At 38.0% G+C, this 72089-nt stretch overlaps 1 pseudogene; it reads left to right on the forward strand.

The window, feature by feature from the left end:
* The first annotated feature begins 23884 nt into the window (after positions 1–23884).
* LOC111183284 (serine/arginine repetitive matrix protein 1 pseudogene) lies at positions 23885–55275 on the forward strand (annotated as a pseudogene).
* Positions 55276–72089: the final 16814 nt, after the last annotated feature.

The raw sequence follows: 72089 nt of genomic DNA on the forward strand, positions 1-72089 counted from the left end.
GCTGTGGCATAGAGGAAACCACCAGAAACCAAGTGTACGCTCCGGGACAGGGTTCAGTGTTACCATTAACTAGTTATGACTTTAAGCAAATCCTGGAACTTGAATGACCCTCACTTTTCTCATCTCTAAAACTGGAGTCATAGTATCTCCCCACTAGGTACTTGTGACAATCTAATGAGATACGTATTGGTTAGAGCGCTTTGTAAGACACACATTGGCTGGCATATCCAAGTTCAAGTTTGGCAGAATTAGATCATTCATTCATTACTTTTAACAAATATTTATTAAACACTTAACAATATGGTAAGCGTTGTGCTGGAAAATACTGCGCGCAGAGAGACAGAACCTGCCTTTGAGTTGGGTGATGGCATAAATATTTGTGACTTTTTCATTCATGAAGCTAATGAGCACAGTATGTAGAAATTAATTTGTTCCAGGAATGCCTTACCTCTTGGGGAAAGCTTCACTTTCAAAGGCTCCAAATTTGATAAGGATGTCATGAAATGACAATTGATAAATATAACTGGGTACCACTTTTCAGGAAATCATTTTGTCAGTACGTGTCAGACTTATTTAAATAATACACCCGTTGACCTATTAATTTCACTTCTATGACCTCAGAACATACTCTAAGGAAATAATCAGGGATGTATCAAAGATTTATATGAAAATGCTTATTATCGTTCTGTTTGAATAGTGGAAATAATGCCTAACAACAAGGGAATGATTAAGTGAGTTATGTTAACATGCGTGGTATAATATCATAGATATTTAATATTTAATGAAGTGTTAAAATCCCCACAATGGAGTATTACCTAAAAATAAAATCATGATAGATACATTCAAAATGATTCTAATTAAAGAATACATATTCAAAGAATAAAGACTTTAAAGGAAGTGGGTAAGTCCTCAGAATGATAGTGAAGAAATGGACCAAAATAGGTCCTTTGTTGAGTTATTTTATATTTCAGTGAATTTATAAATTTTCTAAAATGAACATATTTTTTCTTCTGTAAGCAAGAGTTCCCTGCACATACTCCCCTGTCACTGGGTATGAGAGAAGCATTGTCTCTTGCCTTCCTTTGCTATCTTTCAAAGGGGCAATCAGAGACTGCCTAAGAGATGTATTACATCTCTAACATGTGAGTGCGTTAAATTTCAGCAGTGATCATGAAAATGGGAGATATCCCTTTTCATTCAGCAATTGAGTCCGTAACTCATAGAAGCAGTTGCCCATTTTGACAAATGTCATCTATAAATACAGCAGGCTCCCTCACAGGTGAGCTTCAAGGAAGGTAATCCTTTCTTAGGTCTGGAATTAACCTAACCCGTTTTCTACCCCTAACTGCCATATGGTTTCCTGGTGTTGCAGTGCTATGGGACAGGAGAGTCTGTTAGCAGGAATGTGGCTGAGATCCTTGGGCAACCCTTCAGGAGGATTATTTAGACACAAAAGGACACTCAGCCATAAAAAGAAACGAAATTGAGCTATTTGTAATGAGGTGGATAGACCTAGAGTCTGTCATACAGAGTGAAGTAAGTCAGAAAGAGAAAGACAAATCCCGTATGCTAACACATATATATGGAATTTAAGAAAAAAAATGTCATGAAGAACCTAGGGGTAAGACAGGAATAAAGACACAGACCTACTAGAGAATGGACTTGAGGATATGGGGAGGGGGAAGGGTGAGCTGTGACAAAGTGAGAGAGAGGCATGGACATATATACACTACCAAACGTAAGGTAGCTAGCTAGTGGGAAGCAGCCGCATAGCACAGGGATATCAGCTCGGTGCTTTGTGACTGCCTGGAGGGGTGGGATAGGGAGGGTGGGAGGGAGGGAGACGCAAGAGGGAAGAGATATGGGAACATATGTATATGTATAACTGACTCTGTTATAAAGCAGAAACTAACACACCATTGTAAAGCAATTATACCCCAATAAAGATGTTAAAAAAAAAGGACAGAATAATGACACCTTTTAGCACAGTGACTCAACTTAAACACATTAATTTAATTCTCCTAGGTTTTGGGGTGGGTAGAGTGAAAGCTCACTTGCAAAAGTACTGAAAGTTTCAAAAATTAAAAAAAAAAGAGACTTTAATAAAAAGCAGTATTTAGCAAATATCAATCCAGCAAACTGGCCTTATTTCTGTATTTGCTGATTTTCATCTGGTGTTAACTCTTGAAATATTTATTTTTAGGCCATGGAGCATAATGGAATAACCATAGTTTTTGAGTGAGAAAAGATTCTGCTTTGAATCTTGTCTCTCTCATACAAGGTCTTTGACAAGTTACTTAATTCTTGTCTCTCAATCCATCATGAGTAAAATGGGAATACAAATGCCTATCTCACAGAGTAATTTTGAGAATAGACTATTAATTAAGGGTATATATATGCTGAGTGCCTGACACAGTGTAGCACATTCTAGTTACTAAACTTGTTGTAGCTGTTAACATTTTGTTTTTATTGTAAGAAAAGCTCCCAGATATATTGCTTTTCTACCATCTAGAGGTTGGTAAATACTTGCATCATTATAATGAGACAAAACACCAACTGAGGCACAACTGATAATTAGCAAAGATTTCCTTCCTACATGCCATCCCTGTTCTGTGTCATCTTGAACAGTTCACTTTTCTCCGTAACTTTCAAATGCCCAATTTATTTGGATCCCCCTTCCCGAAAATGCCTCTCTGCATATTCTTCAGCACAGCTCAGGATTTTTGTTGTCTTATTGTCCTATAGAAAACCTCAGCCAGAAGAAAGGAAACCAAGACCTTCAATAAACCTTTGGTACTTACGACACTGATTCTGAAAATATCTCAGCAGTCTCTGCCTTTTCTAACATCACATACTTCTTCCCTAATACATCACTTATGAACACACACTAGCATAATATAATATTTTCAGCTGCCATTCAGGGGAGCATGAAGCTGGAAATGTGAGTTGCAGGTTGAATTCCAGTAAACAACTTGCCCACAAATTGTTCCAGGAAATGATTTGTCTCTGCTTGGAAGCTCAAGGAATTTATGTACAGGGTCCTGGATGCATCTGAAAAGAAAGCATTCTAAAGCACTTATCCCTTGGAATAAAAAGGGTAGACCAATATAGTAGCTTTTCAAAATCCATTTTTATGGACATCATCTGATTCATTCTTTGCCCTTCAGACAAACAAACAGCCTTGTTTGGGGGAGCTGGGCTGCTTTTGGCTGTAGCACTGAGCCCTGGGTTTGCAGTGGATGGAGAACAGGACTCACCTTCACATAGATAATGAGACTGATTTTCACTTGAGGCCACTGTTTTAGGTCCCACCCATTTGTGAAACTGACTCAAATGTTCGCTTTGATCCAAAGCCTTGGCTTAAAAAAAAATCGGCTCTTTTGGCCATGCACAGATGATAAAAGTTTCAGCTTTATTTGTTTCTCAAAGGCCACAGTTCTCCTGTGATGTTGGATCTGGTTTTCCTTTTCTGACCTCTTTGCCAGAAGTCAAAATATTTTATCACCAAGTTCCTAGGACAGTAATGATGGTAGTAATATTCAGAGCAAATTTTACAGGCTCCAAACTGCTTTTGCAGATGGTCTGTCATAGGTTTTGCAATAATTTCCCCACAATGCCCACTCAAGAGCATGGTGTGACAAACTTTTTTTTTTTTAACCTGTAACTTATCTTGTGCAAAGTGCTATGAAGTGGCTGAGTGAGACCACATACACATGAAGAAGGGGTCATTCTTCATTGGAGCTCTATTTGCTATAAGTAATTGACAAACTATTTTTTGTTCTTTGAGTAGATGATTTTCATTGGTTTTCACTACTTGAAAGTCACAAGAACCAAATATGTTCAAAAGTAAAGTCTGTGCAACTAGTATAATATGAGGTTATTCATGGATAGACTTCAACTCACCTTGCACAAATAAAACCTGAGTACTTTCTGTTCTCACATAATATTACAGCTTGTTGGATTCATTTTCTGACAGATTCAAACTCATGTATTTCTTTGAAATGCATTACAGATTTTCCTCCATTACCCACATTTCAAAATTATTTATGCTCTACCACTGCTGGCTCTCAAAGACATTGTTACAAGGAGAGAAATGCAGAATTATTGCAAAACATAGTTCCAGGAAAGCCCTTATGCCTGTCAGTTGATAACATATATTACACTTTCGTTTATTCATCTGGTAAGGATTTAGATAGCCCTGACTTAGACAAAGTATTGTGTCTTTTTTGCAAAAGTGCTTCAAATCCGAACATTTCATACATGCTTCTGGTAGCTCTGTAGTAATGAAGGGTCATCACAGGTTTCCGTTTCTAAGCCGAGTATGGGAGAGATTAGGCATGTTTGAATCACTTTAAGTGTACAGTCTGGTAAGTTCAGTGAGAACAGCTAACATGACCAGTTCCATTCTACGATGGTAAAAGGGAAGCACCCTTGCTGTGTCTACTGCTCTTATAAGTGGTTGACGGTGGTCTCAAGTATCCTTATACATCCAGTGCCAGAGGATGGACAGAGAACAGTCTTTGGCTCTGGACAGATTTGGGTTGGAATTCTTGGTTTGTCACACTGAAGCTCAGTTTCCCCATCTTTTCAATGTAGTGTCGTTCAGTTTCAATGAAATACTGTATATGAAGACCTAATGCGTAGTGCTTGCCAGAAAAGGTATTGCTTAATAAATGGTAGATTTTTCTTTCCTGAGAATTCCCAAGGAAATCGTTAGTGTTAGCTCTAGGGTGAAGATGAGAAAGTCATGTATGTGTGTGAGGGAACAGCATCGTGAACAGAAGGAGAATGAGTGTTGAGTGGCGCCTGCTGAGCTGGGTCACTGGCTTCTAGAAGGTACCATGCTCCCCCCTCCCCAACCAGGTATGAAAGCTCCCTGTCTCTGGTCCCATGAGTACCACTGTTGGTAGTTATTGTAAATTCTATTGGTGTAACGTGATAGCAGTCAATCTTCCCTTTTGTCAACCAGAAAAACAAAGTGTGAACTATGTTTCCATGCCCAATGATGTTTAAGCTTCAGATGAAAGGAATCAAACTGTAATAGCTCAATTCATAGAATTCGCTGTGGTGTGATGAGAATTCACCTACTCTAGCAGGAACACTGATCTATCTCTCATTAGATCCAGGAAGCTCTGAAAATTGACATCTCATTATTGATCTTAAGGCTTAAAAGAAATCCTTTAATTTTCAAGGAAAAAAACACGTAATGAAAGTTTTAAGTTTTATTTGCAGCCTGGGGAGCGCTTGTTGTCCTCTTCCTTAGCCATAAGCAGTTGATGCTCATTATTATGGAAAATTGCGCTCATAAGTGCAGTGTGATGCGGTGTGCTGGGATGGCGTTCTGCCTCAGTGTGGGTGAAATCGTTTTAAAAAAGAATCATTGAAGCACATTTTTTTGGATGTTCATTGTAAAGGGATGTAATACTTTACCTTTTAAATTAAAAGCACATTTTAGAAGAAGAGAATATAAATTTCTGTCTTGCTGGAATGGAATGTAAAAGAGATAGAAGTTTTCTTTATTGTCTTGAGACCACTGACATATATAAACTTTTCAAATTGAAGAATGTGGAAAGATAGGTACAGTAAAGTGACAAATTTCCTTGCACTTTGCTATACTGCAGGACTTCTTTATACCTTTCAGTTCAATTTCAAAAACCAAGTCTTTTAAGACAACTTACACTGGATGGAAACTCTGGGTCACTTTTTGTTTCATGGGTGAAGATCCTATATAGTGAGGATGTTTGTATTAGATAACAATTCTATCAAATATAGCTATCAAATAGTATTTAATTGTTGATACATAGCTATGTCCTTTAATAGACTGTGCAGAGATTGCATATTATATATAGTTGTGTATTCTCAGCCCTAAATTGATATTAGGTATTTAATTAATATTCAGTTTAAATAAATATTATGTGCTATTAAAAGGTACCATATGTATTAATTAAGAAATCTTTTCATAATTAGGCAATATAAGCATTTTATTTGATCTATGCACTTAGGGGTGAATTAAGCTGAAATATTTGGTTGAAAATTAAAAAAAATAATATACAAAGTATTTAGATAACTTTAAATATGTGTTTTTATTTCTCTGCTTAGTATTTTAGGAGTGAAATAAAGAAAGCATGGTAAATATGGACTATCTGTAGAATATTCTGATCATGCTATCAGATAAGAATTAAAAATGTAGTGAGAAAACACAGTCTGGAAAGCAAATGTATGTACATCATGATTATAAATCTGAGTTCCTGATTTTTCTTTTCATTGGTTGTTTGGAGATTATATAGAAAATGTGAAAGATTATCTGTGATCTATTTTTAAATGAGAAGCAGCTGTACCAAGTGAAAACTTAGAATACTAATTTCAGTTGGAATCTGGCCCTGCCTAATTAGGAGCAGTTTCTGAGGTTTGAAACTTTTCTTCCAGTTTATGCTGTAATGAATAAGAGGAGCTATGATTTTTATTGAAAATTTTACTCTTTGTTGAAACAAACACACAAATGGGGTATTAGGCAGACAGGATTGATCTGGAACTTTCAGTTCTGATTTGATCCAGTTCTAATAAATACAGTCTGAAGGTCATTCATTAAAAGTTTTTTCTTACAGATTTTTAAGGTTTATTTCTTCATTCTTAAAGCACAAAGTTATTAAACCAAATTAAAGTGATGGGTCAGATTATATTTCTAGAAACAATAACACCCTAAATATTTTGTTTCATTTTATTTAAGGTCATTATATAGGTGTTTTGTATTTTGGGAAAGATAGATTTCAAATTTTACATCAAATATATGGTACTTTGAATACACTGTGTGGGTTAATAGTAGCCCATTAATTTTGACAAATATAATAAGAATTAAAAGAATATTATCCTTATAGTTTCTTAAGATGATTTGCTGAAAAAAGATATGAAGCATCAGGCTTGTGATATACACCTAATAAAACAGAAAATATTCTAACAGACCTGAGGAAGAATAACTATTGAACATTTAGTCAGTGTTACCAGTGCTTCTGTTTTCTGTGACCCCAGTGTTTACCAGAATATTTGAGGCTTCTAGTTACCTACTCAGTGACCATTTTCATCTTTTAAAATAGTAACAGATTCCCGGGCTTCCCTGGTGGCTCAGTGGTTAAGAATCAGCCTGCCAATGCAGGGGACACGGGTTCGAGCCCTGGTCCGGGAAGATCCCACACGCCGTGGAGCAACTAAGCCCGTGCCCCACACCTACTGAGCCTGCGCTCTAGAGCCCATGAGCCACAACTACTGAGCCCACGTGCCTACAGCTCGTGCTCCACAACGAGAGAAGCCACTACAATGAGAAGCCCGCACACAGCAATGAAGAGTAGTCCCCGCTCGCCGCAACTAGAGAAAGCCCACGTGCAGCATCAAAGACCCAGCACAGCCAAAATAAATTAAAAATATATATATAATAATAAAATAAAATAGTAACAGATTCCTGACTTTTCCAGGGAAGAATGTGCTCAGCTAAAATACCATGTTTCTCATCTTCCTCATAGCTAGAGGTGGCCAATTACATGCTAATAGAAGTTATTGGGTGATTCTAAGTCTTTTTAATTAAAAAAATCAGATAGCTGGAATATTTTGTTTTCCTCCTCACTAATAAGGAACAACCTGACATTATGTGCCTCCTGATATGATTTAATATGAAATACGCAAAATCGCCTTTGAAATTTTTTTGCCAGAAAAGTTTTCTTGAATCCAACCAAGTCTCTAGACCTAAGTACAAGTTTACCAGAAAACATTATTTTTAAAAATGAAAAAGCTTCTCTTTCAGAAGGTATAAAGTCTCGGAGAGTGAATGTTTTCCTCTGATCATCACAATTAGAGCATGGTAGAGCCTAGATAGGAGGCTGGCCTGGATTCTTTGTGCTGCTTGGAATTGCTATATCTGGATGGCAAAACTGTGGACTTGTTTTTATGTGATACAGGAATAAACGTCTATAAGGCACTATGTTTTGGAGTTTCCATTACATGAAATTGAAATGGATGTGAGCTAAACGTTCGGGAATCTGAATCATAATTTATTTAAATCAGCAAAAATCACAATAACATTCTCTGCCACACTGACCAAACCCTGGTCTCTGTATCAATGAGGCAAAGCCATGGCAAGAATAGAGTCCGTGAATAAATCTACTCATACATATTTAAAACAGAACAGTCAAAAAATAGTGCAGGTTTGTATATTGATCACATCATCAAAAAACCTAAGGAGCATCACACAAAAATAAAATATAATGAAAATCAGTAGCTAAATATCCTTGAAAACATAAAATCTTAGAAATGTGAAAGAAACAAAAAGATCTTTAGTCCAACCTTCTCTTCCTGCAAACGTGAAGACTATTTCCAGGAAGTGGAGTGACTTCCCCAAAGTTATACAGCTTGTTAGTAGCATAGTTGGGACTAAAGCTCAAGCCTTTGCATTCTCGACACTGTTCTCTTTCCACTACCAGGTGTAAACAAGGGAAGAAGTGAACAAATCCTCAAGGAGAAGAACCCACTTTAGAAGTTTCATTCAACGAGAGAAATAAAAAAGTATTATATATACATTTTGAAAAAATAATATGAATTTTTTAGTTAAGAGTGTATGCAAAAACTTAAAAAATTTAATTTAAAATCTTTTATAGTTTTATAATCAAAACTACAATGAAGCATCACCTCACATCCGTCAGAATGGCCATTGTTAAAAAGTCTACAAATATAAATGATGGAGAAAATGTGGAGAAAAAAAGACCCCTCCTTCACTGTTGGTGTGAATGTGTATTGATACAGCCACCATGGAGAACAGTATGGAGGGTCCTTAGAAAACTAAATATAGAGTTACCATATGATACTGCAATCTCACTCATTGGCATATATCCAGAGAAAACTCTAATTCAGAAAGATACGTGGGCCCCAATGTTCATAGCAGCACTATTTACAATAGCCAAGACATGGAAGCAATCTGAGTGTCCGTTTGATAGATTAATGGATGAAGAAGATACATATATGAAATGAAATATTACTCAGCCATAAAAAAGAATGAAATAATGTCATTTGCAGCAACATGGATGTACCTGGAAATTATCATACTAAGTGAACTAAGTCAGAAAGAGAAAGACAAGTATCATATGATGTCACTTATGTATGGAATATAAAAAATGACACAAATTAACTTATTTACAAAACAAATAGATTCACAGACATAGAAAACAAACTAATGGTTACCAAAGAGGATCAGGGTAGAGGGGACAGAGAAATTAGGAGTTTGGGATTAACATACACACACTACTATATATAATATAGATAAACAACAAGGACCTACTGTGTAGCACAGGGAACTCTACTCAATATCTTGTAATAACATATAATGAGAAAGAATCTGAAAGAGAATATATATATGTATAACTGAATCACTTTGCTGTACCCTTGAAACTAACACACATTGTAAATTGACTATACTTTGATAAAAAAATCATAAAAATCTTTTTCAATTTAAATAATTTAAAATTCTTTTAATTTACATGCAAAGATTTCCTAAATGATTATTCCTTAACATTTTAGAATAGAATATCTAATGCTTAGGAGCTTAGGGTTTCGAATCAGAGAGACCTGGATTTGCATTCTTGCAAGTTCTCTCCCTAAACCCCAATCTCATCAGTCAAACTAAAAAATAATAGCACCAGCCTTGTGGGGTTGTGGATAGGGTTTTGTTTATAAATTGAATGTTTGCAAAGCACTTTCTATAGGGCCTGGCACATAGGTAGAACTAGAGAATGCTAACACATTGTTATTATTATTATTACCATTATTATTACTGTTATTGTTACCTGTATATTATCAAGTCATATATTCCAAGAGGTTGTTCCAGTACAGAATGTCACAGTGTTACGATGTCCTCAGCCATGAGGATTGGGAAAAACTATGTCTGAAGTCTTACTGTTGTTTTTTCCTTGTTGCTTTTACTTTAGTTAACTCCATTAACTGTATAATGCCTTTACAGTAAATGTCATGATGTATTTTTTCTCTGATCAAGAAATATATGGGTGTTTTCATCCTTCATTTTCATATACAGCTGGCCTTCCATATCCTTGGGTTCTGTATCTGTGGATTCAACCAACTGAGGATGGGAAATATTAAAAAAAATTCCAGAAAGTTCCAAAAGCAAAACTTGACTTTGCCACATGCAGGCAACTATTTACATAGCATTGGCATTGTATTAGGTATTATAAGTAATCTAGAGATGATTTAAAGTATATGGGAGGGTGTGCATAGGTTATATGTAAATAAAATGGCCATTTTATATAAAGGACTTGAGTGTGCCTGGATTTTGGCATCTGAAGGGGTCTGGAACCAATCCCTCTGCACATACCGAGGGAAACTGTATTCTGTTTAGTACATTTCGAAATGTCGGAGTCAAGAGATTTATGTAGTCAAATGGCATCGATGTGAAGATAATCAACTTGTCAAAATTTTTATTTCAAGCACTTCGGAAGAAATCTTCAGATGAAAGATGCTACATAAGTGCTGAATTTCAGGCCACGTGACACTGAAGAGTTAAATGTGAATATTACCTCTATGAACAGGGATCAGAACTTTATGCAAATAGTACTGTTTTGGCAATAGGAATATTCAGTGTAAATAAGGAAACAGGGAAAAATGTTATAGTTTAGTAGATTCTTTTTGGGGTAGGGCAGATTGCCATGTTACGTCTTCTCTAATTTTTTTTTCTTTTTTTTTTTTTTTTTGCGGTACGCGGGCCTCTCACTGTTGCAGCCTCTCCCGTTGCGGAGCACAGGCTCCGGACACGCAGGCTCAGTGGCCATGGCTCACGGGCCCAGCCGCTTCGCTGCATGTGGGATCTTCCCGGACCGGGGCACGAACCCGTGTCTCCTGCATCGGCAGGCGGACTCTCAACCGCTGCGCCACCAGGGAAGCCCACGTCTTTTCTATTTTTAACTGGCATGTGACAAGAGGTTTTCAATGTTTATACTAGTTCAATCCTAAATGGTTCTCTAGTCAGAATGGCCAATTGTGACAAATTATGCTCAATTACATGACTAGCCACGAGAGACTGAGCTAAATTGGATTTGTTATTGGAAGCCAGAGCCAGTGCCTTAGTAAGCCAAACTGTTCTTCAAATTTTTGACGGACTACAATGGCTTTATTTTTTGCTGTATTATACTTGTTTGCTCATAGAATGATAAAAATAATGCCCATAGGGATGTCATTAATTTCAGTGTGAGTTTAGATGGTCTGGAATTTGATGTTTACTAATCCAGGTGAATGCAGTGGCACTCCAGGAAACGTGTCGTGAAACTAATACCAGTGAGTAAACCTGATGTCTAAAGCCACTCCCCTTGGAGCATTGGTTCTTCCTGAGTATTATATTTGGCCAGAATCTGATGTGATCCTTCTCTACAATAAAAATTGAATGTGTGGCCAGAATATTTAAATTTTTGACATGTTGGCATTTGAGGGTAATTTCTAGGTACAAAGATAGAGTCACAGCCAAAACAGTGTTTTGATCTGGGCTGACTGTACTTTAAGTGGCCAGGGAAGGATGATTCAAAAGTTCCTTTCTGTTAAAGGACAATAGATCTGGTCGTGAATTAACATATTATCCCTGCTGCAATATGAAGATTGGAGAAGCTGAGTGGAGAGTGCACAGAGGATAGGAGAGTTGTAGATACAGATGGATCGTTCCCAAACATGAGCCATGATATAGAATGCTCTTAAAGTGCATATTCTTTAACCTTCAGAAGAAAAGATTTTTGTTTCTGTATGTGTGTTCGTTTTAACAAATGATCTTTGAAAAGGGGTTTTGGTGAAGCACCAGCTGAAAGTTCATAGTATGTCAGCAAGATTACCTTGCTGCTTTTCATACCCTATCTCTAGGTCCAGAATTTCTAGAGTTATTAATGTTGAGGAAGTCAAATATAATCTTTGATTCCAAATGTAAAATGATTAGCTTTGCAATGTATTGCTTTTGCCCTTAATGTTTTGTTTTTTGGGGGAATGATGTTGGCAGCTCTACAACTCATTTAGAATCCTGGACCAAAAACTGCCACCTGGATTCTGGAGGAAGGAGGGATGTGGGATGAGGACAAACAGTACTCGATCTCTGCAAGTTCTTGAGGAAGAATATTTCCATAATATACCAGAACCAAAAGACTAAGTTTAAATGAGTTGGATGGACTTTTGATTTATTACCTCTGTCTCTGCCAGCAAATTTGTTCTTCTATGTGGGAAACCTAGATGAGGCAGACTCAGAGGTAAGTTTGCATTTAATACAAAGTTCATCCAAATCTTGCTAGCTCTAAGAGAGAAGCCATTGTCTGGCTCTTTTCCTTTAGCTTTCTGCCGATTTACAATTCAGATTCTGTGATCCTTCTTTTCCTTCCCAGGTCTGAGATTTGAGTTTTGTGGATTTAAAGGTCATTGCTTGTTTATATAATCCTCTGTTATTTCTTAATACTTTTGATGGCAAAGATGTTTAAAATTATTAATTACTGAATTTCATATTCTATAATTAGCTTAGCTTTGTATATTTTGTCAAAATATGACATTATGTAACTTGCTTTGAATTTTTTCTCACTTAAAATAGTTTTGTGTCATTTAAAAAGTATTATTAATGCAATATGTTTTTATACAAATTTTATAACTCATACAATTCTAAAGAAGAAAGGAAATATCCAAAATAAAATACCCAGAGATAAATCATGGCTTGATGTATTTTTAGTTATTTTTTCTTACTATTTATTACATACATACACATGCACAGACACATACATATGTATTTGTTTCACACTAAAATAGAGATCATACTGCATAAGCAGGTGTCTTGTGTCTGTTGTTTCATTTTGTATCATAACAGTTTCCCATTTTGTATCATAAACAATATTGTATTATAAATATAATTCCACATTTTATTAATTACGTCTTGAAAACACAATTTTTAGTTGCTGCACTTAAGTTTTAATTTACATTTTCCTCTAGAATCTAAGGCAGCACTGAATCAGGTAAAAGAGCTAAAGTGAGTTTTCTATCAGTTCAACAACTTGTTACCACAGACACTTGTCGGCTATTTAATGATTCTACTCAGGTGCTTTGTGAGCCAATCCATAAATATTAATATTTCAAAGATATGCTAAATAATTAAGTAAGGGGTGTAGTTTCTAAGAGAACATTTGATGATTTATAAATTAATACATGCACTATAACTGAATATACAGATTTGTGGATTTTCGATAAATGACTCCTTATTGGTTAAACTCATTCTTTCTGAAACAAATGTTTCCTGAATGCCAGGCGCTGTCCTATACACTAGAAATAAATCAGTGAGCAAATTCAATTTCCTGCCCTCTTGAAGCATATATTCTAGTGGGAAACAGAAAATAAACAAGTAAAAATTAAGTATAGATGTTTATATCAGATAAACATAAGTGCTATAGAGGTAAATAAAGCAAAGTGAAAAGATTGAGAGTTAGTGGGGTACATATTGGGATGAGCCTATCTCATGTTGCTTGGTCACTGAAGACGTTTCCAAAGGGATATTTGAGCAGAAGAGCTGGTGTGGTCTTCGTTAGCAAATATAGACTTTCTCTCCCTTCATTAATCTTTATCATATGGAGTAATTTTCCCAAGACAGCAGTTGGCATATATTACTTTTAAAAATCAATCAAGCAAACAAATCCCCAAGCCTGCAGGGTCTCCTTAGTATCTGGGGGAGAAATAAACACCACATCCAGTGTGTGAGGTGCTCCGTATTCTGGTGCCTGCTTCTCTGCCAACCTCATCTCTCACCTGTTCCCAGTACGTAACTTCCACGTCATACACACGGATTTATTTCTTGCCTATGAACATGCTATATTCCCTCCTCTGCATTACTTCCTTCTTCCTGTTGGGAATGTCTTCCTTTCCACTTTTCCAAGGTATCTATTTTTAAAGACTCAACTTCAACCCACTTTCTTAAGTAATTATTTATTGAAGTTGGATTTATGAGTAATGATTTTCTTTGATGATTATTCTAGAGACATTTAAGAAATCATTCTTTTACCATTAGACAAACAAAAACTTTTCTAAATTATTCATAACCTGTTTTCTTGCATTCTTAAACACTTAATAGTAAACACCATTTAATCAGCCTCCGTGATAACTATGATGATTTGTGCGTAAGCAGCACTTATACCTTTACTATTTATTTAGTAGTCAGTTTGTCTATCTGTAAGTATCCTTTCACCTTCACTCCATCTATTAATCAACCTGTGACCCATCCACTCATCCATTCTTCTCCACCCACCCATCTATCCATCCTTTCATGCATCTACCCATCCATCCACCCATCCATCTAGCCATCCTTTCATGCATCCTTCCTTCCATGCATCCATCTGTACATCCTTCCTTCTGTTTTTCATCTATTCATCCATTGACCCATCAGTTTACCCCTACACACAGACACCCTGCTTTGGATATAAAATATATCAAAAATAGCATCTATATTCTTTTTCCTCAACTATATTTTAACCTCATTATTACAGACCATAGGCCTCTGTGTGGTCTCAACTTCTAATTTTGTGAGAGGTTTATACAATAAATATTCAATAAATACTGGTAAAGGTTAAAACTCCCAAGTGAAAAACATTACTGGAATGTTTGTGTGATGACCTTCTCTAGAGTATCTGTTTTTATCTAAATAGAGGAATTAGGTCCTGTTGGTACTCGGAGGAAAGAATAGAAGAACTTTTCCAGTTCTATGAGCCAATGAGTCTCATAGTAGCTGGTAAAAACAGTGCTAGCCACTACTTCTTTGTGCCTCTTTAAGTCCATTTATAAAATGGGTATACCTTTCTTTCAACTTCTCAGTTCATAGGAAGATGAAGGGAAAAGATGAAAGGACCCAGTAGCTCTTTAGAATAGAATGAGCAGGTGCTATATCACCTATTCAGCCTCACAAGAAATGAGCTTTCAGAAGTCAGTGATTTTCAAATTATTTTCTGCAGAGCCTAGGGGTCTCCCATTTTTTGAAGAATCTCCAAGGGCAACTAGGAGTGTGAGGTGGAGGTGCGTTGTGAACAGGCTACTCACTTTTGCTTCAACCAGGACAACCACACATTTGTTGTATGTACGCTTCTGCAAAAGTTCATCTCTGTAGAAATGCCTCCATTTCCTCTCCTGTTAAATGGGTATATGTAATGGTTCACATCTCAGAAGAGTGTCGTATGGATTCAATGAATTTTTATAGGGAAAATGCTTGGAACAGTATCTGGTATGTGGTGTTAGAAAATGCTTAGCAGTCATTACTATCACATTATTATTTGCACATCTTTACCTGATACTAAATCTCCTCAGCTTCGTGTACCTTCCGATGTTTGTCTCCTTGCCACTAGAGGGTAAGCCCTCTAAGAACCAGGTGAGATTTTTCAACTTTTTGTTCAGTGATTGTCTCCAGTTCCTGGACCAGTATTGGCACATACTAGACACTCAATAAGTATTAGTTGAATGAATGAATCTTATTAAGTTTCCTCCCTCCTTTCTGGCTAGTTCTTCCTCTTCCCTGCTCTCATTACCTCTTCAGGTAGCCTTTTCCCTTTGTGACTTGATATTTCTATTGTGATATAGGTGAGGCCCTTAGATATATTGGGCTGTTAGACTTGTATGTAAAATAAAAATAAATAGGTCGAGAGGGAAAGCCTATGCACTTGATCATAAACTTCATGACAGTAGAGATCCTTTTTGCTAATCATTTTATTCTCAGTGCTTGGCCGAGTGCATGGCCTACAGTATAAAACATAAATTATTTTTGATGTTTGAAAGAATGAATGTGTCAATAAATGAAATAAATTGTTACCCTTTTTGACCACTTAGAGTTGCGTTTTGGGGCTGTGTTCCCCAGAGGTTAAGTTTTAAGATAGAAAGTTACAGGTAGGCAAAATACTGAAACTATAAGATAATATTTTGTTATTCTAATTTATAGCTTGGATAAAAGTAAAGAAGATTAAAAATAAGTTACAGACGGGAATTCCCTGGTGGTCCAGTGGTTAGGTCTCGGAGCTTTCGCTGCACGGGCCCAGATTCTATCCCTGGTCAGGGAACTAAGATCCTGCAAGGCGTGTGGGGTGGCCAAAAAAAAAAAAAAAAAATAGGTAACAGAGTATGTAAAACGTTTGCTTTCAGAGCATCCTGAAAAGAAGAGAATTATAAAATGTATATGTGAATCCATCTGTTCCTGCAAATTAAGTTGATTTGTCATCTTAAAAGCAGAGTAATTGTTTCAATTTACAGGGCCCAAAGAGACAGTAGTCATTCTCGGGCAAGTTTTCCACTTCACATGGGAGAGCCCAGGAATCTGCTAATTAGATACTTGATGCCTGAAGGCGCATCCTATTTGCAAGTGTGTGAGGTTGTACAGTCCCCCAAAGTATTCACTCCCTGACTTCTTCAAGGCATCTTCAAAAAGCCGATGGGCTTTAGATCCTACAGAGATTCATGCCTACAGTAATGTGTTCTCCTCAGGAATAAAGGCCCATCCCGTACATGAAATAGCGTAATAACTGCCAAACGGCTCAGTTCATTCCTGGCAACTTTTAGTTTCCTTCAACAGTTTTCACTTAGGAAGATGGTTCCTGTGTCCCTAGTCATAGCGATATTTCCTGAATTGTTTCTGAATGTCTGGTCTGAAGGGGTCATGAGTAATGAAGCCTAATTTAAAAATTCATAATTAAGCCTAAAAAATATGATCCTGAATTGTCTGTACTTAAAAGCATTCCCACCCAGGTTTCTGAAGAGGTGAAACAAAATAATTACTTTTAAAATGTGGAATGTATAAGTGAATTTCAGTTCTCTGATAAAAGTTTTCTATACATATACAGATATCTATCTGTAAATATATTTACGGTGAAATGTAATAGTAAAATTTGTTTGTGAGAAAAATATAAGGAAATTTTTTATCTCGTTCTGCTTTGTCCAGGACCTTTGTCCTTCATCAAAATAAAGTTATTTAACAAAGAGAGGGATCCTGAGAACACGATGTAAGAGAGGGATGCTGGGAACCCCCATCAGAGAGAGGGATGCTGGGAACCACCATCAGAGAGAGGGATCCTGGGAACATGCTGTAAGGAAGGGATGCTGGCAACCCCCATTAGAGAGAGGGAACACCCTCAGGGGAAGAGATGCCAGGAACACCTGTCAGAGAGAGGGGTGCTGGGTGGTAACTCCCTTAGAGTGAGCTGCTCCCCCTGAGAACACCAGGGCTGGTGCGCCTATCCATGGAGTGCTTATTCAGAAGTTTATGTTTGCCAAGGGAAGATCCTGAGAGGTTTACAGCACCAAATGCTACAGATAGTAAGTATTATTAATTCTCTGAGAAGTTTAGGTGAGATGGATTTTTAATCTTATACTTAAATTAATTAAACTTCAGATTGTCTTTGGATAGCCAGGTTTACAAAAAAAAGTTATCTAGAGGGGTCAAGGTGCAGTGGAAAGAATCAGGACTCCTAGATTTATACTTCTTTTCTTCCGCTAATCAGCTTCCTGTTTCTAGTAAAATACTTAATTTCTCTTAGCCCTGGCTTTAGTAGAAATTATGATATCTTCCTTATTTTTGCTATAGTTTTTTTTTTTTTTTTTGCGGTACGCGAGCCTCTCACTGTTGTGGCCTCTCCCGTTGCGGAGCACAGGCTCCAGACGCGCAGGCTCAGCGGCCATGGCTCACGGGTCCAGCCGCTCCGCAGCATGTGGGATCTTCCCGGACCAGGGCACGAACCCGTGTCCCCTTCATCGGCAGGCGGACCCTCAACCACTGCGCCACCAGGGAAGCCCTGCCTTCCTTTTTTGATTGAATGTGGACGTGTGCAGTCCCACTGGCTATCAAGATTATGTGAGATGATTGATTTTATTGATCCTCCCCTCCTACCTTCACTCTTGTTCTCTCCTGGGACTCTGTCCATTTCAGTAGATATCTTGCTGCATTGAAATAATAGATGTGAACTTGTGTTAACCAATTGCCTTCTAGAATCCTCTGGATAATTTACTTCTCAAGGGAAAATCTCAAATAGGTGATTGCTGTATCTAAGCTCTTCTTGCTCTATATGGAGGAAATTCTCTTCCTGGCGGGAACTTCAGAGCCATTCCAAGATATTCTATTCCTCAGAGGGATGTTCAGATTTTCTCCTTCAGGGTCATTCTAATGATACGTTCATCATTACGTCCTGTGCTAACATGCACACACACACACACACACACACACACACACACACACAGCCAGTAATTTCTTATTATTCTTTTACTAGGTTTGGTTTTAGGGATTTGGAAAAGGGTCTCATCTGTGCTGTCTAGCTCTCAGTATCCCCAGTTGCCTTAATGACTAAGGATCTATTGTTGTATGCAGTAAAGAATTAACCTGGCACACATGGGAGCTTCAAATCCTGCATATTCCAAAGAAAGGCTTGGTATTTGCCAGGCTCCTGGAGGTAACCTCTAAGCTCTTGGAATAAAGACCTAAACAGAATGTCTTTGTTTACCTGGGAGCCTTGGGCCACAGCTGATGGCCCATCCTCTCAGTGCTAAGGATGTGATATATGGCAGGGGCCTTGAGCCACATGGTATCAGCTTGACCTTTGGCATTTAGCCACACCTACATGACTAACCCCCAGTGAAAACCCTGCATGCTCATGTGAGCTTCCCTGGCTCGCAGTAGTTCCTGTGTACTGTCACACAGCTTTACTGGGAAAGTTAAGCACTGTCCACGTAATTCCCCTGGGAGAGGACAACTAGAATTTTGCACTTGACCTTTCCCGGACGCTGCCTTAAAGGTCTTTTCTCATTGATGGTTTTAATCTGTGGATTTTTTTTTTTCTGGAATAAACTAACCATGAATATAATGGCTTTGCTGAGTTCCCTGATTACTTCTAGTGAATTGTTGGACCTGAAGATAGTCTTGGGGAGTCCTTGGACGCATATGCAATTTATATATTTGGGATAGAAAATATCCTTCAGTGAAAAATGTGGGAGCTGGACGATGGTGAGAGTTGCACAACAACGTGAATGTAGTTAGCGCCACTGAACTGTACAGTTAAATATGGTTAAAATAGTATGTTTTATATTATGGGTCTTCGTTTCTGTGCGAGGGCTTTCTCTAGTTGCGGCGAGCGGGGGCCACTCTTCATCGCGGTCCACGGGCCTCTCACTATCGCGGCCTCTCTTGTCGCAGAGCACAGGCTCCAGACGCGCAGGCTCAGTAGTTGTGGCTCACGGGCCTAGTTGCTCCGCGGCATGTGGCATCTTCCCAGACCAGGGCTCGAACCCGTGTCCCCTGCATCGGCAAGCAGATTCTCAACCACTGCGCCACCAGGGAAGCCCTGTATTATGTGACTCTTACCACAATGACAAAAAAATTAAAAGAAAAGAAAATGTCTTTTAAAATTTCTTTTCAAAAATACTTTTTAAATGAAAATGAAAAAATTCACTATTTTTTAAATGAAATGGAAAGAAATTCAGTATTCTAAAGTTCACTGTGACTATAGTGTGAACTTTCCCACTGTGACTGGGTGAAGGAAAGCATTCACTTGCTCATTTATCAAATATTTATTGAGCACCTGTTCTAGGCTAGGATAGATGCTCTAGGCGAGATGCTGAGGACATTGCAAAGAACCAAAGAGAAAGGTTCTAGCTCTCATAAAGATTAGAAAAAGAAAAGTATATAAATAGTAAGTAAATAAATAAGGTAATTTTGGTTGTGTTAACTACCATGGATGAAATTAATGTGATGATATGGAGAACACAAGGGGAAGTCCACTTTAAGTCAGAAATAGCTTCTCTGAGAAGACATTTTCAGTGATACCAGAAGCATAGAATGATGTAGACATTTTAAGAGCACTGGGAACAACCAACTGCAAATGCTTTAATAGGGGATAGGACTTGCCCTGTTCCCAAAAGAGAAGGGAGGCTAGTGTGGCTAGAATGTTCTGACAGGGGAAAAATGCGTGAGACAAGATTAGAGAGGGAGGCGGGAACCTGGTCATGGAGCCCTGGTAGGTGAAGGAAGCTTGGCGTTTATTTGGAGAGCAATGGAAAGGCATTAAGAATTCAGATAGTTTTAAACTTCTACAGCTGCACTGAACGTTTGAGACCCCTTCAACCAAATATAACTCGTTATCCTGGGAGGGTTTCTCATAAGGTGCCAAGGGATTTGGGAGGGAGACTGGTGTGAGCAGCTCCATCTCTCCATGCTGGCCTCTGTTGAAACATCCTTCTTTTCCATCTGGTCCTTGGTTATGACTCATGCTGACTGCTTCTTTTTGTCCCTCACCTCAACCATAGGGACTCTGTAGATGCCAATACTCCCTGCTCAGTCTGTGTCCTTTTTGGAGACACAGGACACATTTGGTTGCTCTCTTGGGGTAGTCTAGGGATGAGGTGAGCTTTTGGACATCTTCTAGTCCCCTTCTGTTTAGAGGCAGCCTTTTCCCCTCCCTTACTCCTAGACCACGCTGGGCTCACAAAACCGGGGTTTTGCAACTGTCTTAGGCTCTGTTCAGAGATAAGAACACAGGATCCCTTATTATTCTCAGATTTCCCCAATATGCCCAGAGTTGTGTTTTTCCCTCCCTGGACTTAGCCTAGCAGTTGGGGACAAGGCTTGGGGCCACCTCTCAATGTTCTCTGAGACATTACATACATAACAAATTATCTGTTTACAGTACAAACTTTATGCCTTGAAAGCTTTGAAACTCAAAATGTCTTTCTGTTTTTTCAAAACAAATGCCTCTGCCAAGAGTTTCAAAATCCTCATTTCCTTGATGTCATTCTTTCCCGGAGGCAATAGGCATAAAATATCCTAGCAGCTGCCTCAGTTAGGATGTTATAGAAAATATGGGAAAAGCCACTTTGGTAAATCAAAAATAATGGCTAGCTTGCTAATGTCAGGAATCTATCTAAATATTTCACATGGATTCACTCACTTAATGTTCAGAATAATCCTGTGAGGGAAGTACTATGAATATCCCTACTTTATAGATGAGGAAACAGAAACGGAGGCACGGAAAAGTAAACGAAGCTGCTGATGGTCACACAGCTAGAAAATGACAGATCTGGAGTTCAAACCCAGGGAGTGGCATAATCTGATTCACATTTTAAAGTTTTTATTTTTCCTGCTGAGTGAGAAGAGCATTACAGAGGAGCAAAAGTAGAAGCAGGTAAGCTGGTAAAGACTATTTTAAGAGAATAGTCAAAAGTCCTGGCTGAGTGTGTGTGTGGATGTCGAGGCATGGCATACTGAAGGAGGACGGTTCCTTTGTAGATGGTTCGATGAAGGTGGAGATGAGGAAGATGGATTTACTAGTTCACAATTTGATATGGACTGATTTCTAATGACAACCAGTACATACACATGTTAAATGGGAGACCACAAGTTAAAAAATAATGTCTTACACAAATGAACTTATCTGCGAAACAGAAACAGACTCAGACATAAGAGAACAGACCTGTGGTTGCCATGGGGCGGGGGTGGGGGAGAGATGGAGTGAGAGTTTGGGGTTAGCAGATGGGAACTATTATATATAGAATGGATAACAAGGTCCTACTGTATAGCACAGGGAACTATAGTCAATATCCTGAGATGAACCGTAATGGAATAGAATATGCAAAAGAATGTATGTATATGTATAGCTGAATCACTTTGCTGTACAGCAGAAATTAATGCAACATTGTAAATCAACTACACTTCAAAAAAATAAATTAAAAAAAATAATGTCTTAATTTGGTCAAATTGTCACTGGGTGGACGTGCGTTGTAACAAAATAGCTTCAACCGAGGAGGTCAACGGAAGGCTGGACCAGCAATCTTGGTTCCATGATAGTAAGCAAAGAATTGCAAACTACCACGTTAAGCTTAAGCCCCAAGCAAAGTTTATTTAAGCATAGGTACACTCTCAGAGAGGGAGAGAGAGAAGGAGAGAGAGAGAGAGGGAGAGAGCGGGCTCTTTCTGCAAATTGAAAGCAGCACTCCTATACAGGCTTAAGGGCGCTTTTAAGGAGCATTTTTCAGGGAGGCGGGGGTGAGTGACAGGGAATCATTATTTGATTGACAGTCCCGAGGTATGGAACGAGTTTACAGCTGCGCATGCTCTCACCCATGAATCGCTAAGAAACGCCACTGCGGGGGGGGAAACAAACCATATGTAGATTGTATTATAATGATGGTACAATGAGTTTGGGTTTACTATAGATTATACACCTGTCTAGTCTGGGCATGTGCAGCCCAGGGAAGTCCCTTCGTGTTACTGTGCCCCTCTTTACCAGGATAAGCTGCCCACCACATGACCATAGTTTCGCCCACTCTGGGTGGAGTCAGGGGAGAGTCCCCAGACGGCTGGTGTGTGACTCGATTTCTTCTTGTTTTTCTTGCCACTGTCACCTCCTTGCTGCTAATGTCTGGGAGGGTCCCCAGATGGCTGGGTGTGTGACTCGATTTCTTGTTGTTTTTTTTTTCACCACTGTCCCCTCCTTGCTGCTAATGTCTAACTACCTAACAGAATTATTAGCAAATATAGCTTCTTGTCGTTGTTCATTAAATTCAGAATATCTGGAGTGCTCAAAATGGTTATGCCAAATTTTTCTCGGTTTCCTTTGGTATTGCCCTTCTACCTGGTTAGATTCTTCTTTGATCTTTATGTAGGAAATTGTATTTTCAGTAGTTGGGGAATATTGTGTGGTGTCCCCAAAGAACTTGGAATGAAGGATAGGGGTGTATTTTCTGACAGTTAAAATAAGAAACCACTACATAATGGGGGAGAGAGTACATTTATTCTTCAAGGTATATTCCCAAACCCAGCATCTGTTAGACACAGAGAAGACTCTCAGCATATACTTATGAAAAACATGAATGAATGAAAGGCATTTTATCGAGATATAATAGTCCTTAATCATATATGATTTGACTATATAAATGAAAAAAAATTCTAAAGAAGAAATGTACCTATCAGACCTGTGGATGTGGAAAGGGTTTGGGTGAGGTGGGGGACACATTGTTGCCTTAAAAACTCAGTGAAAGAATCAGGGTGATAAAAGTTAGCAGTGCAGCCTGAGGCACTCTTCAGAGAACTTGCTCTCCTGGCCAATTGTGTCTCAGGAGACGTCATACAGGCAATGGAAGAGGCCCCAGGCTGTGTTAGTTCAAGATCATAAAATATTTGAGTAATATAATTAACTACCCTCAGTCTGAATCTAGACTAACCAAGTCCAGTTTTGAATATTTTGACTACCTGTTGGGTTTTCATGCAAATGCTACAGTAAAAAGGCAAACTGGCAGGAAGACGCAGGCTTCCAACCCTCCTGACAATATTTATTATTATATTTTAATAAATTAGCATTCTGAGTTTATCATGCCTTCCTGAGCTTTGCATCCATGAGTCCTTCTCTAAAGAATGGATGCAGGATGCTAACCAGACAGGTTCTTGGGCTGAAAGGGTGATTAAAAAAGGCCTTGGTTTATGTTAAATACGTCACGTAAGCTGTTACATCCTGTAAGCTGTTAGGATTTTGGTAGAATATACCCCGGGTGGTTCAAGTGGACAGACTTAATTAAGGGACTACCCACCCAGGTGTGGGTCACAGTCAAGAGAATGAGCAGGGGCTGGTGAGGTGCCCACAGAGAGCAAAAGGAAACGTCTGCCTCACCCTTAGTGCCAACAGAACATGGAAGGAAATTGGAGTTATTGGAGTCCAATGAAAGCTAGAACCATGGAGGAGAGGAGACCCAGTGGGAGCTGTAGTCATGGAGGAAAGTGGATATTTTAAGAGGTTGGCTTCTAGAGCAGAGAACAACAGGGCAGAGTACCACAACCTCTCTCCCCTCTGGCCCTCTGACTTGCTTATCATTTCCCTTGGCCTGAATGAAGCTGGCCAGCAAAAGGGCCCAGGAGATGCCATCTGAAATTAGTCTCTCAAGCCACAGAGCAGGCGACGAAGGGGAGATGGGTGAGATGGGGTGGGGTGTGATGGAGGAGGCAAGAGGAGAAGCGACAGCATGACCACTGAGAGAGCCACCCGGACATGAGAGGTAGCCCAGGTGGACAATTATCTGTCTTTTTATCATCAGAATTTATGAGTTTGTTTTCTCATATAATTTTGATAGGACCAATGAAATGTTAATTTGCGTATAATTGTGATGTATCAAAATTCTTATTTCTGACCATTTCAGAAAGGTTCTTATTCTGAGAGCAGCAGCTGGGCTCTTTTAAAGTTCCAGGGTTCCACTGAATTCAAAACAGACTGATTTTCTTGGATATCTGTTGCTCTTTGAGGTGCTTCAGTCAGAAGGTCAAAAAGTAAAGACTGGGGCTTCCCTGGTGGCGCAGTGGTTGAGAGTCCGCCTGCCGAAGCAGGGGACGCGAGTTCGTGCCCCGGTCCGGGAGAATCCCACATGCCGCGGAGCGGCTGCGCCCGTGAGCCATGGCCGTTGAGCCTGCGCGTCCAGAGCCTGTGCTCCGCGATGGGAGAGGCCACAACAGGGAGAGGCCCGCATACCGCAAAAAAAAAAAAAAAAAAAAAAAAAGTAAAGACTTCACATTGTCTATGCGGTATGCAAAAACATAAACTCCTGCACACAGAGATGTATGTATTAATAGAATATTTAGAACAAAATAATGTGTCTTGCCCATTTTTGAGATTTATTATTATTCAGGAAGTGTAAAGCCATCCTTGTTGAAAAGTTGGTCAAGAGAAAACCAATTGGCCTTTCACGCATGGATAACACGTACCTGCTTGCTTTCTATGGAATGTTTAAAGGTCAGTGGCAACTTTACCATATCAGTAGCATTCACAGAACTTCACACGAGTTCTATATCCATTTCTGAATTTCAGACTTTAAAGGAATGTAGAAAAGAGTTACACAAAGTTCATCCTCAACTTTTTCCTCTAAACTCATAAATCAGAAATAAAAAGACCAAAATGAAGAACAAAAACACTAATTTTTTGAATTTTCACATACAAATAAAATAATGATTTAGAAGTAATTTGAGGACTTCCCTGGTGGTGCAGTGGTTAAGAATCTGCCTACCAATGCAGGGGACGCAGGTTCAAGCCCTGGTCTGGGAAGATCCCACATGCCACGGAGCAACTAAGCCCGTGCACCACAACTACTGAGCCCGCGCACCACAACTACTGAAGCCTGTGCACCTAGAGCCTGTGCTCCACAACAAGAGAAGCCACCGCAATGAGAAGCCCGTGCACCACAGCAAAGAGTAGCCCCCACTCGCCGCAACTAGAGAAAGCCCGCACACAGCAACAAAGACCCAACACAGCCAAAAATAAATAAATTAAGAAAAGGAAAAGTAATTTGAGACTAAGTACCAGAGGAATATGAGCGTTGACATTTGCAGTGTTACATAAAATACAGGCTGTGGTTCTTATCTGCAAGTAACAGAGACTGACGCATAAGAGAAGTTTGAATGGAGATTTGGAAACTCACAGAATTTCTGAGAATACTGGAGAAACAGTCTTGGGAAACAGGCAGGAATGAAGAAGAGCAGGCCACCAGGGCCAGTCTTATGACACAGGACCCTGCTGCTGGTACTTCTGAACACTGGACACCAGAGCTTACAAGACCTCCCATGACACTGGTAACAGCGATGGCCCCAGCGCCACTGTTGCCATTCAAGGATGGAATCTCTCCTGTATCACTAGTGGCTGAATCACTGTTCCAGTCTATGTTACAAGCCTATATGCTATCCGGAAGGGGTTTAAGGTTAAGAGGATCTGACTTTTTTTGCTTCTGTGGGGAAAGATAGATACACTCTACTTCTGTTAAGATTCGTACGTTTGAGAATTCCACAGGCAAGCCAGAATATTTAGATGCTGGGTGACCAAACCAAGACAAAAACCCAAACAATCCTTAGTCATGGTTAACATAGATACAAAGAGTCTAGTATTATCTCTATTACAAACAGAGTAAGTTTGAGGGGGGTTCAAGATGCAGCACAAAAGATTTAGACCAGATCAAAAGAAAAGTTACCTGATTAGGAAATGTTAAACATGACTTACCAAGGTGATTATGGTGTCTCCTTTCTGGATATCTTTTAAAATAAGATTCTCCTTTGATTGGAGAGATGTAAATGTTTGTTCTATATTATCTCTTTGAATTTGCAATATTTGATTTAATTCATCCTTATTTTGAAAGTTGTATTATTAAATGAGGGGAGAGATCGTTAGAATAAACACAAAGAAGACAAAAAATAAGACTTGATAAATGGAAAAGGGCAGAGTCAGAGCAGGATCTAATGAGTTGTTTAAGATCTCTTTTTGTGCTTCTTAACAGAAATATCCCGAAGATTCATGTGAGGTAGAGTAATACTGTAAATCCTCTAGAAGTTTTAAAAATGTAAATGTATTTCTCTAAAAATAGACAACCAAAAGATGCCATTAAATCTTAACAATCCAGTTTGAATTTACTCTGAAATTAGTTTCAAGGTGACCTATCTCCTAGATTCTTAACAGAAATTGAGAATGACAGTCAGGGCCCTGTTGAGGAATTTTACTGAGCATTTCTAAAAGAGATGACATTTTAGATGAATTCTACAGGTGCTTATTAAATCACTTTTACATTGAAAGCACCAGAGTCACATGTAAAAGATGAAGATGACACCATTTCTGCTTTGAAGAGGCTTTTATTCCAGTGGAGTCAGTGAGGTTAGACTGATGCAAAGCAGAAAGGCAAGGTACCAGATAGAGAAGTTCCAAACTACAGAAGGCTAGAGAAAGGAGGTGTGCATTCTTCTATGGGAGATAAGATGAGGTTGCTTTTGAACGAGGCTTTGGGAGAGAAAAATAATTATAATTGGAAGAAAGTGAGGAGACATGCCATATAAGGATGGGAGCAAATTTTCAAGATGAGATGAGTATGTTTGGCCTGTTCAGGAAACAGCAGGTAAAGCTGCAGCGGAAGAGTGTAGGGTTTGCAGAGGAACGGAGTTGAAGGGCTAAAAAGATGGGCTGACATCATATATTACGGTAAAGAATCTGGTTTTTGTCTTACACTGTCCGGAACTCCCCTGTGCCTCTCCCACAAGTATTTTTTGTCAGCAGAATCTCCATTTTTTCTCATTATTGGGCACCCCAGGGGTTGAATGTCTAAGCCAATCACAGTAATTCCTTCCCCCTTTGCAGTGATTGGATTAGGTGTGGAAATGAGATAAAACCTCAGTCAGTGAGATGTAATGGGATGTATATTGGGGGCCTCTGGTAAAGGAACCCAAGACTGTAAGTTGATCCTTCCAGCCTCTGGATGTTGTCTGGGGTTGTGTTGCATGGGAAAGTAGCAATTAATGTGGGTCCATGTAGAGTTCTCTCTACACTGAGATACTGAAGTAGCCAACCTTGGAGCCACCTCCTTGGGCATTTATTGTTATGAGAGATGAGGAATTCTTGGGGCAGCATTTTTTTCTCTTGATATTTCATCATTTGTAGTGAAAGCATCTATAGTGATATATCTCTCTTGCTATGACCCAATACTGCATTCTCTTTGGGACATTTGGAATTAAAGTAGTGCTTACTTTTTCATCTGTCACTCTACGTAGGAAGCTTTGTCTTGTTTATCAGAATTACTTTTATAATTAAAACCTTTTTTATTTAGGAACAAGGTCGCTCTCTGAAGTTCTGTTAAACATTATTCAGCTGCTATATCCAAGAGTAGATAGAATAGATGAATATGGAAAAAGTCCAATGGTTAAAAATGTCAAATATATTCATATGTTAGAGTGTGCTTTTATTGTTTCTTGAATAATATGAAGTTTCCAGCAGAAACATGTGAATATTGGCACTTTCTGCCTTACGTGGGAGAATGACAGTCATCTTTATTAGCCTTCTCATTTGAAGAAAACAAACTTTTGGCAAAGTTTTCCTGAAAGAGATTCTTCTCCTCACTCCAGGGAGCCCTTTGAGATCTGTGCTGTGGGTCAGGAAACCGAACCAGGCAACAAAGACTCCTTTGGAACCTAAATTCGATTGTTGAGATTCTGCCAACTCAGGCTTTACTCTTTTTTCTTCACTCCTGATGATTCTTTCATTCTCCTTTGTTTTGAGCAGGCAGTACTGGAATTTCACGTATTCTGATCTTCCCACTCAGTGCCAGATCTTTTCCTCTGATCAATGTGTTAATTTATAATTAGAATTGCCCTATGTAACTTGAACATGCGTTCATCTGATCAAGTAAAGTCTGGCGGTTGGTTCAAAGGCACCAGCTCCTTCACTTCCATGGTTATTTAAGGCTGGGGGGTGCGGTAAACTTTCTGGGAGTCCAAACTGAGTTGGAACCCAAAACTTCATGCACGTTCATGTATTTATTCAGTCGTTAACTTCATGAGTTTCTGAATGCCTAATTTCCCAACTTACTCAAATAATGAACATTATTTGAAATACCTCATTTAAATTTCTTCATTTAAATATTGATATAAAGACATAGGGGCTGAGTTGTATTTTGAAGCCTTTATTTATGCAAAACTTCCCATAAAAAGAGTTGTTAATTTCCTTTTTTGATAAGACGCTCTTTTTTTCTATTTTAAGCACGATTTACGTCTATTTGGAAAATAATGAGATAATGCAAAAAAAGAAAGTTGTACCAGATCACATCGGGCAGGGCAATTGCTTTTGATCAATGAGACATTTTATTTATTTTTTCTATGTGTGTTTATAAGTGTGCATAGGATGTCTGTGTGTTACACACACACACACATACACACATACACATATATAAATGCATTGTGTATAGATAAATTCATACTGGTATTGATTGTACTCACTGGATTTTTAGGTAACTTTATGTTGATTTAATTTTAAACTTACGTGTAATTTGCTAGATTAGTACAAAGAACTTCAGTATACTCTTTACTCAGATTCAACAATTGTTTACATTTTCCCCATTTGTGCACAGAGTTTTATCTGTTTTATTTAGCAAATATAACACAGCTTCTGGTATTTACTAAATATATTGTGTCATTCTAATGATAATGGGGATGATGTTGATAATAATGATTGCTAAATACTTTTTGGACACTTTTACGTGCCAGGCACTGTTCTAAGTGCTTTACATGTATTATCTCACTTAATCTTCAAATATGTCTAGAAAATATGCATTATTATTGCCCTGTGTTTGAGGAACAGAAAGCAGAACACAAAGAAGTGAAGTGACACAGAATTGGCAGATGAAGAAGCAAGGAGTCGGTTAAGGAAAAACCTCAGCCCTCATAACAGAGGTGCCGAAGGTAGACTAAGATTCTCAGTGAGTCTGAAAAGACAGTTCATTACTCACGGCACAGCAACCAGCAGGAGCATTAGCATGATAACTCAATGGCTTGGATGAGAGCTCTATGCACAATAATTTGCAACTTATCTCAGGAACCTGGGGCTAAGGGCTCAGCATCTTTTGTAGTAGGCAATAAACAAGCCCCACCTGAGGAGTCTTATGCTGTGGCCGCCTTGACCTACTTTACTGCCCCTGTGTCTAGATTCCCAAACAGCCTCAGGGCAGAGGAGGTTGGACTTGTAACTGAGCTCACTGAGAAAGGATGTACCAGAAGGTGCTCAACACCCATGGCCAACGACTTTTTCCAGCTGATTTGTATTCAGATGAATTAAGTCCACATAACTGATTATAATATATCTCTCATTTTATAGGTATTATTCAACCAATTCTATGGTTTGGGCCATAAAGGGTGTTTCTATTTTTTTCTTAACCAAAGAAATAAAGCTATGATAAACATCTTTCACACAAATATTTGCTCACTTCTCTAGTTATCTACTTTAAGTAAATTTCTTGTGCTAAAATGATTGCATCAAAGGTAAGTTTTTGCCCCATATTGTCAAATTGTACCCCGACATGTTGCATTAATCAGTTCTTCCAGCAGGATTTCCTACAAATAATAACATTGTTTCTTCCTTTCCAGTATTTGTACCTTGATATATCAGATAACTTATCTTTGTCTTGCTGGGTTGGCTAGAAAAGCCAATGTTATTGGGCATATTTATCTAAGCCCAGATCCATTTTTAATGAAATTTTCTATTCGCAAATGATTTATTACCTGTCCAGACAACATGCCTTGTTAAAAACTAAATTTATTTGCTCACCTGTTTTGTCTCCTTTAAGGATCAGAATGTTGATGAATATATGGAGGGGTTGTTAAAGTCAGTATTTTATAAAATTACAATTAAAAGAATAGCTTCTGTTCTGTACAACAAGAGCTGGGCTGGTACTGGGCTGTAAACTTATTTAATTTATATTCTATACTTAGGCGTCTCTCTCTAATAAGCAAATGATTAAGTGTTGATTATTATGAAATTTGTAAATGTTTTCTAAATATTTTAAATAACAATTTATATTAAGATTCAGGGTTGCTACTTATTGTTTTATTCGCTATGTTACTGGTAGGATTGATTTAGGACAAATGGATGTATGTGTTTAAGTTTTTCCTAAGATTTATAAAGCTTGGAATGGCTATTAGAAAAATCCTACCTAATTTTTTTTATTTTTGAAGCAGAAAGAATGGAATTTATTGAGGAAACATTATAGGCACTTTGCTTTATTTCATCTTTTCTTGATTTAAAAAAATTTTTATTGGAGTATAGTTGATTTACAATGTTGTGTTAGTTCCAGGTGAACAGCAAAGTGACTGAGTTATACATATACATATATCCACTCTTTTAAAAAGAAATTATTTTCCCATATAGGCCATTACACAGTATTGAGTAGAGTTCCCTGTGCTATACAGCAGGTTATTATTAGTAACCTATTAGTTTCACTACCATGTATAGTAGTGTGTATAAATCAATCCCAGTCTCCCAATTTATCCCTCCCTCCACCCATCCCCTGGTAACCGTAAGTTTGTTTTCTACATCAGTGACTCTACTTCTGTTCTTGTAAATAAGTTCATTTGTACCCCTTTTTTTAGATTCCACATATAAGCGATATCATATGATATTTGTCTTTCTGTATCTGACTTACTTCACACAGTATCACAATCTCTAGGTCCATCCAAGTTGTGGCAAATGGCATTATTTTGTTCTTTTTTATGACTGAGTCTTATTCCGTTGTATACATGTACCACATCTCTTTTATCCATTCTTCTGTTGATGGACATTTAGGTTGCTTCCATGTCCTGGCTATTGTAAATAGTGCAATGAGCACTGGGGTGCACGTATCTTTTCGAATTATACTTTTCTCCGGGTATATGCCCAGGAGTGGGATTCCTGGGTCGTATGGTAGAATTACACTGATTTTTAAAAATTAAACTAACTCTACATCTCCTGGATAAATTACACTTGCACATGATAATCTATTCTGTTTCTATATTGTCTAATACATATAGCTGATTCACTTTGCAGTACAGTATAAACTAACACAATATTGTAAAGCAACTATACTCCAATAAAAAAATAATAGATGTAGGGACTTCCCTGGTGGTCCAGCGTTAAGACTTCATGTTCCCAATGCAAGGGGCTGCAACACAACTAAAGATCTCGCATGTGGCAACTAAGATCTGGTGCAAATAAATAAATAAACAAATAATTTTAAAAAATAGATGTAAACATCCTTTATAGTATGAATTCTACCTTCTTAAACCATTTGTTTTTCCCTAGAAAGACTGTTATTTCCTTGTATGCGTGTAGCCTTTTTCTAACAAAGATCACAGAAACTTTGTTATTTCAATTCTGAAAAAGAATTCATTTCTCATCTACATACATTATACTTCTATGTTGCTTTACATTTTTAAAGACATTTCACATAAATTGCATCACTGACATTTTGACAGCATATATTTTACATCTTTGCATTGAACATTTATTTATATTTATTTATTTTTCTAATTGTTTCTCCATTTTTTCAATTAAAGCTTAAAATCTATCATTTCTTTCTCATTACTCTTCAAGATATACTCAGTAAAAGGATAATATTTCCTAAATACTTACTTCCTTTTACATGTTTTGGCAGGTAGGTAAGGAGATAAGGTGCATATTAACTAATGTGATGCTTTCTCTTTTAAAATTGTGTCAGTTATATATATTCTAAAATAAGGTTAACCTTTTAAGCATTCCTTGTAGAGTAGACAAATATTCCCACACCTCTTTAGCTCTTTACTGTGACTAGGGAAGAAATCAACTTTGTCCTTTCAAGGACAATATTTTTCCTTAGTATGTAGATGTATTTCCAGTACTAAAATAAAAATTTAAAGGCATGTGCAAAGCAATCTGAGTGCACAATCCTGGTAGAGCTTTGTAAATTTCCCACCAATTTTTATAGTTTTCTTTTGTATCTAATTTCATAGCACTTTTATTTTTAGCGACTCACCTTTGTTAAGTTAAAAAAATGTAATTTCACTTTCATATAAACAGCTATATTTATACTCATATTTCTTTAATTTATAATTAGAATATAATTAGAATAACATGTAAAACTGGCACAAACTTATCTGGGTCGAAACACAACTGACTCTTGGAAACTGGTGGAAGCAGAAGAGACCCAATAGAAAGCAGTTTGGCAGCTTTGAGCACTTAGTGAACTGCAGTCATCACCGGCTATATTTCACTGGGGAAGCAGAGTGTCGGCTAATCTGGTGAGTCAGTTTTGTAGAGGTCCGTTAAGAGATCTGCTGACACGGTAGAGCTCTGAGCATCTACTAAGAGTAGGGAAGGGTGATGGAACTAGAAGAACCCTGTGATATGTTTCTACAGAAACATAGGGGAAATTTCTTTTGTTGATACAGGAATCTTGAATAGATTTAAACCCTTTTAGTTCTGCTTAAATGAATTATGGTACATACACAATATGGACTACTATTTATAAAATAGCACCATGTATCATGAAGCCAACTTAAGTGCATGAGCTCTAGTTTAGTGTGTATGTTTATGTGCATCAATCTAACTGCTTGCAAGTGGGATTACAGTGGGTGTGGCAGGAAATGTACTCTTTAATCACTTCGAAGAGTTTGCATTTCTATTACAATCAATACTGCTTTTACAATGCTAAAGAGAAGAAAATATAAAAAGAGGGTCTCTATGGCTCTTGGAGATTTATCTTCCTTCTTCTGATCTGTTTTAATCTCCTCCCTCCCCTCCATCATTGCCACAACAGATAAAGAATCTCATTGGCACCCTTAATATCATTTAGTTCAGATCATCCAGTGGGGGTAAGGTAAAGAAGAAGCCTAGGGAGCAGAAATCCATGCTACAAATGTCCCCTTTGGTCAAATGGAATTAATAGTATCGTACTTTCCATACACAGTTGTTAGGGTTAAATAAAGCAATATATGTCAGGTGCTTAGAATTCTGTCTCACACATAGTAAGCACTAAATATATGTGCTGCGTTAGCAGTAGTATATTTGTTGTTGTTACCAAGTCTAGCCAACCAACAATGTGCAAATAGAAGTTCTGCTTCCAGTGCCGTCCATGACATCTGGACCTTGAGAATGAAAAGAGTGTGGGCTTGAGTCAGACAGATCTGGTTGTGAACTCAGGCTTCATCTCTTACAGCTATGTGTCCTCAGACAGTGATTTTATTCTCTTTGCTTAAATGTTTTATTCTGTAAAATGGTTATTATGATAATTACCACTCAGGGTTTGTGACTGTTAAGTGATGTCCAAGGATATAAAACACTTAATTCATGGCTGGGCACCCACGGGTCCTCCATTAAGCTGCCCTCCTTCCTTCTTTCACTACGTCATGCCTCCTGTCTCTCCATCACTTCCTACTTTTCTGCTTATGACTGAATTAGCTTTCTTTTCTCCCTTCTTTCTTTTTGTTCCAGTAGGAGCCTCTATGCTTTCTCTTTGCATTGTATTTGGATGATAAACCCTTCACAGAGACATGCCAAAGATTGTTACATTTTAATATTATAGTCCTGACGTTTATATTTGCTGTTAAATTTTATTGTATAATTTGGGCTTCTACCTGGAGAGAATAAACATTCCTAGCTATCTCAGTTTGTGCTTTCCTGATTTTCATAAATGCAGAATTGGAGTGCAACTTATTATCCATTTCTACTTTGATGGTCGCGTTCATTTTTTATGATTTTGGAAATCATTTAGGACAGCTACCTCACTTGTTCCTAAATGGGACTTCTTTTGTTGTAATACCACTGACAGCCTTCACATGAGCAACATGCCTTAAGTTTTTTTTACAAGGTACTTTTTACCTTGTAAAAGTGTCTGGAATTTTAGAGAACATCCAAATAGATGTTTTTCTTGGCATCTTTCCTTTAATAAACAAACTGTCTTTGAAAAGGTCACCTAGAAGAGGAAGTTAGGGAAAGTTAGGTGCAACTGATTGAAACTTGTGTTGGTATGATTTGTCAAGACATTTAAACTGAATATTTCTACATTTTTTTTATTCCCTGGAAACAACCTTCTCTGTGCACATGCCATGTAAGGGCTGGTAATAACTTGTGCACAGAGTACCCTTTATCTTTTACTTTGTATTTTAAGAGACTACTTTAAGTTTGATATTACATGAAGCGTTGGAGCTCAGCTTTGTCTTGCCTGAAGATTATACAATTTGGGGCCGGGGGGGAGGGCCTCTTTAATAAAAGGAATAAAAAGTTTAAACCACAAAGTTAGATACAAATGTGAACATTTATATAGGATAAGAAAAAAACCCACAAAAATTTTAAAACTTACATAGTCTCTGAATGTTTAAAAATCTAGAAGCGAACTTACTCTAATACATTTATTAATGAACTGCCTCACAAATCCCACAGTACTGTTCCCCATATATTTAGTTGAATGCTCTTTCATTATCTTGTTCTCTGACAAATGATTTTGTAATATTCACTATAACAACTACAGAAGATAACGAAGCTGTTTTTCTACCGTAGCTGATTAAAGTGTGTTTTTCATAACTGAGAGCTGGGATGCATTCAACATGAGATATTGCAAAATAAGCTATACTTACTGTTTGTATTGCTGCTCTGATGCATGCTGCATTATTGAGAATATTCCTGAAGGAATAGAGCTTCCAGTTTGCTTGGTGTCAATGAGAACTCCCCTTACAGTTACATGTCTGATAATTAGAAGAATTTTCCCCATACTTTTCTGGCTCCATACATTTCAAACCTTATTTCTTCTTTCCTACTTACAGATGTCCTGTGCTGGGAATCATAGGGCCTGTTCATATCACGATATGATCTCTGGATATATACATTCATTTCAGTGATGCCTGGTGAATCAACAACAATTGAACTATATGTGGAAAAAACTGTGAAATGTAAACATATTAAACCCAAGTAAGTATATCCCCACCTCAGCTTTCCCTTAGCCAGATTCTAAGAGGCCTGTGGCTCCTCCATTGCCAACTCACTCCAGGGGATTTGTGATGGAGAGGAAGTCGAGAGGAAAGAGACAGCAGCCTAACCAGTTGTATTAAAGTCTCTCACTTTTGAAAGTTTTAGAGAAATGAACACATTGCAAAGGAATCCCCTAGGCCTCCTCTAAGTGAGCCGCCTTGAAGTTAAGCTTCATTAGCTTCACAGCAAATCTGCCTCTGATTACAGGACCTTCTGAGTGAAAGGTCTGTCCTGGAGGGGCCCGCTTTCTCCAGTCTCAGATATGCCACACTTGATTTTGTGTCTGGTTATGTTTTCCTCTTCAGCTTTTTCTCAAACTTTAAGAGCAAATCCAAAGGACTGAGATTGTGACCCAAGAACTGTTGCCTGTTTCTTAGAGCACTGATTCTGTGTGGATTATTCAAAAATGAATGACTCGCAGCCTTATAGACATCAAGGAAGTTGGAGGAAAGCAAAGATGTATACTGATCTAACCAAAGGGAGGCCTAGTCAAACCATTGAAGGCAGAAAGACAGGTGTTGTAAAGCCCAGGAATTCCCAGAAGACGCCCAGTGGTTGTCTAGCAGGAGGTCCATGATGAGTTAAACGCTGTCCAAAACCTTATGCTTAGTCTCCCAGGCCATGCTTTCTGTTAGTCTCACAGAGTTTAACAGGCTAAAAGACGTTCACATAGAATAACTAGGTTCTCCAGAGACTTAGGTATAATTCTGAATGCCAAAGTATTAATTTAGAGTAAAATAAAACTACACAGACTGGAATACTTGTGATGGTGTGACGAGGTTTCTCTCCCTACAGGCTTGCTGCAGTGACAAGTCTGATTATAAACACAAGGTTGCTTGCTGAGTATGGAATGATAACATGGAGCGTGTTTAGTTTGTTTGGCTGCTATGCCGAACACCACAGACTCGGTGGCTTGCAAACAACAATTTATTTCTAACAGTTCTGGAGGTTGGGAGGTCCAATACCATGGCGCTGGCAGATTTGGTCTCTGGTGAGGCCCACAGTGAGAGGGCTGGCTTCTCACTGTAACCTAACATGGTGGAAGGGGCAAGGAAGCTTTCTCAGGCTTTTTTGAAAAGGGCACTAATTCCATTTATGAGGGCTCTGCCCTCATGACCTGATCACCTCCCTAAGGCCTCATCTCCTGATACCATCAATTTGGGGGTTAGGATTTTAACATATGAATTTTGGGGGGATAGAAACATTCAGACCATAACAGAGCATGTGATCTTAAGCAAAGTTTTGCAGTTAATTTAAGTCAAATCACTCTTCCCTGTGTCTGTTGGTAGAGGCTTGCTCTTCTCTTTACATCGTTACATGCACATGAGCACATTCAACATGTTTTTTTTTCTGATTGACACATTCTTTGTTCACACATATTAATGCCATGGTTATGGCTGTAGTCATACACTGTGCCGAACTGGGAGTCATTTTTAATCTTTCAGGTGACATAGCATACGTCCTTTCTATATATCTTTAAATTTTTAAACTTTTGGCAAGGTAACACTCACCTATGGTTGACAAGTCAGAGGACTTAAACAAAAAAAAATAGCTCACTGCCCCATCACTACCACTCACAGTTCTTTCCCCTGGAGATTACCTGCATTTCTGCAAATAATGTGAATAAAATGGACTCTCTTGATTGTCAATTTTTAGATATTTTCTATTAGCCTCTTGTTAAGATAGATGAGGACTTAGCCCACTTATAACTGAGCAATCTTCCTTCACTCCAACACAGTTGTATTTTTTTTTTTACTAAATTCTTACATTTGTAACATTAATAATATTCTCATGCCTTACACTTTGTTCTGCCAACTATAACCAGTAATTTTTATTCTCTAGTTTATAAAATATGGATATTTGTACCTCGCAATTCCTTTCAGCACTTCCCTATTGCAGCTTCTGTTTGTACTTTAATTTTTACTTTGTTAAGATTGATAACAGTTACCTATGACATATAATACTACATATTATATGGAAGAAAATGTTCATTGAACCCAAGACTGATATTATCTGCATTCTGTTCATAAGTTGGTTGCTGAGCAAAAAATAGACCAAGGAAGAGTTTTGTGACAAATAACCATGGTCTTTCACAGCCTGTACCTTGCTTTGCTTAAGAACTCCAGGCAAGAAGTCTTAGAATATGCAACCCGAAATGTGTTTAAGGATGACTTTGCATGTACACTGTGTCCTAAAGATGTGAATGTAGACACTAAGGCCAGTCATGTCCAGACAAGCAATCCTATGCTCGGTAAACAGCCTGGCATCACTTTCTACGATCCTGTGTAAAATCCCCCCCCCACCAAAGGTCCTTGGAGAACCCGTGTATTCATTGACTTCTCGTATGTACACTGTGCCAGCAGTGAAGCTTTGCAAACGGTCAATTCAGATGCTGCTTGTTTCTTTGATCTTGTAAATTTAGAAAACTAATAATAGCAGTTATTATGATTATGTAATTATATTTCACCAAGAAGTGTCTCTCTTCCATTTCTGGTTTAGTGTTTTGTTTTTCAATTGCCCTCTTTTTCCATCACTGTTTGCCTTCACTATATAATCTTTCCTTCCCCTTGCCCCACTTCATATAATGTAGCTGAGTTCCATAAGACAGGATAAATATAAGAATAAAAATTCTCCACTGAGTGAGTCACAGGAACCCCAAATTCAACAATGAAAACGGAATTCATCATCTTTAATTCAGTCTCACTCCTTCTGTGTTCCCCCTCTAAGGACACGCAGTCCCATGACCAAAAATCCGGCAGGCATCCCAGTTCCTTCGTCTGACTCTCCATTTACTGTGTGTTGTGAAATCGGACCTGTTCTGCCTCTAAAAGAGCAATTGAGTTAGAGAAGTTTTCTCTGTCCTCACAACTGCCATCTTGGTTTGATCTGAACTGAATTCTGAATCCTGTCACTGAGAAAATACTACAACAGCCCCATTCATTGCTCTCCTTGCATCTGGTGTTAACCCATCTTCAAGCTGTTCTCCATTCCCAGTTAGAGAAACCTTTCTTATACTTGGATCTGATTAAATACATTTTTTGCTTACAAAGTTTATTGCTGCCTCACTGCATGCACTTTTTCTTTAAAAGGAATGGGTGGGGCTTCCCTGGTGGCGCAGTGGTTGAGAATCTGCCTGCCAATGCAGGGGACACGGGTTCAAGCCCTGGTTTGGGAAGATCCCACATGCCGCGGAGCAACTGGGCCCGTGAGCCACAACTACTGAGCCTGCGCGTCTGGAGCCTGTGCTCCGCAACAAGAGAGGCCGCGATAGTGAGAGGCCCGCGCACCGCGATGAAGAGTGGCCCCCGCTTGCCGCAACTAGAGAAAGCCCTCGCACAGAAACGAAGACCCAACACAGCCAAAAATAAATAAATAAACAAACAAATAAATAAATAAATAAAATAAAATAAAAAGAGGATACTGTAATCTTATAATAAATGACAGAAATTTGGATTGATAGCATTCATGGAAAACAAAAATAAAAATAAAATAAAAGGAATGGGTGGATTAGATGATACCTCCAACTGCTTTAGGGTTATTAGAGTATTAAAATGACTGCCTTGTATATTCTGAAGCATTATAACAGCTTTTGTAAAGCCCTTTTCAAGTTACCAGACTTTACGTGGTTTGTAGGAATTACACATGGCTAAGAAAGCTGCTTTTCTACATACTTTCATTCTCTAACCGTCTCCGTGTGAGAAAAGCAGTTGCTGCCTGTATTTTTAGGAGTACAAATAATAATCTCTGTGGTTATTCTGGGACATACTGCACTGTGATAAGCGTGTTCCAACTATTTTAATTTAAATTCAACAAGTTGTTGTTTTTCCCCGGAAAGCTATTTGAAATCTTATTCTGCAATCAGTTCAGTTCAAAGATACTTCCAAATGGGAAATTTGCTTTCCAATTCTTTAATTAACCTCCTTAAACTGTTTGCTGGCATTCTTTCTGCAGAGATTTCCAAATCACTGTAGGCCCTGGACTGTGGCTACGTCACTGGAGAGCTGGGTCCCTCGAAAGAGTAAGTTATAGGGACTAAGCTTCGGCGCATCCAAATCTTCCATAATGACATCTCCATCGTTAAGAACAGAAATTTCTCCAGATATTCTGAGCTTTGTTCTGAAGTCTCCCGTATTGATTTGCTTCTCTGCTTGTTTTGTCATGACATGATTAGTGTGTGAGGGAACTGTGGCTACTGAAATGGTCCACATTTAAAAATTACTCTTAAAATCATATCATCAGACTGCAAGTTGGCATAAAGCAGAGCAACGATTTTAACGTCTGTAGGTCCTGCTCCTTCATTTGTTGTTAAGCTGACTCTGACTGTGCCCTGGGACAGTGCATTTCCAGCGGGTTTCCTTGAAGCCCCAGCTCCAAGCAGGTGCAGGAGGAAATTGGGGCTGGATGAGTGGAAAAGTGCTTCCCTCCTCTCCACACTCAATCCAAAGAGCTTCACTTTTATTTATGTATATTGAACTTCTGAGTAAATTTCATTTGAAAATTTAAAAAGTGAGTAGAGCATGTAGCTACAAAATATTTTGAAAACAGCTGCCCTAGAATCTGGGTACGGCTTAGTGGGTAGATGTGATACGAAGCAGAATTCCCTTTTGGTTCTGGCTTGGTCCTGCATGGCCTGCATATCCTACCCATTCCATGCCCAGACTGCTCACTGATCAATGCTTTAGTTATTAAACTATGGCTCATCACACGCGGCATCTTCAAGGACAATTCGTGTTGATAACGGATCCAGTGCTTGCCCTCTGTAATAATTGTCCTTTGAAACCTCCCCACCCAGGGCTGAGAAATGCTGGATTCACCTGGAAGAGCATTCTGAAAGACATCTTCGTTTTTTTCTGAAAACTTCCTTAAGTGGTTATAAAATGCATTTTCTTCTCTTTATCTTTATAATTTAAATAATCACTAAAATTGTTAAATATTTAAAATATGTAAGTGCAGATGAGAAGCCAGTCAAATTCTTGTTTGTTTCTATTTCCTTCCAGCGGTGTTCATATCTCCCTTGTCATATGTGGAGAACATCACTTGGTTTTGGTTTGACCGGAAGTTCTTGCCCATCTTCTGGAGATGACAGCACTCTTTCCTTTGGGGAAATGCTCTTCCCCTACTCCATGGATTCTAGAAAGGAGAGGGTCAACACAACCCTCTGGAACCTGGCCGAGGGTGAGTCACATGACCCAACTGGCTAATCAAGATTTTATGGGATTTGTACTTTCTGTAGTAGAGAAAGAAGTTCTCATTCCCCTGGACTTTACTGAAGTGAGATGAGGTGAGATGAGTAATTGCAGAATTTTCCTAGTTACTTCAGATCTGCTCTGCTTTGGGCTGTGTGGTAGGAGGGCAGCTTCGTATGTTCTCATGATAGTATTCTTGGAGTGGCAAGGAGTCTATCTCTTGCTTCTACCATGAGTCTACTCAGGAAACAGCTTCTGGAAGATAGAGGATTTCTATTCCTGGAATTTTCAAAATTTTATTTTCCCCTTTCAAAACACTGCCATCTCTTCTTGCTTCAGAAAACGTTTTGAAATTAAGCTAAGGTTTTATGACAGATTGCTCTTCCCACAGCTTCTGTGGTTGAGATAAAAGCAAACAAGCATTTATGAGTTTTTAACCTTTTAACTCTTTCCTGCTTGTAATGTCCTGATTAAGTACATACAAGTCATTTCTACATGCAAAATGTCCACTGTAAAATATATACACTTCCTGTAGCTAGTTTACTTATATTGATTCCATAGGTTTATCCTATAAACATCTGTGTTAAAGAGAATTAGAATAATGATCAATTCACATCATTCTAGTTGTGCTACCTTCATATTTCTTGTCCCATGAAAATATGGACATAGTTATTTTAAACTCAAATTCATGTTCTTCCACATCTTCATGAATTAGTTTCTGCCTTTCAAACCAATGTACATTGAGTTAGACTACTCCTTGCTCTCTGAGGAGCAGGGTGGGAAGAACAAATTGGAGGTGAAGTGATTTGCTATCCAGGTGAGTCAAGAGTTAGGTTACAGGTCATCACTTTGGTCCTTAATGCTCAACTTGTCTGCATCCTCCATTTATTAAAATTTACTTATGTAAGAGAAAAGACACGTATTTAGCAACATGAATATTAACTATAGGTGAAAGGAGAGCCATCGCCTCACAAAGAGAAATTCTCACGCCATATAACTAGAAGACAAAATAATAAATCTTACCTTAGCAGCCCAAATGCTAGAATGAAGTTGTTATTGAAAACCTAACTGTGGTGTATATTCTGAAAGAAGTCACATGTACCGCAGTAAAAGGTCCTGCAAAGTCATTAAATACTAAATACTTCAGGTATAAATGGTCTGGCTGCAAATAAGAACCCCCCCACCAAGGTTATGCCCAGTTTGCATTAACAGATAAGACCTTCAGATACCGTTATCAGATATTTCTACTATCACTATAGATTGCTTCATTGGAAAGCCAGTGCAGACCTGTGATTATCATTATGTTTGCATACACTGTGTTGAAGATATATAATTTTTTCTAGCTCCCTAGACAGATATACACTGCAGCATTTCAGAGTTACATAATGAAAACTTCTGGAGTGTACAGGATGCAGTAAAATATGAACAAATACCTTGAGTATTTTTAGCTTTAGATAAGAAGATTTTGAATTGGGAGAAAAAGGCAACAGTGTGAAAGCTCTCTGTATTACTTTATAAAGTTAAGACATGTATGCGGTCTAAGTGTATCTAGCAAGGCAAATTGGACTTAAGATTTGTATGCTGAAGAGGCAAAGTATGACACAGAAGAAAAATTTCTCTCTAGTCCATTAACCACATTAATAAAAAACTCTACTTACCCGATAACTTATTTGATAACTTCATGGATCATTAAAACTATGGGAGAGGTTTATCTGCAGCGTGGCTTTGAGATTCTTTAATTTAGAACTTTTATGGAGGAGGAAATCTTACATTCCTTCCAGTGGGTTATAAAACCATTCTTTCTTTGGAATTCTAATCTGGTTTTACATTTGATTTTTATTGAGACTTGGGAAAGAAAGAGAGGCCACACTGAGCCACTCTTGCTTTGGGAAAAAAAATATATGAAAGAAAGTTTGCCTTTATTTATCCCAACTTTCATGCTGAACCTCTATTCCACTTTTGGGGGCAATGGTGGTGGACGTGGAAAACCGGTCTCCATTTCCCTGTCAGGTTTTGAATACCTTTGCTTATCTGTTCCATCAACTCCCCTCCACAAATCAAAACTCCCAATTCATCAGTGTATTTACTTTAATAATTAGCTTAAAATGTTGACCTTCTGTGTTTTATTTTCAATGTACAAGAATAGGAGTAATCTCAATTTGATCTCTAAACGGAGAAACGTGTTAATTAGGAGGTGAGGGCTTCATGGTAAAGTGAGCAAAAGAGACCTACGTTTGGTTATCTTGTTATTTTCTTGTGTGTATAAAAATTAGAGACAGTTTAACAGTCTCCTCTGAAGGGTTGTGGACTTTGTTCTAAGAAAATTGTGACCTGATTATTAATAACTTGATTATTATTATTTATTTTCCATCTCAACTGTGATTCTGGTTTACATACTGAAATTTAAAATGAATTTTAGCTTCCAGAAAAAATGGAGACAGAGGAACAAGGTTCGAACCCTCTCCTAGAAACTCACCAAAATAACAAAAAGTAAAAAAAAATGGGGATAACATCTTCACCAGCTCTGAAAGTAAAGGATGTGCCAGCTCTCCCCCTACAAGTTTGAGACATTTTTTTCCCCAGTATGGTACAGATGGAGAGCACAATGGTATAGACTGTAGGCATCGTCACACATTTCCCTTTCGTTGTAGAGCTGTATAATGTTGTGCAATAATCTGAAAGAAATTCTGGATAACTCATTTGAAGGAATAAGAGCTTTTGATAATCACAACATATAGGAGATACAGAATCTCCGCCCAGGATTCTCTTTTTTTTTTCGGTGTTGCTTAGCTGCAGAGGAGGAGATGGAAGAGAGAGTCTGCAGCATCTTTCCTGGTTTTATTGGATCTATATTCTTAAAGGCTCTGCAGGCAGGCTCCAATATAGAGGAGAGGTGCTCTAACATGGAGGAGTGGTGGTCTGAAGGGAAGGGTGTGCTATGTGGAAGCAGGGACTGTCTGACCTTCTCACACCATTTTAGCAGCTGTGGACCCGTGACAGTAAGGGTAGCAATGACAGGACACGTGAACTTGGCTGCTAGGATGGTTTGAATAGCTGCTAAGCAACATAACATGTTCAGGCGTAAGCCTTTGGCTCCTTAGAGCGTTGGCCCTCTGTATCCGCGGGTAATGTATCTGAGGATTCAACCAAGAGCAGTTTGAAAATAATTTTTAAAATTCCAGAAATTTCCAAAAGGAAAAACTTGAATTTGCCAGGCACTGGCAACTATTTTTGTAGCATTTACATTGTATTAGGTGTTACAGTAAGTCCCCTACATACGAACCAGTTCCGTTCTGAGAATGCACTCGTAAGTCCAGTTTGTTTGTAAGTCCAGCAAAGTTAGCCTAGGTACCCAACTAACACAACTGGCTATATAGTACTGTACTGTAATAGGTTTATAATACTTTTCACACAAATAATACATAAAAAACAAGCTAAAAATAAAGAAAACATGTTTAATCTTCCAGTACAGTCCCTTGAAAAGTACAGTAGTGCAGTACAACAGCTGAGATACAGGGGCTGGCATCGAGGGAACAGGCAAGAAGAGTTACTGACTGGAGGAGGGAGAGGAGGTGGGAGGTGGTAGAGCTGAAGGGTCGTCAGCAACAGGAGACGGACGGAGGGCAAGCTGCAATTGCACTCACGCCTGACGCTGACGGCACAGGTTCTGGTTTCTTGTGGGATTCAATTCTATCTACCCTCTTGAAAAAGCGATCCAGTGATGTCTGGGTAGCAGCTCGTTTTTTCTCATCATACATGGCACGGTAGCACTGGATTGCATTCTGAACGGCTGCTGCAACCTTCGCGTACCGTTCTACGTTCAGGTCCTGTGCCTCAAAAACTAACGGTGCCTCCTCACATAAAGAAAACCCCCTTGCCATTTCCTGAGTCGTGAATCTGTTTGGTTCTTCAGGTACTCCTTCCTTTTGTCTCTCTTCAGCCTTTCTCTGGGCCTCCAATACCTGATGCTTCTTAGCAGTACCAGCTACATCACCACTGCTTTTATGTTTGCTTCCAGACATCCTGGACTGGAAATAAAGATACAGTACCCTATACAGTACTGTACAGTAATGTACACAAAAACACAACCACTTGTAGAGGATGCACGCATGTGACAATGTACACCAGACACGGGAACTAACTTACGTGAGTGGACATGCGAACGCATGTTCCCTTCTTTGAAAGTTCTCAACTTGAATGTTCGTATGCAGAGGACTTACTGTATATGTAACCTAGAGATGATTTACAGTATATGGGAGGATGTGCATAGGTCATGCACAAATACTATCGATATATCATTTATATAAGGGACTCCAGTATCCATGGAGTTTGGTATCTGTGGGCGACCTGGAACCTGTAAACTGAGGGATGACTGCATAGTTAATAAATTGGGAGAGAATGCACAAACTGTGGTATATTCACACAACAGAATACTACACAGCAAGGAGAAAGAACAAAGTGCTGCTACATTTAAAGCACGGAGGAATCTGGGTGATTCATCCTGAGTGAGTCAGACAGAAAAGAGCACACGCTGTATGATTCCATCTCTCCAAAGAACCACACAAGCAAAAGTAACATGTTTGGTAGACATACCCGTTAACTTTGGGAGGAGGTCATGGCTGGGAGATGGCAGGAGGGAAGCTTCAGGGGAGGTGCTGATGATTTGGCGTCACTTGGATAACGACTTGTATAAAGTTTATAAGGATTTTTCACTTTGTCACTATTCATTTAGATCCATACTTAAGGTTTATGTTCTTTACTGTATGTAAAAACATTGCGAATCCCATTTTGTGGCAAGAAGAAGTACCTCACTCAAGGTACTTCAAGGACAATTGGGGCTGTCACACAGCTGCCTAAGGACTTGTGCTCCAGTCCCGGGAAGTATTAAGGAAGGAAGCAGCTCTTAGGCTGTGTCTCTTTCTAGCACATCGTACCTCTCCTCCTCCTCCTGGTACCTGCACCCTCTTCTCTTCTTTGTCCATAGCTTTACTCTCCTTCTACTCCATTTTCTCTTATCTCTCATAACGGCAACTTGTCCATGCTTTGCACTTTCCACAGCTCTGGATCAACATCAGGGAATCCTTGTACCTTTGAAACCCCTTCTAACACTCTAGCCCCCCACTTCTCTGAGAAGCTCCCGAGGGGGTGCCCCTGGATCGCCAGCACAGCCATGTGATGTCTGCCCTGGGAAGGTGCCCACTTGGTATGGAGCAGGGATACCCAAGCTCCAGGGAGTGAGACATGGAAGGGGTCCCTTTTGAATCGTATGGGCAGGGCCAGCGATAACACTTACCCCCCAAGCTCATCCCACTTTTTGTCTTCTTTCCATTAATACAATTTCAAAGATAGTGTCACCAGACATAGTCCAGCTATAACTTCCGTAACTGAAATGCTGCCATGGCTTTCTCGAGTCCAGATTATTTTCACTCTCTTCTTTGTGTTCTTTTTATGGCCCAAGTCATTACAATTAACTTGTAATCATTTTACAGTTCAAAAAAGGCAATTTTTATTAAAAATAGAATAAAACGGATTTCAAACTTGTTAAGAGGATGACTCTGGCCTTTTATAAGACATTGAAAAGTGTGAGTAATTGAAATTTTGAGCAGAGGGATTATTTGATACTACTGATACGCTTCAGCTGGATAACAGTCTTTTGATTCAGGCCTTGTACTGGGTTGGCCAAAAGGTTCGTTCAGTTTTTTCCGTGAGATGGCTCTAATGGCACTTAGTTGTCTTTAACTTCTTTTGAAACAATTTTGTTAGACTGTATGTGACAGCTGTCATATCAGCATGCATTTAAAAAAGACATCAAAATTGGTGAATCTTTGTGTAGCCATTTTAATATTGAAGATGGAAGAAAAAAGCAACATTTTTGGCATATTATGCTTTATTATTTCAAGAAAAGTAAAAATGCAACTTAAATACAAAAATAAGTTTTGTGCAGTGTATGGAGAAGGTGCTGTGACTGATCAAACGTGTCAAAAGTGGTTTGTAGAGTTTTGTGCTGGAGATTTCTCGCTGGACGATGTTCCACGGTCGGGTAGACCAGTGGAAGTTGACAGCCATCAAATTGAGGCATTAATTGAGAACAATCAATGCTGTACCACACAGGAGATAGCTGACATACTCAAAATATCCAAATCAAGCATTGAAAACCATTTGCACCAGCTTGGTTATGTGACTCGCTTTGATGTTTGGGTTCCACATAAGTTAAGTGAAAAAAACCTTCTTGACCTATTTCCACATGTGATTCTCTACTTAAGCGTAATGAAAACATTCTGCTTTTAAAACAAATTGTGATGGGAGATGAAAAGTGGATACTGTACAATAAAGTGGAATGGAAGAGATCGTGGGGCAAGCGAAACCACTACCAAATACACCAACGGCCTGCCTTCATCCAAAGAAGGTGATGTTGTGTATATGGTGGGATTGGAAGGGAGTCCTCTATTATGAGCTCCTTTTGGAGAACGAAAGATGAATTCCAACAAGTACTGCTCCCAATTAGACCAACTGAAAGCAGCACCTGACGAAAAGCCTCCAGAATTAGTCAACAGAAAACGCATAATCTTCCATCAAGATAATGCAAGACTGCATGTTTCTTTGATGACCAGGCAAAAACTGTTACAGCTTGGCTGGGAAGTTCTGATTCATCCGCTGTATTCACCAGACATTGCACCTTCGGATTTCCATTTATTTCGGTCTTTACAAAATTCTCTTAACGGAAAAAATTTCAATTGCCTGGAAGACTGTAAAAGGCACCTGGAACAGTTCTTTGCTCAAAAAGACAAAAAGTTTTGGGAAGATGGAATTATGAAGTTGCCTGAAAAATGGCAGAAGGTAGTGGAACAAAAGGGTTGTTTATTGAATTTTATTGAATACGTTGTTCAATAAAGTTCTTGGTGAAAATCAAAAATGTGTCTTTTATTTTTACTTAAAAACTGAAGGCACTTTTTGGCCAACCCAATAATTCAAGAGAATCTTCCGTGGGTCATTGTAAATAAGTGGTGGGGATGAACACTCACCTGAAGAAAGTTAAGGGCAAAATGAATGGAGAAAAATTGGAAATGGAAACAGAAAATGTGTCCTAGGGTCTTAGATGACTTTTTTGATCTATGGAAAGAAATAGATGATATAGATATAGATATAGAATACATGGTCTTCCATGTTTCCTCAAACCTCTGAAACACCTGAGAATTTGACACTGAATTGAATCCTTTGGTGACTCATGTTCAAGGAACTGTATACAAGTATATAAGACCCACAGTGTAGGTACATATCTACAGAGCACCTGTACCTCATCTTAGGGATAGCTTATCGAGTAAGCTGTAATTGCCAAACCACTGTAATTGATGAGAAGTAGCTCCACCAGAGAAGGAGAGCATGTCCTAAGGGGCCAATGTGACTAGCAGTGCGTACATGCCGCAGGGGATTTACTGCTGATGGCTTCCTTAGAGTGAGGTGGTCTGTATACACCCAGCCTCGCCTCTCCTGAGCGCCCATGTTTGGAGTGTAGTCACAGGGCCTCTGCCATGCTGTGTGTCTCTATGCCGTATTGCCTGTCCTGGCTTTTTCTTATCATTATATAATCTGGGATTGGGTGAAGCGTGCCGTATCTCATGACACTTTGATAATTAATCCAGATCATTGCCGCTAACTGAGCAGTGAGTAGTGCAATGTGTGCTAGAGAATTTTCTCCCTAAGATTCCTCCAGCTTTTAAATGCTCAAGTTTATTGGAAAATAAATCTTTGAAATAATATTCAAGTGATGGTCAGTGTAAGCTCTTCAATAACTTTTAGTAGAAAAAGTGCCTTCTTTCACCCCTTTTGCAAAGAAATCTGATGGTTTAATTATGACACAGCACAAAATGCTCCATAATAAAATCTATTATAAAGATTGGTTCTGTCTTTGAGAGCAGAACATCAAGCACAACGTAGGTACTGACTTTTATCAAAATGCGTGGAGACACCTTCAAAAATTAGTTTTTACCATGACCAAAGCTTACAAACTAAAGGACTTTTTTAAAAAAGAAAGGAAAAATTATTTTCATTTTTATTCACTCAAAAGGAATCATGATGCTTTTTTTTTTTTTTTTTTTGCGGTACGCGGGCCTCTCACTGCTGTGGCCTCTCCCGTTGCGGAGCACAGGCTCTGGACGCGCAGGCTCAGCAGCCATGGCTCACGGGCTCAGCCGCTCCGCGGCATGTGGGATCTTCCCGGACCGGGGCACGAACCCGTGTCCCCTGCATCGGCAGGCGGACTCTCAACCACTGCGCCACCAGGGAAGCCCATGCATATTTTTAAAAATAGCATTTTCTATTTGAATTTGTACTTGTCTTTTCACCTATATTTTTGCAGATAAAGTGATAAAATGGGACACTTCAACTGCAGCTTTGCTGAAATATGTGTTTTGAGAAATCCAGGGTTTTATAAAAAATGATAGAGTAGTGGTGATCAACAGATAAAATGTGTATGCTAGATCTTTTCTAGGAGCTCAATGCACCTCGCACGTGTAATGTCATTTGTCCTCACAAATATAGAGATGCTGGAAGACAAAACAGTGCCTTTGCAGTGTACATCACAGGGGCTGGGGATAACACATATCAGGGTAGGAACTGTTTTCTTCATGACCTGGGTTTTTAAGGTCTGTGTGCTTTTTTTGTACAAAAGTATTGTTCTTGTATTTTTATAAACTTTATTTTAAATTTATATGGTAGAAATGTAGTATTTGGGGAATTATTAGAGCAACTAAGGTTTCTAAAGACATTCAAAAATTTTTCTTATTGCAATCATTTATTTTGTAAAGGGTGTTTCCAAATGATTAATAATAAACACACAAATGCCTCCTTATTGAAATTTACTTGAAATATTTTGTATATGAATTGATTTTGCAAATGAGGGGTTGGTTCCAATTTGAGTGGGCAGTTAAGATTTTTTCAGTTGCCCACTTTATGGACACAGCTTTGTAATGTAGTCCCAGGGTCAGTAAAACTTTACATACAAGTCAAAGTTCTGTAAATAAGCTTTTGCTGTACTGAAAAATAGATACATTTTAATTTTGACCATGTAGAAAATATCATCCTTTCCAATTTCCTACATTTTATGAGCTCAGTTTATGGTCCGCTGTCACTGTTTATATCTCCTGCTATTTTTGCAATGAATAATTACCTGAACCCTGAGAAAATAATTTCTTCTTGAAAAGAATTAAAGTCATCCATCATAAATATTTTGTTATTTTATCTGTGAAGCTACTGTTTGATAAATGTTTGGATGATCCGAGGTAAATTTTGTGTGTACATTGGATCTATGATCAAACTACTAATGGATAGACACTAAGGAGGGATAGTCACTCATTCCTTCTCTGTATCTCTCCTTTACTGTCTTAGTCCCAGTTTCTTCTTTTTGTTTCATACTCTTTTTATTTTTTCCTTTCTTCTTCAACTTTTCTTTTAAGGCTAGACGTATTTTATTTCCCAACTTGTCTTGAAATTTTAGTGATTCATTGGAATTCATGGTGGTTAGAAGGAACTTGAAAGCTCAATAAAGGGACAGTTGTTAAGAACAACAAAAATGCATCTACAGCTAAATTTTACAACTTCCTCTAAATTCAGCTTTTGCCATATTATTAGATATAATTGCAGTACCTGTAGATCCATTCTGAATATTAGCCTCCTTTCCTCACCAGGCAGTTCTTTGTTATTTATTTATTTTTATTTTATGTTTGTTATTGACATGTGTTGTGTTAATTTCTGCTGTAAAGCAAAGTGATTCAGTTATACACACACATATATATATATATATATACATACACACACATTCTTTTTCATATTCTTTTCCATTATGGTTTATCACAGGATATGGAATATAGTTCCCTGTGATACAGTAGGAACTTGTTTATCCATTCTGTATATCACTATGATAGTTTGCATCTGCTAATCCCAAACTCCCAGTCCATCCCTCTCCCATCCCCGCTCTTCCTTGGCAACCACAAATCTGTTCTCCACTCGCTGGGTTCTTGAGTGTATGTAGTCCTTTAGTCTTGGCATTTACCTAGTCAATGATTATTGCATTCCGGCTCAAGAGAGAACTTCCATTCTATAGGTAAGGAAGCTGAAAGGAAGATTAGTTATGTACCTAAGACGATCTTAGGTGATGGTGGGAGAAATCCATCTTCCCGTCTCCTTGCTGGCTATTTGGTGGACCAACCATTGTACCATCACCTGAGCTGAGGCCTGTTTGATGCCTGAAGTCAGCAGCTCTCAAGGTGTTAGAAACAGTTGGGCAGAGGCCAAATTATAGGTTAGGTGTAATGAAACATATTTCAGTATAGAATATTATTGCAGAAATTAAAGACTGAAAAGTAATTCTTTAGTACATATAAGAGAACAATCAGAGCATACTTGCTGCTGTGGTTTTGTCATTTATAATAAGGTGCAAATATACAAGTACCTATTTATTTTATTGTTTGGTAAATATTTTAGTTTTCAATACAGATCCTCCTCTACTTACAATTGGGTTACATCCCAGTGAAGCCACCATAAGTGGAAAATATCATTAGGTTGAAAATGCATTTACTACACCTAATGTCATAGCTTAGCCTAACCTACCTTCAATGTGCTCAGACCACTTACATTAGCCTACAGTTGGGCAAAATTATCTAACACAAAGCCTATTTTATAATAAAGTGTTAAAAATCTCATGTAATTTGTTGAATACTCTACTGAAAGTGAAGAAGAGAATGGTTGTGTGGGTGCTGAATGGCTGTAAATGTATCAATCGATTGTTTCCCCTCATGATCACGTGGCTGATGACTCACTGCCACCGCCCAGCATCACAAGAGAGTATCCTACTGCCAGGGAAAGGCTCAAAGTTCAAAATTCAAAGTAGTTTCTTCTGAATGTGTATTGCATTGGCACCATTGTAAAATCTAAAAACTTTAAGTCGAACCATTGTAAGGCAGGGACTGTCTGCATATCCTTTTGATAGCAATAAATTAAAAAATGGAAGAGCGTGTTTAATTAAATATTAAGGCTGAATTTCTGAATCTCAAAAAAGTAGATGATTTGTACAACTTGCAATTTGTACAGCATGTCTGTAAACATTTACATTCATCGTAGGGGCTGTGGTGATATTTTATGATCACCTAAAAATCAGAAGACACAGATACACTAAAAAAAAAAAATCAGCACCTACTCAAAATATTAGAATTCATTTTAAAAGGACTGTGCAAAAAGGCAATCATTTAACACAGGCAGTTGCAGAAAAGCCAGTTTATTAAACATGGCTTTTCATTTAGATCTGATGACAGTTGTCCTATTTTGCTTTGCTTTTTTTCATTCCAGTTTTTTATGAACATGTGTATAGGTTGTTGTGTTTGGTTTCATCAGCAGAGGAATAGCTTCACAAATGTTTAAAAGATGCTGATTTTATATCAATGTTATTAGAAGTCAACAGAAGTGAAGAATCCAGGCTCCAAAATGATGCAAATCAACCTGACTGGGTTTTTGAATGGAAAAAGTGGTACAGAATTTATGGGAGAACTGTGGCCCCTGTTCTTAAGTGCACAGGAAAACATTGCTGGAATCCCTTCTGTTTTCCTAGAACTGAAGAAAGAAGAAATAAAACAGAGACAGATTGCACAAGAAAAGTTGGCATCTATTGAAAAGCAAGATGAAGACAAGGAAAAGAGGGATAAGGAAGAAAAAGAAAGCAGTAGAGAAAAAAGGGAGCTGTCTCAAAGCCCAAGAAGATGCAAATCCAGATCTCCTTCCCTTAGAAGACTATCTTCCCCTGTCAGGAGAGAGAGAGAAAGCGCAGTCATTCTCAATCTCCCCGTCACAGAACCAAGAGCCAGAGTCCTTCCCTTGCTCCAGAGAAGAAGGAAAAAACCAGAACTCCCAGAGCCATCAGTGAAAGTAAAAGAACCTTCAGTACAAGAGGCCACTTCTACTAGTGACATCCTGAAAGTTCCCAAGCCTGAACCAGTACCAGAGCCTAAAGAACCTTCTCCAGAGAAAAATCCAGAAAGGAAAAGGAAAAGGAAAAGGAGAAGACCCGACCAAGATCTCGGTCATGTACCAAGTCAAGATCCTGGAGACGTTCTCGCTCTCCTTCTCATACTTGACCGAGAAGGCGCCATAGATCCTGATCAAGATCATACTCACCTAGAAGGTGGCCAAGCCCAAGGAGACGGCCATCTTCTCGAAGAAGAACTCCATCGAGAGGAATGCCTCCTCCACCAAGGCATAGAAGGAGTAGATTTCCAGTGAGACGAAGAAGGTGTTCATCGGCATCCTTGTCTGGGAGTAGCTCATCATCTTCTTTATCTCATTCCCAGTCACCGCCAAAGAAGCCTCCAAAGAGGACATCCAGCCCCCCTCGGAAAACTCGTAGGTTATCTCCTTCAGCAAGTCCTCCAAGGCGAAGGCATAGGCCGTCACCTCCAGCAACTCCACCTCCAAAAACTCGTCATTCCCTGACACCCCAGCAGTCAAACTGTACAAGGAAAAGTCATGTTTCTGTCTCTCCAGGGAGAACTTCAGGTAAAGTGACAAAACGTAAAGGTACTGAGAAAAGAGGGTCCCCTTCACCAGCACCCAAGCCTAGAAAAGTAGAGTTATCTGAATCAGAAGAATATAAAGGTGGTAAAATGAGAAGTCCCTCCTCACCGCCCACCAGAAGGTGACGTTCTCCTTGTCCTGCTCCTCTGCCTCGTTGCCGCGGGTCTCACGCCACCACCACAGCAAAGGACTCCTTCTCCTCCCCCATGTGGTCGCTCACCTTTCCCAAGAAGATACTCTTCTCCAATACAGAGGAGATATTCTCCTTCTCCACCTCCAAAGAGAAGAACAGCCTCACCTCCTCCCCCTCCTAAACGAAGGACATCACCATCTCCACCACCAAACTGTCGGGTCTCCCATTCACCACCTTCCCAACAAAGAAGCTCCCCAGTCACCAAGAGACGTTCGCCTACATTGTCATCAAAGCACAGGAAAGGGTCTTCCCGGAGCCGATCTACCCGGGAGGCCTGGTCACCACAACCAAACAAACAGCATTCGCCCTCACCATGGCATCGAGCTCCTCAGACCTCCTCAAGTCCTCCAGCTGTTTGAAAGGAGCGTCATCATCACCCCAAAGAAGGCTGTCCCCATCTCCACGTTCTAGGCCCATTAGGAGAGTCTCCAGGACTCCAGAACCCAAAAAGACAAAACTGCCTCACCAAGCCCTCAGTTGGTAAGGGGGGTGGTCTCATCTTCCTGATCTGTCTCGGGACCTCCTGAGCCAGCAGCTAAAAACCCCCCAGCACCTCCACCCCCTGTCCAGTGTCAGTCACCCTCTACCAACTGGGTACCAGTAGTACCGGTTAAAAAGGCTAAAAGCCCAAGACCAAGCCCATCACTGGCAAGGAATTCAGACCCAGAAGGAGGTGGAAAGAAAAAGAAGACAAAGAAGGATAAGAAACCCAAAAAGGATAAGAAGCACAAGAAGCACAAGAAGGAAAAGGCTGTAACTGCAGCTCCTGCAGCTCCTGTAACCCCTGAGGCATTGCTGCTCCCACAACCGCGTCAGCACAGGAAGAGCCAGAGCCTAAGAAGGAGACTGAAAGTGAGGCTGAAGATAACCTTGATGAAAAGCACCTTCGTGAAAAGGCCCTGAGATCAATGAGGAAGGCTCAAGTGTCCCTACAGTCCTAGGTGGAAATGTTTGTTATATAAATTTTTCTTGGGTTGTATGCAATTCAGTTTCAAAATTGCTAAAAATGTGTTTGAGCTTTAGACTATAACATTTGTTGTAATAATTGCTACGTTGAAGTTCACCATATAAAAAAATGGGCATGGATTTACATTGCAAAAGGTGTCCACAGTGTATTAGTGACATTCTTTCATTGATAGCTGACATAAATTCATTTAGAGTGAAATATTTTAAGCCAAAAAAAAATCCCTTTTTTAAAAAAGGGGGTTTAAATATTGTTGGCCTTCTTATGGTTCCTTTAAGTGCCCGTCTATTCCCAGAGGTTTTTGTTTATATTTTTTCTTTCTTTTTTCCTTTTTCTCATTTGAGTCTTAGCACCCATTTAAGTTATGATGCTTCCAAACTTGTATGGTTTTTGCAAGCTTGCCCAGAAATAAGACCACTGTTGAACTATCACAAAAGTATAAATGAATATTTTAATGCCACAATCTTTCCTGTTGTCTGTGGAGTCTCTGCTGAAATGAATCAGGATTCGAGCTGTAGGATGAGACAGAAAATGAAAGCATGTTGTTTGCCAGGACACTGTGGGTTTATATTGATGTGTAACAAGTTGATTTGGAACACTGGAATTTCACTGTATTCTGTTTTTTTAATTTTTTCTTTTTGTAAAGACAGTTAGCTAGTCCCAGGAAGCATCCTTCAGTTATATAAAATTTCATTTTATAAAATGTCATGGCTCCATTCATAATTTTGTCTTGTTCTTCCAATTGGTATATACAACTTTCAGAGCTCTTGTATTTGGAAAGCTGGAAGGGACCAGACTTTGAAATAGTGTCTTGTTTTCACTGTTTTTGTTTTGTTTTTTTAAATGAAAGCTGTATAAAGCTTGTGGATTAAACAGAATAAATTTCTAAATTAAAAAAAATCGCAGGAAAAACTCAACAGATAAACAATGAGAGCATAGACTGTGTAAAAGGTTTAATTTTGAAATTCTAAAATTGCAGTTTGGAATGTTAATTGTGGGATGACTCTTGATAGAGCATCTATTTTTAACTAGAAAAATGTAGATCCTCTTCCTTATTAAATAAAATCAAGAAAACTTACAGTTTTGTAGCATCTAGATTTGGTGATACTTTAAAAAGAATCATAAATAGTGATAACATGCTAGAAGTTTTGTGTGACAAAAACAATTGTTGAAGATAGGTACTTTGAATAGAGGAAGACTACCTACAAAAATAATTGTGCTGAAATAGTAATTTTAAAACAAAATTTAGAATTGAAAATATTCTTTATTTAGTAGAATTTTCACTAAGGTTTGCAGTATTTGTACAGAGAATTTCATCTTGATTTAAAATACTATGGTATACTGAAAATAGTTAATGAAGGATATTGACATATTCAAACTTCTTAATTATATAATTCAACTCTGATCAAGACTGCAAGTAAAATGTATTAAAAAGTTAAAATAATAAGATCCTATTTACAGATACATTCTTTTAGAAAAAGCTGTGACATAGAGGGTAAGAAATTGATTATACTACCTGAGTGTGTACCAAGAATTATCATTCTGCCTATAATTGTTTATAAGCAATACAAAGACTATCCTGTTTTAATACTCATGGAAATGCATGGATATCTGGTATTTAATTTTTATAAAATATTTATTGTAAAAACAAGTTTTTGAGTAGAATCATTGTTGAAAATACAACCTGTTTTGCAACATTAACTATTTTAGCTCCTTCATTCACTTTTTTCACTAAGGTCTGAGATTTTATCTTGACTTTAAAATTGTTACAGTAGGCTGGTACTTTTTATTGTGAGTAACTCTAGACTTTCTAAAAAGCCTTTTCTCCCTGCAAATTAATATTCGACAGGCACTAAGTGGTGGTCTCCTCAAGGACTGCGGGGGGATGAGCACAGCAAGCAGATGGGTTGTTGCAGGGAAGGTCCACACAGGTGTTCACTCTAGGCATTTCAACTAGAAGGAGTTTAATGCAGGGGATTACCCAGGTTATGGAGGGGCTGTAGAGCCAAAAGGGGTTGGTGAGGCAACCCAGGGATTAGCAACAAGAGGAAGCTGATACCACTGGTACCACCCCTAGGTCTGGGAAATGCAGAGAAGAGATGTGCTTCCAGAACCCAGAAGCTAGGAGGCGCTAGACCCATGGACAGAGTGGATATTCAGTGGAAGCTAGAATTTTTTTTTTTTTTAACATCTTTATTGGGGTATAATTGCTTTACAGTGGTGTGTTAGTTTCTGCTTTATAACAAAGTGAATCAGTTATACATATACATATGTTCCCATATCTCTTCCCTCTTGCGTCTCCCTCCCTCCCACCCTCCCTATCCCACCCCTCCAGGCGGTCACAAAGCACCGAGCTGATCTCCCTGTGCTGTGCGGCTGAGAAGCTAGAATATTAAGGGAGATGCAGCTGCAAAAAAAAAACTCCACTTAAAGCAGGGCTGGGGGTTGCAAGAAATACCCTGGCTTTCCCTTTCTCCAGCTGTCTTCCAGTGCATTCCCTGGTCAAACCTACCAGTCACCAGAGCAGACGAAGCGGGAATGGGAGCAACAGGCAAAAAAACCAGCAGAGGAGTAAACTTTGTACATAATACATGTCCCCAAAGATGACAATGTGCCTTCCCAATCTTGGCCATACTTAAAGTAGTAAAATAGCGCACACACACACACACACACACACACACACACAGCTATCTGGCAACTCCAAATTATACAGAACAGCAGTAAGTAGTTTTTTAAAATGAAGGTACAATTAGCTAAGTAATTCTAGGCCTTCATTCAGAATCTAATTATTTACTCTAATTTTGCACATAATTACTAATTGAAGCAGACCAGACACAGTAGTTTAGAAAGGTAAAGTGGGCTGCCAGGTGTAGATGAAGACACATCCAAAGTTGGAATATTTAGCATTCTGCAAATGGATAGAGAACAGAAAATATACCCCATATAATTGAGACAAAATACATTAAAAGTTTTTCTGTGGTGGTTTAATATAAAAAAAAAAATCTGTCATCCCCAACTTGAGAACCCTGGAAGGCAGGCCTTCGAGGCTTGAAATCTTGCATTTATTGATGTTGCTAAAGGTGAAAAATCAATCACTGAGAAAAGGTTAAATTATTAATAGTATTGGCTGTTTAAATGGGAAGAATTTATAAAAGTTATTACATGGATATATAGACTCAAGTGGCATCTGTCCCCTAGCAGAAACATAAGTGTATTTTGAATACTTCAAAACATCTTGATACCACATATATGCATATGTGGTATTACTAGAGAAAGACGTGTAAAAACATTAAATGTGAATAAGGAAGATTACTGTTAAGAAAACAAGTGAAATGCTATGCAAGCTTTGCTTACACACACACACACACACACCCCTCAGAATGAAGAATCCGAGGGCAACATTAATTCATTTATTCTACAAATATTTACTAAGCACTTACTACACCTCACATTTTGAATATGTTTTATTTGTTCAGAAATGACTCAGTTTTCAAAAATATCTCACAAGGTAACTATATAAAACTTAGCCAGATGAAGGGTGAATGCACTTTAATTTCATGATTGTTTATTTTGAGATTGCTGTGTATGATTGATGTAACTGGTCACATATGTGAGATGTTTTCTTTTGCTTATTTACTGATATTGAAATATTCAGTTTACTGGGGACACGTTTATCACCTGAAATAGATGGTAAATATTTTAAAGATATTATCATGGGTTATTTGGCAAGGATGTCAGACAATTTATACAAGAAAGAGGTAAGACTAGTATTTGCATATTATGGCTCCCAAACTACAATATTCACAGAAAGATATTTTTGTGATGCTATTTGAGAGAAAGCAGAAAAGGAAATGAGAGATAGCACTGAACGTTCGGTTCCCCAACTCCGCCACTGCCACCAAACCTCACCACCCAAAAGTGTTTATAAAATGTGTTTATGTGCAGTGGCTTATTTCTGGAGAGAAATCCCAGCTTTCATCAGACTTTAGACTTTCAAATGGTAAAGTACCATTGAACTAGTGTAATTGCAGTCTTCTCTCTCTATCTCAACAAAAGGTACACTGTTTTTGCTTTTATTTTTTGCTTCAGAAAAATAGCTCATTTGTGGGTTCAGGTATTTATACATCCAAATGTGTTTATTAATGATGAAACTGTCACCATGGTTTCTCTAAACGTATCAGGCAAGTTTCAGTGAGCAATTAACATAATTAAAATCATTTTGATTTTCTAATGTCCTATTTGCTATTGAGTGTAAAATTCCAAGTGAATTAATAAGCTAAAGTTTAGTGCATCCCTTAGAGGAGAGACGCAAAAAGATGACAGTTCCTCATTTGTAAAAGTTAAGTGGTGGAAAATGGAATTTCATCACTTAATGGCTTATAATTTAACCAATGAGAGAATAAAGATATTTATCATCTCATGTATAAAAACATGTTATATGCCTAGTTTATATCCACCCTGACTATCTCAAATCATTAAACATGAAAAAAAACTTTAAAAATGATGAAAATCAAACAACCTGGAAAAACACTAAGCAAAAAAAATTATAGAAGGCAAATTGGTTAAAGTCTTCCTTCTCTCTCCAGATTTCTCCCTTCTCTCTTCTTGTTTCCTTCCATCCCCCATCCCCCGTTTTTATTCTTGGAGTGCCATCTGAAAAGATATCCCCTGACCCCCCCTCACAGAATCCAGAGTTTTTGAATATAGCCTGACTACTGCATACATACATTTCATTCGGTGATGAGTTTTAATTTCTGACCAGTAAATACCAAAATTAGTTAATTTAGTCTTTACATGTGAATTTCTGTTTTCACTTGTGTTGATAAATATGGTGAGCTATTGTCACTGTAAGCCTGAAGATTTTAATACAGTAAAACATCACCAATTCTATTATTCTGCCATCTATTTAATAAAGCCAGCCCTACATATTTTGACTCGAGTCTACTGACCAACATAGGTGAGTGGCAGATGTCTCATTTATTTCTCAGATTTCTCTCCTTAACTTCTTACTCTTGCCTTGACTTTTGGTTTACTGTCCTGTTTCTTAATTTCTGATCTTCATGTTGATATTTGGTCGTCATGGTTTGACACTTGGGTCTCTCTTATAAACTTGGTTTGACTCCAAGTCTTGTGATCACATTTCTTATATGCGTTAAAGTCATTTTCAGTGACAAACCTTGATCCACTGATTGTACTGTCTTGTTTCTTCTATAAGTACATCCTTGAGGACTTGTATCCTACCACTAATGGAATTAAAATAGTGTGATGTGGTGTGTATATTATAAAGTTTAAATGGCTTTTCTTTTAAAGTAGTTATAGAACTTAAATTGCTTCTTTCAGTTAAATTAGTGAGAGCCGTAGAATATAAAATGATCTAATATTAGAGATGCAAGTAGTCATTTTTTAGTAATGTGCATTATTAATTCCTCATCACTGAATATTATACTCTTCTAGAACATATTTAACTTAGTTCAACAAAAATATTTAATTTGGAAGTATATGATTATTCCGACTTACTTCCAAAAAAAATTTGAGGTCAGGCTGAGGGATTTTGAACAGGCCTGGCCTTTGACTTTTAAGAAATAACCATGTGAGACACGTAAGATGCCTAACAATTTAGGGACACCTAAGTGGCTTCAGTTCTGAGTAATCTATCTTTCCTAACGGGCTCTCCATTTAATGCTGTGTGAACTACCATGTAATGATTGCTACCAGTGCAGCTAAATGCTTTTATAATTAAATCTACATTGAATGGATTTCTTTGTCTTTCCTAAGCAGTTTCCTGCTGTGTGTTTAAACTTCTTGCAGTTTAGAGTATTGTCGCAGAAAATGTAAAATATGTTAGAATGAAGTGGAATTGTGTTCTGCGGCAGGAAAAAAATATGTATTTTTGCCAAATAAATAGGTATTGAATTGTATTCATTAATAACGTATCTTGTAATGCCAGTTATAGCTTAGGAAAGATAATACCTTTTGTGACATCTATGGGAAATATTGTATCTTGGCAAGGAATATAGAAATGTTTATAATTATCTCTTTCACTGTGTAATCTTTCTAGGTACTCCATGGGAAGCATGATTCATGGTGGTTGAAAGCAATAATTTAGGAGTTAGAATGAGTTTAAGTTCTGATTGTTCCATTTACTAGCAATGTGAACTTGGTTATTTATCATTTGTAAGTCTGTCATATGGGACAAATAATAGTTCTTGTGGCATAGAGACATTTTGAAATTTAAATGTAAAGAGGTACATGTAACATGCCTATCACAGTGTCTGGTACCTAATAAATATTAGCTATTATGATCTCTTTTTCGTACTAAACAAATCTCTTGACATGAAATTGCACTGTGATTTATTTAAGACTTTCAAATTTACTACAAATGAGGGAACAGATATTCATAGAAAATATTTATTTTCTTAAAACATTATTTATATCATATTTCATATCCCACAATGATCTGCAAAAAATTGAGTTATATACAAATGTATTAATTTAACTGTATATAGTAAAGTCCACAAAATGGTTATATTAGAGTCAACACTTTTGCTTAAATCTCCAGATTCTCTTTCAAAACTATAAGGTAGATCTATTAACTTTAGTAGAATGACATGAATATTTGAACGTGTGTGAACCTAAGAAAATATTTATTTGCAAAAAATAAAAATGGACAAAATTAACTTTAGTACATGTAAATACGTTTGTCATACAAAATTAGTAGTTGCTACCTATTGATATAAATTAAAGTCTGTGTAGATAACGCAATGTGAGTACTGATTTTCAATGCTGTGTCACTGCAGTTCACATGTAACATGCCTCTTGCTATCTGGAAAGATCTGACTATTTTATTATATGCATCAAGTTCTGTTATGTCATGTGGTGTTTTGAAAAGAGCATTGGCTTTGATATTAGACAGTTGAAACCTCAGCTCTGTCACTTACTGGTGGCAGAGCACCACTGATTCCCTTTGATGAGCTTCAGTTTATTTGTTCATAAAATAGAGTTGTTGAAGGGTTAGTGTGAGTGTGCAGGTATGATAAACATTCACATTACCTCTATGCCACAGTGGTTATTTCTCTGTTTTGGGCTCTTGTCCATTCATTATTTTTTACATTTGAAGCAACAGCTGGTGAAGCTCATTAGGTTGCTTTTCCCTAATCTCCTTCCATGTCAAACTGGACTTGCCAGTCATGATGGAATTGCTATTTTGGAATATCTGCTTGTCTTATGGTAAAAGTCATATACTTGAGGAAATGTATAATAGAAAGAAAGAACTGGACATCAGTACCAAAGACCTGAGTTTGCATTGTGTGCCTATAACCCAAGAGGTGTGTGGCTTCTCTGGGCCATGGTTTCCTCATTTGTAGAATGAGAATGGTAATAATATCTGTCTTGTTGCCTGATGTTACAAGAATCAAATCAGAGATGGTTTAAAAATGCTTCTTAAACTGAAAATTCATCTGGTTATCTGATTCAGCTGGTTATCAAGTAATGGTTTCATTTTTGTAGAAGGATTGAATACTGGTTATATTTCTTATGTTCTTGACATACTTTCTCTTAGCCTTACAGTGGCTCTTTCAAAATGGCTGGCTGCAGTTAGGAGACATCTGTTCCCTAGCAACGGCATTTCCTGACTACCCTCTGTAGCAACACAGCTTCTGGACACAGGTGCACACTACATGTCACAGTTTAGGAGTTTATTCACCTTCACCAAACACATATGTGAAATTTCTACAGCTTATCGAATGAATGGAAATTCAATGACCATGACTCAGGAACATGCATGGGTTAACAATTCTTAAACATTTTATTAGACATTTGATTTTACCTATTTGTCAAGTGTAGTAATTTATTTTTTGAACTGATGTCTTCTTGGTTTATGACAACTATTATTGCTTATCAAATTACACCTAAAGTCCTTGAATTTCACAGGCATCTACAAAATTGTGTTTTCTATATTTCTGGGAGATATTCAGCCTTATTAAATATATTAGTGTAATAATAGTAGTAGTCAAAGCGCAGAGTTTTATTTAAGCTAGCAAATAATTATGCTTCACAATAGACCTATAAACAGGCCCTTGATGATTAATAAATTTATTAATGGTTATTCTGGTTATGGAAACAAGTTCAAATTGGCTTTTAGCCTAACGTTAGCTTTTAGTTTTATTAGGTGTCAAAGTGAATAGCTCTGCTCATATATAATTTCAGTTTGTTAGGCAAAGAGAGCCCTCACATAATTTCTTTAGTGTTTTTAATAACTGGTTCTTAGATTCTGCTGAAGCACATTTTTATCAGAATGACTATGTAAATCATTGAAAAGGCACAGGCATTTGGAATAATCAGATATTTCTCAGCAATCTTACCTGAAAATAGTGCTGAAAGTTCACAGTAGAGCTAATTAGTTTGTGGCTATGTTAATTGATGTAGGACTGGCTGACTTGCTTTGGGATTGTTTTTTGTTCTTTCCCAAAATCTTTGAGGCAATCATGATATCCATTTTAAGACCTGGTGTAATACTGGAGATAAGTAATACCTTGAGTTTTGACATCTGCACTTTCAAATCTTCTGTTATGGCATTAGCAAGATAGATGGTTCCTTAATGCCTACAATTCAGGAAATTAGCTTTAGTTTCTAAAAAGAGAAAATAGCTAAAGACTAAACTCATCTAAAGTCTATTTCTCTTTACTCAAGCCATTATATAACTTTAAAAAATAAAATTATGTGTAGAGTCTTGTTTGTCACATGGCACTCAAGAAGCATGTGTGCAAATTATTTTTCCTGCCACCTACTGTGATGTTATTCCCAGGTGCTACTTCAGAAACAAAGTTGTTATAAGGAGTAGAGATTTGGGGAGAGGGAAGGTTGAGAGAGGAGGGTTTCTTTGCAAGTAAATTCTTAATACAGGTTGTGCGCAAAAACATTTCAACATCGCTATGTCCATGCCCGGAACACGGGAGTATAGATCTCTTTCAAATGAACAGTGCCAAAAAATATGAGTTTTCACTAGAAACTTCAGTACAAAATAATATGCTATCCAACTAATAAACACTTGTTTTTTAGAGAAACTGACAAGAGTTGTAACAAAACAATTTCGGGCCATAACCATTTGAAAAGATGTGTAATAACATTGTGATTTAGAGAAGTACAAACTTCAAAATAGCTATGTAACCCATAGGATTGATAAAAAATGTAAAATATTGAAAATATCAGGTATTGATGAGGTTTTTTTTGAAAATAACTGTTCTCCCACACTGCTAGTGGGGATGGAATGGCTGCAGCAATTTTAGAGGCCGTAAAATAACAGTGCAAACCCTCTGACTGGCAATTTCAGTTCTGAGTATCTGCCAGAGATTACCACATCTGCCTAAGGAGATATCAACAGGGATGAATTGTAAATAAATTCAGTGTTCATCAAAAGGGAGAAGGATAAATAAACTGTGGTACATTTTTATATGAACCATGAGCAAGGTTCAGCAGAAATAACCAGCTGCAGAATCAGACCCCTACAGAGATGAGAGGTAGTGGAATGATAAGATAAAGAAAATAAACGCAGGTACTGTGTTGAAAGAATGAAAGACGGAATTGAGAGTATCATTAAGGAATGAGCCTCCCCAAATTCACCAGGTAGATTTAAAATAAGTTAATGGCATTTCTGGAAATCACAATAATAGTATAGTAATGGAAACAAAAGCAAATTATTACAGAATTAAAGAAGTAATTGATAAAATCAAAGTGCAGAGGAAATTATTCATAATAAAACTACAAAAGAAAGAAATGGAAAAAGTGAAAGTGAGGTTAGAACACATGAAGATTAGAGACGTCCAGTGTCAAAGCATTCCAGGAGACAATAAGAGGTAAAAACTTATATTATGTGAGACAATAGCTGAATTTTTCCCTCAGAATTTACTAAAGACACAAACGCTCGGAGTCAGAAAAGCCCACACATCTCAAGCAGGATAATGAAAAAGAAAAAAATCCACACCTAGACAAATTGTAGTAAAATGGAAGGATCCAGGAGACAAAAGAAAGATCTTAAACCCAACCAGAGAGAAAAAGACTGATTACTTAAATATTGACTGTTAATGCCCCCAAAACAATGGAAGCTGAAAGATAGTGGTAATAATATTTTTCTGTGCTGAGAGATGGTAATAAGTCATAAATGTAAATTCAGAATACCTTTCAATAAAGACACTGGAACAAAGGCATTGTCAGACAGCATGTATGGAGAGATGCCATTGCCAACCGTCCCTCTCACAAAGCTCCTCTCACCACAGGAACTTTTCATCTTTCAGGGTGTACTTCAGGGAAAAGGAAAATAATGGCGGGAAATAGGTCTAGGGTACAAGAAGGAAATGTCAACATATGAAATGAAAATTGGTAAGTAAATTGAAGAAACACTACTTGGATAAAAATAATATACATATGGAATTTGTAGGGTTAAAATCAAGCTAGAATTGAAATCCTAGAAAACATCATATAAGTTGAGAGTGCGGTGATATTAGTTTGAACATTCTAACCTGCTTTATATTTTTTCAGGAAGAGGGCAAAGGTGCTGATCATCACTGAACTTTATTCAGAGTTAAATGTGTCTGTAAAGATATCTTGGGTGATCACTAAAAGAAAATAGAATAATGAAATGTGAGAAAGCAAAAGTCAATCCAAGTAAGGCAAGAGGATTGTTAAAGAGTAAAGAAAAAAAGGGACAAAATTAGGTGATAGAAGTGAATGGAAATATATAAAATTCATAATCATTGTAAGTGATTTCAACTCTCCTAATAAAAGATAAGCGATTGTCAAAAATCAATTAAACTAATACTTTCTGTAAGAGACACAGCTAGAACATAAGGGCAGTGAAAAGCAGGCTGGATGTAAAAGAATGGAAAACCCATATCAAGGATAAACCAACCTAATAAAGCTCTTGTAATCACATTAATACTGTGCAAAATAGATTTTAGGACTTCCCTGGTGGCGCAGTGGTTGAGAGTCCGCCTGCCAATGCAGGGGACACGGGTTCGTGCCCCAGTCCGGGAAGATCCCACATGCCGCGGAGCGGCTGGGCCCGTGAGCCATGGCCGCTGAGCCTGCGCGTCCGGAGCCTGTGCTCCACAACGGGAGAGGCCACAACAGTGAGAGGCCCGCATACCACCAATACAAAACAAAACAAAACAAAACAAAAAAAAGATTTTAAGGCAGAAATCTTTAAAGGGGAGAAGAGGAGCACTGTATTTTTTAAAAAGATTTAATACATTGAATTGAAGATAGTTTTGAATTGAAAATAGTTTCAATTTACATGTGCCCAATGATATAACTTTGAAATACATAAAACAAAAATTTATGTAATAGAAAGATCTACCATGATAGTGGGAGATTGTAATACACTTCTCTCAGAAAGAATTAGGTCAAGTTATTAAGATAAAACGGGAAGGATTTAAGAAGACTCAGACAGCTCCATAAATGGATTTGATCTAATAGGCATATATAAAAACCATGTACTCCCAAACTAAAGAATAAATATGCTTTGCGGATTTTCTAAAAATTTGAGAAAAATTGACCACATCCTAGGCTGTAAAATAATCTGAAGGAATTAAAGAATGTAGGGATTATACAGCCACATTCATCAAAATACAATTATAGATTAAACTATATTAAATCACCGATACATCGCCATTTTTAAGGCATAGAAATGTTTTATGCACATTAAAAATCTATTACAAAAATATATTCTCATAAATTATGAGAATATATTTAAAAGGCATAATATTTAAAAGGTATAATTCAGATAATTATGGGTCAAAGAAAAATAAAAAAGGAAATTAGAAAATATTTCATATTGAAAAATAGTAAAAAATTTACTTATCAAAAGTAAAAAATTAAGGGAGGACATATGGGAACATATGTATATATATAACTGATTCACTTTGTTATAGAGCAGAAACTAACACACCATTGTAAAGCAATTGTACCCCAATAAAGATGTTTAAAAAAAAGTAAAAAATTAAATTAAAAAACATATATAAAGGGACAATTTATAGAATTAAAGACATATTAATAATATTGTATTATTTTCCTGTTAAAGAGGAATTGAGACTGAAAAATAGGGCCGAAGAAACCAGTTTAAGAACTTACGAAAGGAAGAATAGAATAAACCAAAGGAAGATAATGAGCAGGCAATTTTATTTTATTTTTTAATTTAATTAATTTTTTATGCAGCAGGTTCTTATTAGTTATCTATTTTATACATATTAGGGTATATATGTCAATCCCAATCTCCCAATTCATCCCCCCCCACTGCTTTCCCCCCTTTGGTGTCCATACGTTTGTTCTCTACGTCTCTGTCTCTATTTCTGCCTTGCAAACCGGTTCATCTGTACCATTTTTCTAGATTCCACATATATGCGTTGATACACGATATTTGTTTTTCTCTTTCTGACTTACTTCACTCTGTATGACAGTCTCTAGATCCATCCACGTCTCTACAAATGACCCAATTTCGTTCCTTTTATGGCTGAGTAATATTCCATTGTATATATGTACCACATCTTCTTTATGCATTCGTCTGTCAGTGGGCATTTAGATTGTTTGAACGGGCGATTTTAAATACAAGAAATTAATGAATAGAAAACAAAGAAATCTTAGGGAAAATAAAGCTAAGGCTAATTCTTTAAAAAAATCTAATAAAATAACTTCTGGTAAGATTAATCAAAAAAACAAAACACAAGAAGACATGGTATTATTAATGAAAAAGGCATGTTTATAAAAATAGAAGATATTAAAAACATGACAAAGATAATGAGCTTGCTAGAAGCACATAAAGTACCACACTGGCTAGTAGAGCAGTAGCATGAAAGGTGCTAAGTCTTTTTAGTCTGCTGTGATGAATTTTTCTCAGATAAGTAGGATGAAATTGTATTCAGGCAGGTGAAATCGTTGGATTTGGTTTTTTTCTGTTTATTTTTCTATGTATCTGTTTATTGAGGCACCCAGGCAAATGATAACTGCCTGTGAACCTATGACTTGAGTTATCAGATACATGATAATGTTATTGTTTTTCTTTTTAGAAAACTGCTTATCTTTCTATAATTTATACATAAAACTGCTAACATTGTAGGCTATTTTTTGATCACTTGGGGTTGTCCAATACAACCTCCATTCTAAGTTTTACTGGTTAGAAAATTTGGAAAGGCAAAAACTATCTTTCCCACATTTTTTTTTTCCACAACTAGGTTTATTTTGGGCATTTATTTCTGCCATTTAGATGCATTCCTATGGTGTTTGGAAGCCAGGTGTGAGGTAGAGGCCATATGCCCGATGTCCTTGACTTACACCTACCTGAAAGTCCCTGGAAATGTGTGGCCTGCTTGCAAAACAACACAGTGCCTACCTCTAGATTTCAGTGTTTCAGGAAGCAATGGTAGTAGTGATGAGGGTTCTAAACTCTGGAGCCTAGTTTCAAGTTTCAGTTTTTTCTTCTGGGTATAAAAGGGATTCATGGCTGATGTTGTGTATTCTTGATTTAAATTTCTGTGTGGTGGTAACTTTAGGGCATCAATTCCATGTTGTTTTAACAGAAATCTCCCCTAGAATCTGCTCCTCAGGCCCTTTCAGTGTTTAGGTACCTAATTGCCTGAATAAATCTCTTCTTGCATTAAAGTATAAGGGTTTGTTTCTTGTCCTAAACCTTGACTAAGACACACTCAGATCCTTTGGATATTTTCTTCTTTATATGATAGAGAATTGTACTTCCTTGCCATGGATTTGACAATAGAAGCAGTGACAATATAAGTACTGTTGACTTGTTTTCTTCTCTTGAATCCCTGAGTATTAGTAGAGAGTTAGCTAATCATTCAAGATCTACAAACAACATTGATTTCAGTTTGACAAATCTCCCTATCAGGATGAGTACTGCTACATCTGTAACACAATCTTCCTCCAGCTTTCTCCAGTCAGATATGTGTAGTGTAGGTAAAAGCCACTGCCTGAGAAAAACAGAGGTCAGTGTCAATATATATCCCTATGATTAACCAAATACAATACTAGGAACATTTTTTATGAATATTTCTCAGTGGAAATCTAACTGATTATTTTTTAAAAATCAATGGATCTGATTAAGCTATAGTTCTTCATGTTCATACATGATGTGATTGCTAAATCAGTCAACTTATTCATTACTCCAGTGAGCTATCCCTTCACTAATAAGAAGCAGATTTTACCCTGAGGGATACTTGAACACATCAACAGATCTGTGACCTAACCCATGTATTCCTCCGGGAAAGAATCAAGGGTGACAGGTGACCATTTATCAAAATCTATATACCTGCCATTTGGTTTTGCCTCAGTAATCTTGGGGTCTTTATTTTTAGTCAAGCTTGGTATAAAATAATCCCAAAAGATTTGAGCAGTCAAGTTCTAGGGCGTAACACTTGCTGTCAGCTGTTCTTCCTGGCCAGAAGATATGTTGTGCTTCTCCTACCTTTTTCTTTTACATTAATTTCAGGTGAATTAGGATGAGAATTGAGTTTTACTAGTTCTCCATCTTCCAGTTTAATATATTACAAATTTAATTCTGTTTCATTTAGAAAATGTCTATAAGTGCCTCCCACTCTGAAAACAAACTTGGTTATGTAGACCTATGAGTTGATTTTAGGATATCTTTGAATTAGTAGCCAATCTATGGTGGTCTTTCTCCCATGACCATAATATAGGGGTTCAAGAATCAAGGGATGTGAACCAACAAAAAGGATTGAGTTATCAAATCAGACTCACACTGATCAGAGATCTTACCCGGTGAAATTCTTTACTAAGAATTTTCAAGGTTACAAGCAATCAAAAGGCACAGGTGAAGCGTGAGAGGTCTGTTATATTCCATGTGGCTCCCCAGGTCATTCCTTCTAGCAACAGGCATACTCTCTCTGGCCTAGAGAAAGAGATGATGTTTCTACTGAGGTTGGCAGGGAAGCTAACACAGGGTAGGTAATATCTTCTTTTTCCATCCCATATAGTACTAAGGCTTTTGTGTCATTTTTAGGAAGCCATGACTCACAAATTCATAACTTGGTGTACCATAAGCAATTCTAAACCAGAGGCAGGGATATCCTGCTAAAAGTATTCAACAGATATTCTCTTCTTAGCCAATGTCATTAATTTATTTACTAAAAGAACCAGATATTAGCTTGCTTTTGAGTTAATTAGACAACATTGCCTGTCTTCTTTCTTTCCCTGAGGTATCCTCTTTTGATTCCTGCAATCAACAGAGAAACTGATCACAAGCCAACTGCTTTACTCCTTCCCCTGGGTGGAAATGGGAGTGGCTCCTTTCACTTTTATATTTAATAAACTACTTGTAGAATAACTTAATAAACTACTTAATAATAAACTACTTTTTCTTCCCATCTCTGCAACTTTGAACTTTTGCTGGTCTAGAGGGATAAGTTCTCAAGATAAAAAATGCTTCCACCAGGGGACACATAATAATCCCATTTATTTATTTATTTAATATCTTTATTGGAGTATAATTGCTTTACAAAGGTGTGTTAGTTTCTGCTGTATAACAAAGTGAATCCGCTATACATATACATATATCCCCATATCCCCTCCCTCTTGCTTCTCACTCCCACCCTCCCTATCCCACCCCTCTAGGTGGACACAAAGCACTGAGCTGATCTTCCTATGCTATGCGGCTGCTTCCCACTAGCTATCTGTTTTACATTTGGTAGTGTATATATGTCCATGCCACGCTCTCACTTTGTCCCAGCTTACCCGTCCCCCTCCCCTTGTCCTCAAGTCCATTCTCTATATCTGCATCTTTTTTTTTTTTTTTTTTGCGGTACACGGGCCTCTCACTGCTGTGGCCTCTCCCGTTGCGGAGCACAGGCTCTGGACACGCAGGCTCAGCGGCCATGGCTCACAGGCCTAGCCACTCCGCGGCATGTGGGATCTTCCCAGACCAGGGCACGAACCTGTGTCCCCTGCATCGGCAGGTGGACTCAACCACTGTGCCACCAGGGAAGCCCGAGAACGGTTATTTTTAATACAAGGTATTACAACTTTGCAATATTGGAGTATCTTTCCTTTTATCAGTTGCGGGTCAAAAGAAGCAGAAACCAAATGCATTGGGCATCTTACGAATACCTCAAAGGATGAGGGTTTATAATTTACAAAATGAGTGGATCTGAGATTTAAAAGGACCAGTGGCAATGCTTTTGGCCAAGATATTTGGAAGGTCTCTACAAACTTTGCCAGTTGAGCCTTAATAATACTGTGAGTGCATTCAACTGAACCAGAGGATTGAGGATGATAAGTACAATAAAAGTGTCATAAAACTGGCCAGACAGCATACATCTGTTGAAGTACTTGGTCAATAAAATGAGTTTCTAGATCACTATAAAGTTTGTGAGGAGTTCCCCTGGTAGGGATAATTTTTCCAAAAAGACTTTGGCTACAGAAAAGATAGTAGTCTGTCTGCAAGAGAAGGCTTCAGTCCAGTCAAAAAACATATAGATCATGACTAAAACATAGTTATATCCGTGAGATGGTGGAAGTTGTGTGAAATCCATTTGCTGAACCTCAAATGGTCCATTAAGCAGTATAAATTGTCCAGGGGCAGTACTTATACTTCAGATTGTACTTCTCATACTTCAGACAAGTCAGGCAAGTGAGGTGGGCACTTTTTGCAGCCTTGTTAATGTTTCCTCGCCAATATCGATCCATGGAGACTACTGTTTTGTCAGTAGACCAGTGGTTTAATGGATGTACAATGGTGAGGAATGGAAATTTTTTAGAGTCTCCATTAGGACTGAGTTTTTATTTGGTTCAAACCAGAGCTTTCTCTTTTTATCAAACCAACAATTGTTAAATTTCCAGTCTTGTTTTTTCCTTATCTGAGGCCAATTGCTGGGCTTCTCAAACAAGTTTTTCTAGGTTATCTTTTGGGAAAATATCCTTTTGGACCATGAGAGAGGTGTGGCTGCTCTTAGTCATTTTAAGGGCAGCATGCCTTGTGGAAATAACAGCAAAGTGAGTTCCCTTAGCATCCAGAGAGTCAAGAATAGAATACTCTGGAATCTTAATAATAAAAATAATCCAAAATATCAGGTAAAAGTATTGCCTTCAGTAATTTCTGCACATAGGGGCCATTTAAAATTTTATTTCCATCGGAAGTAAGGAAGCCATGTTGCTTCCACAACATTCCAAAATAATGAGCTACTCCAAAAGCATATCTGCTCTCAGTATAAATATTAGTAGTTTGTCCTTGGCTAAAGTATAAGCCTGGGTAAAACCATATAATTCAGCTTGTTGGGCTGAATTAGCCACAGGTAAAGATGCTACATCAAAAGGAGTTACAATAGCATAGTCAACACAATATTTGCCATTGTCACCTTTTAAATAAGAACAACCAGTGAACCATGAGAAGTCAGTGTTACTGAGAGCAGTTTCCGGTAGTTCATCACAAGGAGTCAGGAAGTGATCTGCCAGAGTTAAGCAGTTGTGAGGGACTTAGTCAGTGACAGAGAGGAGAAAAATAGCCAGGTTAAGGGTTATTAAAACATACAAAAGTTATGTGAGGAGCAGTTAACAAAAGGACTTCATAGGAGGTGAGGCAGCTGACTGAGAAATGACGAGTGTGATGAGAATTCAGGAGAGTTTCTACTGCATGAGGTACAAACATGGTTAAAGGGATTCCACAATGATTTTCTCAGAGGCCCTAATGGTTCAAAGGGAATCCCCTTGTCACAGGGTCCAGTTGCTGGCTGTACTACCCTGTGGGTCAATAGTGGTCCCTGTGTTTGAATACCTCAAGGGCATTACCTTCCATTTCACATAAAAAAAGGAAAAAGGGAATCTGATAATTGAGATGCCCAGGGGCAGGTGGGTTC

Source organism: Delphinapterus leucas, chromosome 12, assembly GCF_059928025.1.
Source record: "Delphinapterus leucas isolate spDelLeu-1000000601 "Yukka" chromosome 12, BTC_Dleu_Yukka2, whole genome shotgun sequence".
Classification (NCBI taxonomy): Eukaryota; Metazoa; Chordata; class Mammalia; order Artiodactyla; family Monodontidae; genus Delphinapterus; species Delphinapterus leucas.